The sequence below is a fragment of the Coffea eugenioides genome, chromosome 2, assembly GCF_003713205.1.
Source record: "Coffea eugenioides isolate CCC68of chromosome 2, Ceug_1.0, whole genome shotgun sequence".
NCBI lineage: Eukaryota > Viridiplantae > Streptophyta > Magnoliopsida > Gentianales > Rubiaceae > Coffea > Coffea eugenioides.
Genome location: NC_040036.1, coordinates 67,424,637 through 67,496,725, shown reverse-complemented (window position 1 = coordinate 67,496,725; position 72,089 = coordinate 67,424,637). Strand labels below are relative to the sequence as shown.

The window sequence follows — 72,089 nt, the reverse complement described above, 5'->3', positions numbered from 1 at the left end:
TGCTTTAAAAAAATAAAAAGCAAAAAATAGAAAGGAAGGAAAATTTAATTATGTCAAATGGTGAAGTTTAAAAATAACGCTAACTATCATTCAACTGATAAAATTAAAAAACATGTACAAGAAATAATAATAATGTCAACGCCTAGTGTGCCTCTTATCCTTACCCTTATTTGACTCAGCTTGACAGCCTTCAATTTTTTTTTAATAAATTCCCAAGCTAATCCTGAGCAAGGCGGTAGTAGTTCGGAACATATATCTTTATTCCAGTCAGGAGGCCTTTTTGATAGTCAAATGACCCAATTAGATGTAGAAGCTGTCCAACAAAGGCATAGAGGGCGAAGAAGGGGTACTGGTCGGTGGACGAATAATGATCCTTCAACTACAAGTGCCCGATCGATAATGCACACCCCGAGCTTGCGTCTTGGAGGTGCGGATATTGAATCGGCACCGATGTTTGATGCACTGCCATCTACTGACGTTCAGTTTGTACATGTTGACATGGACTTCGAACCGGAGCCCAATCTTAGTGGTTCTGATGATGAGAACCATGAACATGATACCTTTGGTCAAGCAGGGCATCTAGATCTCCCGACTATGGCCTATGATGACATGGATCGTAGTGCTCCTTGGATAAATAGTGCGGGACCATAACTACGTTATGAAGCTGGTGTTGACGCTGCATTGAATTTTGATCCCCTTGATGCTGGGCGAGTGGAGAAGTTAAGGCTGTGGAACGAACACACCAAAGATTTAGAATTGGGCCAACTGTTCGAAACAAAGGAGCATGTCCAACGTGCTGTGAAGTTGTGGTCTATCAAGGAGAACAAGGAGTTTAGAGTTTGTGAGAGCACGCCAACGACTTGGTATGTCCGTTGTCGGCCTCGTAACGAAGTACCCCATTGTAATTGGCAACTTCGTGCAACCTTACGTAGCTCGCACAACATGTGGATGATTGTCACACTTGCTGACGCGCATACTTGCGTCCGTGTTTGTTATAGTAACGACCACCGTGGATTGAGCAGTGATATAATTGTCGAACATATTATTCCCCATATTATGAATGGTCCGGTCTACAAGATCAAGGAAATTCAGGCATCGGTGAATCAGGAGTTTCATTGCGATGTTTCATATAAGAAGGCTTGGTATGCTAGACGTCGTGCCATTGATATATTGTATGGGGATTGGCCGACATCCATATCGCAATTGCCTACATATATTGAGGAGTTACAACTGTCGAATCCAGGCACGGTTGTTGTGTGGGATCATCATCCATTAAGTACCCCATCAAGAATAATTTTTGATTATATATTTTAGGCATTTGCTCCTGCCATCCAAGCCTTCCGCCATTTAAAATCGATTATTTGCGTGGATGGTACCTTTTTAAAAGGACCTTATCGGGGCAAACTTCTTATCGTCATAGGTTTTGATGCTAACAACTCAATGTTTCCCTTGGCATACGCCCTAATTGATGAGGAGAATAATCGGAGTTGGCCTTGGTTCATGAGATTGTTATGCATTCATGTGTGTGGTGATGTGCAAAATATAAAAACCTGATGTATGCTGCTGCGTGTGGCAAATCAGCCGCGCAAGTATGAGGATTTCATGAATGTGATTTTCTCCATAAATCCGGAGGCGTATGCATGACTAACGGGTGGATCTGTTCGACCCGAGCAATGGGCTCTGTGCAAAGATGGGGGATATCGTTGGGGGCACATATCCACAAATATGGCTGAATGTTTCAATAATTTATTGAGGGACGCTCGATTGCTGCCAATTACTGCATGTATACGGTTCACATTCAACCAAACAGTCGATCTGTTTGTCAAAAATTACAAGGTTGCATGGAATCAAGTATACGCCCTCCCATATAAATCGTGGGGCAAATATGTAAAAAATGAAAAAAAAGGGAGGGCACATGCAGTTCAAGTGTTCGATCACCAAAGAGGTATTTACTGCATCACAACTGCTTATCGGCAAAGCAATAAAGGTGGTCATGCCCAAACTGTTGACATTGGAAGTCGCACGTGTACATGTGAAAAATGGAGAGAATTGCGCTTCCCATGTTCACATGCTATTGCAGCGTGTTTTAGATGTGGTATTAGTCCAATAACGCTTGTCGCTCAGGAACATACATTTCCTGCGTATCAGGCTACATTCAGCGGTTCTTTTCAACCGTTACGGGATCCAAAATATTGGTCCGTAGCGGACTTAAAGCTGAATATCATTGGAGATCGGTTGAAACAAAGGATGCCCGGACCATTGAGAACTACTAGGATCAGAAATCAGATGGATAGAAGATGTCTTGATACACCACGTCGGTGCAGTAACTGCTTACAGTCGGGTCACACTGCCCCTAACTGTCCATATGCCGGTTACTTTCATAAATAACTTTTTGTATAAGTTGTGGTAGATGGTTGTACTAATTAGTACGACAAACCCTTGTATTTGATGTGAACTGGTATTTGGTAGTAATAAATGTTAAACTTTTTATATATTATCCTAAGTGATGCATTTTTAATACATTATGTGATAGCATATTATTAATTATGTTATTTGTATCTGAAAACAGGATTTAAAATGGAGCGATGGAATACAATCACAGCACCCCCTCATCCAGGACCCTTGGATAAGAGTGTTTTATATCTACAATCCGAACATAGATCAACTGCAATTTTTCAAGGCACTGGTATGGATTTAGATGTTCGGCGCTGTGATAAGAGGTTTTTTCAACCTCTTATACATTTAGATGAGCGGGTTGCGCAATACATCGATGCTGCTGGCTTTTATGGCATTCCCAGAGCCAGTTATCTCATAATAGATCATGGCCTTATAAATGCACTTGTGGAGCGCTGGAGGCAAGAGACACATACTTTTCACCTTCCAATTATGGGAGAGGCGACCGTAACTCTGCAGGATGTGGAGGTTTTATGGGGCTTAAGCGTTGATGGTCTACCTGTCACCTTAGTACACAGCAAACGTAGTCCATTGCAACGCAAACAGTTGGTTAGCGACCTTTTGGGATATTGGCCAGAAGATAACATGCTCAACCACGGTTATTTAAAGTTATCGTCCATATCCCGACGATTGAGTATACCACTGCCCGTAGATGCTTCTGATCAGATGGTTCGCCACTACGCCCGTATGTATATCCTGATTCTATTGGATGGATTGCTATTTGCAGATTCGTGTCAGAATGTCGTCAGTTTAAATTGGCTAGACTTTGTTCGTGATTTGGATGCCATGAGTCAGTATAGTTGGGGATCTGCGACTTTGGCGTGTTTATACTCACAATTGTGCCATGCATCACGTGCTTCTACAATCACATCTGGAGGTCCGTACTTGTTACTACAGCTTTGGGCGTGGGAGCGGATTCCCGTGATTCGTCCTGATGTACTCCCATATTCTGGGATTGGGAATTTTCCTAGAAGTGGTAGATGGGCCGCTGAACGAACAGGGATTGACCCTTACAGCCGATCCAGCACATATTATCAGGAGCAGCTAGCCTTATTACGGATGGATCAGGTATAAAGTCTTCTATCTCAATAAAGTATATTTTATAGTGATATCAGTAATTTTGGATCGTACCTAAATTCTGGTTATGGTGGCAGTTTATTTGGATGCCGTATAGTGATGGTATACTGGCTAATCTACCTGATTACTGTAAACGGCGGGAGCGCATATGACGAGCAAGGGTCCCTCTAATATTCTGGCACATCGTCGAAATACATTGTCCAGATCGTGTCATGCACCAATTTGGGATGCGGCAGGAAATTCCGGAACCTATTGACACTAATCGAGGAGGTTTACACCAATTGGATCTTTCCGGTTATGCGGGAAGAAATTGGGCTCATTTTCATAGGAGTTGGATAGGATACTGGAATGAGCGTGCAGGAGCACAAGTACCTGGTGTGCCGACAACCACATTCAGGCCTTCCAATAAGTATCTGGAGTGGTATTACTCCCACACCATTTTGTATATTACGCCACCTATCCAGTAGCATGCACAAGTTGGACAAATGTTGCATGGAGTTTCTGGCCAGTTTGAGTATTTAGTAAGTGTGAGTTATCGTAAAATTTAATTTATTTACTATTGGACATCTGGAGTGATAATAGTTTTCCCAATTTTGAATATGTCAGATGGATACTATGCAGCGCATTGGCCGGCAATCACATAACGCACTTGAACATGAAGGTCGATTTCATTCACGTCTTGCAACCATTGTTGATGGAGCATATGGATCAATGCAATACCTCCAACACTTTGATCGCATGGTTGTTGGTGATTTTGATTCTTTCAATCATAATCCTCCTGTGGCACGAGAAATTCCTATCCAACCTCGCGTGAGACGTGTCCCTACATAAGGTGGACCATCATCTAGTAGAAGTCGGCGGCACAGGCATGGGTTGCGAGACGAAGTCATCGCGGAGACGGGCATTCAAAACACCGAGGGGGCCACTCAGTTGTCGCACACCCCGACTAGTCATTAATTCACGACATCTATGCCTTTGCCGATGACAGATATGCATGCTTTGTCACCTGGACAGAATATACCAGCCTTTACCCCTCAGGTGACATCGCCCCAGCAAGGGTCACAACATATTGGTCTAGATGCCACGCCTTTGCCACAATTTCCACCTTTTGGTACATATCCCGCGCCCTCTCCATATTTTTCTGTATTTGGGGGACAAATTTCATCCTCGTCACATGAGCCTCCATTTGGATACGTTGCCACTGCAGCGGCCTCATCTTCTACTGCTGAGCTACATCCAATTTTTAAATTGCTGGGCTAAACGGGTGGTGTGCCTCCTATTTCAGACCTTCCCGATTATTACAGTTTTGGACAGACTATGACCATGCCTACGTCGATCCAACCGATATCTACTACTGCATATGATCAGTCGGGAGATTTTGTCACATATCGTTCTCAAAACGATGGTGATAGCAGTACAACAGCTGAGTCGGATGAGGAGGAGGACGTAGGACTTGATGATGTTTCTATAGAAATTGCGCCACAGGAGCCCATAGTTCTTCGTGATCGTTGCAGAAGAAAGCCCAAAAGATTTTGCTGTCCGTCTACAACACCAGGTGATAAAGGCAAGGGCAAAAGGCGTACCGGGCGTTGACATGATCATTTCAAATGCATGTTTTACAATTTCAAATATTTGAATATGGGGGTTTAGCGCTATTTTAATATTTTATTAGCCATCTACTTATCGCTATTGGGTGTATTCATAATTTGACAATGTGAAGTTATGCATTTTTCCTTCTCTTCATTTTTTTGGCTATTTTGCTTTTATATTGCACAATAAATTTATATTTATAAAATTATATAGTACATTAAAAATTACATAACAATTTTAGCAAATAATTTTTCAACAATTTGAGAACTGCATCTTATTGTAAAAAGAATGAGATTTTTCATTTAAAACGGCCTTTGTTTAGTTTAACATCTTATAGAAGTAATTATTGATTTAACAAATAGGTATATCATCTATTTCTGCTGTTCGATTCATGAAACGTAATTTTATTAAATTAAAAGACTAAAGAGATTTAGTACGTCAAGTGGCATAAGTTTTAAATAATTAGAATTAGTCAAAAATTTGACTTCGTATTTTTTCGTCTCTTATGTTTTAAATAATTATATTTCAAATGAAATGAAATAAAATGTGAATTTGATTGAATCCGTGAAAAATATGGTCTAATTCTCATTAAAATCCTTAAAAGTAATCCACATTGTCAAGACATATTAGCCTAAAGAGTATCTTTTCGTTATATTAATTATCAACAAATGATAACGCATACATCATATATAAAAGAAAATTTTAATTTGAGTATATAGTAACTTTAGTTGTAAATAGTATTACGATATGAGTTTCAATCAGTTATGATTAGGTATTGTGATTATAATAACAAATAAACGTGATTACCAATATAAAAAACTCACATGAATTTTTCAAAAATTCCTTGCCATTTCTTTGTGTCTTTCCTTCAAATATTTCAATAATACAATTTAATGCATTTACATTTATGTTCATCTTAAATTGATAATTTTATTGAATAATTTAAATAATTATAAAATCTTTATTTAAATTGAAACTTAATAGACAACTAGTTAAAATGCCAAAAAAAAGAAAAAAATATTATTCAATCGACTCAATGACATATAATTACTTATATTATAATAGAATATTTAATTAACTTTTTAAATTTATTAAATATAAGTATTGGTCATTAGATGATGAACAAAATTTTAAGAGGACTTTTATTATGATTTTAAAATATATAATATTTTTGATCTAATAATAATCCGCTTTCACCAGTGCCGAATAGGCCGAATATACTTCTTTGTGCGTTTCTACCATAATTGGCCTCCTTGCATTGCTTCTACTTATTATGCGCAGAAGAGTGAAGTCTCCACATTGTAGAAAAGTTGGCTTCCTTGCGCAGAAGATTTGGATTCCTTGCATTATGCGTAGAAAAGCGAAGTCTCCACACGAAATGCTAAAGCAAGACATTCAGGCAGCCTTTTTTTTTTTGTCCTGGGTAGGTGGTCGAATAACGCACGCTGCCACCTTTTTTTTTTTTTTTTCTGTCAGGCTCCTCAAATTCAACGATTGGACTTTTTTTTAAAATAATTTTACTGGTTGCCGGGCTGAGAGAGCCCGGCAGCCAGCTTTGTGCAGAGGCTGTCGGCTACCGGGCCTTGTCAGCCCGGTAGCTGACAGCTTTATTAAAAAAAAAAAAAAAAAAGCTCCCGGGCTGTGTCAGAGTCAGAATTTTTCAGTCGTCTTTTGGGTGCGGTGCCACCGGGCTGTGTCAGCCCGGCACCCATAGATTCGTACCAAAACCCTGTCAGAGCCATACATGTGCGATTAATCTTTTTTTGGTCAATAATATGAGTAATTAGCCGTGAATAAGGGACTTGCCATGGATAATTATATGGTTTAATTATTCAACAAGTCAATAATGGAAATGTTAAGAGTGGGAAAGATGATTGATTGTGAATATAAGTAAACATATACAACTTTCCTATTTTATGTAAATACGAAAATTAAGGATAATAAAGTGGTGATTGATTATCATTAACCAACTTTGCAAGTATTCTAAAATATGACTGCACCTAAAACGTAGAAAAGTATAGGATTAGTTGCTGTTAACCAAAATAAAACAATTTAAACCTAACCAAATAAATTAAGGTAATATGTACACATGGCAAAAACATAGATGTCTAATTACCAGAATGGGAAATAAATCGAGAATTAATATATATATATTTGTTTTATATTCCTCTTCATCTTTGTTGTTCCTTATTTATTTATATTTTATTTCCCTTCCATCTTTTTTGTATTTGAAGAAAATTAAGATTTTGTACGTCAAAGTATAGGTTTTCAAAATCATCCTTTTTCTTCCCAAAAGAAGAGAGAGAGAAAGAAAAGAAAAAAAAAAGCAAAAAAGTAGTGAAAGGATCAATTTGTCAATTTATTATTTTAATTTTAATTTTTTACTATTGACCGTTAGTTTAACAGAAAAACTGACACTTTTACCCAAACCGTGAGGAGATTATATGTAGATTTTTAAATTATAGGGGGTTATGTGTTAAAGCATCAAACCATAGGGGAGTAAAAAGTAATTCACTCATCTTTTAAAGATGAATGTGTAGGAAAAAACTATCTAAGTGAGCATTGACAAATTTTAGTAACGGTAATAAATAAACAAATAAAATTAGGAATAAAGAATGTGATTGAAGATGATTAAAAAGGAAAGATATGAGTTGATTGACTAAAAAACAAAGAAGATACCATTAATACAAATTTATATAAGATAGATCATTAATAGATTTGTTGAAATTGACTGTAAATAAAAAAAACCATGCCATAAATGATGAAAAAAAAGGAAGGGAATTAATTGTTACCAAAAAATAGAAAAAGAATAAAAAATAAAAAATATGAACATTAAAAATGCCCATGTAGCGAAAAGATAAATTGTCCACTTGGCAGAAGATTAGAGTAGCCAACTTAGCAATCTACTAAAATCGAAACTGAACAGTGTTTTATTATATATGGTCAGTCTCACAGGTATCCATTGAGCACTCATTAAGATGTAATTTAAGTGTTAGATTTTTGGAAAGATAAGATTAATTAAGAAAAGTGTATGAATGTAAGGAAAAGTAATAATTGTTAGTATGTATATATATATGATAAGTTAGGTGAAGAATGAGCACCCGTTAAAAAAATTCATTATATATATATATATAGACACACAAACACACTTATACTTACTAGAATTCTAACCTATATATACTATGCACGGGTTAAGATTTCAAATTAAAATAGTAAAACTATTATTGTTGAAAAAAAAGTTATTTCAAGAGAAAAGGCTAAAAGTTAAAAATAGTATTAGTTTTACTGTCAATCTCTATGAAAATGTGGTATTTTAAATGAAGGTAAAAGACAAAAAATTTTCACTCGTGGAAGGTATGCAATGACACATCATCAACTTGGAAAAACTCTTAAATTTCCTAAAAATTATGCTTAATTATCATATATTCTTGCACTTGCCTATGAAAAATTTTCCCATCTTAAAAAAAAAAATCCTTTCTTTCGTCATATTATATCCTAAGAATTTAGTATAGGGATAATATCAGAAATCTCCCCTAAGGTTTCTCTTAATATCACCTGGCACCCCTGAGGTTTTAAAAATATCACTTATCTCCCTTCCTTTTGTTATTTGTGTAACAAAATTTTTAAAAACCCTAAACTACCCTATCACTTGCTAAATAAAAATATTGCTAAATCACTTTATTCACTTCAAGAAATCCATCACCTAAAAAACAATCTCTTGTAGTATTACCACATCACAATTCTGTACCCCATAAAAGTATAAATTTAAAAAATAAAAAACATATTTTAAAAGAAATACACTTGCATCAATTTAATTCTATATGTTAAAAACCGATTTTTTGTGAACTTATCTTTTTTTCCAACATCTTCTGAATCCTTATTCAAACCGTTAAACTGTACCAATTATTATAAAAATCAACTCAAAATAAGCAAATAAATCATACCCACTTTATCACAATCACAAAAAGTAAAAGATAAACAAAATTTAATTTATTATAATTTACAAAGAAAATATTGCATAGTCATCGAAAAAATATGAGTAAAAGAGAATGATGAAAAAAAGGAAAAAGAAGAAAGTGACTTTCTTTTCTTTTTTTAAAATTTTTGAGTTTCATTTATTTGATATGTTGTGAATTGTGTGTAAGTGAGAGTTAACATAGTCTTTTTACCATTATTAGGGGAGGTAAGTGATATTTTTAAAAACTCAGGGATGTCAAGTGATATTAAGAAAAACCTCAAGGGAGTTTTCTGATACTATCCCTTTAGTATATTCTTAAGCTACTTATGATTCTATGAATACCAAAAAAAAATAAAAATAAATTGTACCTATGGTATTAGTACTAGATAACATTTTGTTAAAATAACTACATTTAAACAAAGAAAATAAGACATTCAAAAATAAATAGAAAAATGCCCAAATAAGATAACAAAACCTATTACAAAAGATCCAAAAGATACGCCAAACACATATATCATTTCTTTCCTTCTTAGTCCCTTCTTCGCTATCTACCTTATGCTATAACCAACTTTACACGCGGCTGTCTCCTTTCCCTTTGGCATACTCTCCTAACGCTCTAATCTTACTCTTGCATCCCTCCATCCCCTTCCCCTCACCTTTGCCTTTAATCCTATCCCGACCCATCCCCACTACCCTATGGATACACTCTTATGGTTCTACTATCATTATAATTTCTATACTTTATCTTATATTTTCTATATGTGTAACACTAATAATGATTTAACCAATCATTCTTTTAATTTTTAGTAAAAAAATTGAATGTGAAGTAATGTTAGAAATTATTTTGATCTTTTGAACTCATTTCTCCATATTTAATACTACATAAATTCTAAACAAATTGCTATTGTTCTTTATAAACAATATAAAATATGTAAAAAATATTAAGTAAATCAACCTAGGAAATAACCATTTTACCATAATAAATTGATAATAACAATACATCATTTTCTAATAATAAAATTCAATTCCATACCATACATACACATACACACATATATAGAATTAATATTTTATATACTGACAGTGTATACACCATTATCATTAGATGCATGACAACTCATCTGAATTAAAATTTGAAATCCAAATTTGACTCATGCGTCATGTATTAACCGTAATAGTGTATACACTATTAGTATATAGAAGATTTACTCATATATATATATATATTAAATTATATATATTATTCATATATTATATTATTTTATTTTATTTTATTAAATTATAAGTGGAAGGACGCGCCCCAGCTCTATTTCTTCCATTCATGATACTATTCTCCTCTTATCCAATAACCCTACCTTCCCTGTTCTTGAAATCTGTCACGACCTCGAGGATAGTTCTGGAATTGTGTAGGAAATCAAGATTAATTGATTGTAGAATCAGGAAATTGGGGAAGAACAGAGAAAGAATTAGACTGAGAGAGAGAAAGAGAGAATAAGAGGGAATTGGAAATATCAGAGAATCAGTATATTTTCCGTGTGTCCCTTACAAAGTGGGCCCCACTTATATAACTAACTCTAACAACCTGACAGTAACTAACAGCTGAGCTAATGCATAACTGTCTGATTAAGTGGAACGGCACCGTTTGTGGTACTTAACAACTCTCGAGCGACATCGTTTAGCTACTCAGCTAACTAAACTAGCTAATGCTCAATTGAGCCCTTATTATGCTTAAGAACATGAATTGTGCAGCCTGACAATCCCTTCCCCTTGAAAACAGACTTGTCCTCAAGTTTGGAACGCAGGAAACTGGCTTTCGATAAATGATTTATCCTCCCAAGAAGCTTCTTCAGGTTCCAGCTGCTCCCATTTAATCAGGAACTGAATGATAGTCTGCCCATTGCGCAAAATAACCCTCCTGCTCAATATGGCTTCTGGTTGCAGAGGGCATTGATCATGTGTGTCCAGTTCTGGTAGCTTGGTAGAACTCCCTTGCATTGGTCCCATTTTTTTCTTCAGCAGTGACACATGAAACACAGGGTGTAATCTGGTACCTGCTGGTAACTTCAATCTGTATGCCACTGTACCAACTCTTTCCTCCACCTGAAAAGGTCCAAAATATTTAGCAGATAGCTTGAGACATTTCCTTACTGCTACCGTTTGCTGTCTATAGGGTTGAAGCTTCAAAAATACCCAATCTCCCACAGCAAATTCTCTCTCAGTTCTGTGTTGGTCAGAAAAGTGCTTCATCCTTTGTTGAGCCTTGGCCAAGTTGTCCTTTATGCAGTTAGAGATCCTGTTCCTTTCCTGGATCATATTGGAGGCTGCTGGAACTACAGAATCCAAATAAGGCCCCAGTGGCAGTGGCAAGGGTCTATATCCAAACAAAGCTTCGAAGGGTGTCATATTGAGGCTAGAGTGATAGGTGGAATTGTACCACCACTCAGCCATAGACAGCCACTTGCTCCAATGTGATGGCATCTCTCCTGTCATACATCTCAAGTAGTTTTCCACGCATTGATTCAGCCTTTCACTTTGACCATCAGACTGAGGATGGTAAGAAGAAGTGTAGTGTAGTTCTGTCCCTAGCACCTTAAATAGCTCCTTCCAGAATCCACTGGTAAAAATCCTATCCCTGTCTGTGATGATGGATTCAGGTAGACCATGCATTCTGTAAATGTTGTCCAGAAAAACTTGTGCAACCCCTTTGGCAGTGAATGGATGAGTGAGTCGAACGAAATGCCCAAACTTAGTGAACCTATCAATCACCACCAGAATGGTGTCGAACCCTTGTGACTTGGGTAGCTTCTCAATGAAATCCATGGAAATGTGAGTCCATGCCTGTGTGGGAACTGGAATTGGTTGCAACAGACCAGGATATGGAACATTCTCAGATTTATTCCTTTGACAGGTATCACAGCTACGTACGAAGGCTATCACCTCTTGTTTCATCCCTGGCCAATAAAACAGTGACTTAATCCTCTGCCAACAGCCTTTTTGTCCTGAATGACCTCCCAGTGCTGAGGCATGAAGCACCTGAAGGATCTGGTTTCTGATGTTATTGGCCCCTCCCACATAGATTTTTCCTTGATAACGTAGCACTCCATCCACCAGAGTATAGCCATTGTGAGAAGTGGGATCCAGTAGTAGCTGAGCCATGATGTTTTGACAATGCTCATCTAATTCATAACTTTTCTGCAGTTCCTCCATCCACCCTGGCCTCACTGCTGATATAGCCAGGCATGTCTTGAAGGAAGGATTTGAAACAGTCTCCTGTCTTCTAGATAAAGCATCTGCAACCTTATTTTCAACCCCCTTTTTATACTGTATCTCATAATCTAATCCCATGAGTTTTGTCATCCACTTATGCTGGAGAGCAGTGTTCAATTTTTGATCCAGCAAATACTTTAAGGATTGATGGTCAGCTCTGATACCACTTTGTCACGACCTCGAGGATAGTTCTGGAATTGTGTAGGAAATCAAGATTAATTGATTGTAGAATCAGGAAATTGGGGAAGAACAGAGAAAGAATTAGACTGAGAGAGAGAAAGAGAGAATAAGAGGGAATTGGAAATATCAGAGAATCAGTATATTTTCCGTGTGTCCCTTACAAAGTGGGCCCCACTTATATAACTAACTCTAACAACCTGACAGTAACTAACAGCTGAGCTAATGCATAACTGTCTGATTAAGTGGAACGGCACCGTTTGTGGTACTTAACAACTCTCGAGCGACATCGTTTAGCTACTCAGCTAACTAAACTAGCTAATGCTCAATTGAGCCCTTATTATGCTTAAGAACATGAATTGTGCAGCCTGACAAAATCCTTTGCTTTCCTCTCACCGTGCTGGCCCTATAATCCCTCTCTTCCACTCAATAATTTCATCTCCTCCCTACCCTTGTAGTCCTGTCTATTACCTCCCTCAACATACTTACTCCATCCTACCAATTGCTCTTTTCCACCTCCTAACCCGATTTTTTCCAATTCATGACTTATTTCATTACACCTAAAAAGTTTTGGCCAAATCCAATGTCAAAATTTTGATAAGTGAGATCAACATAAAATTTTGTATCTTTGAAATTTTTCTATAAATAACCATTGAAAAAATTCTCAAAGATTCCTAAAATGTTCCTGAAATGAACCATCCAAATACATCCTTGTTTATTTGAGTTCATCTTAGTAGAATTTATTTATTATATAGCTCATCTTCAAATTTTTGTGTGCATGTGCTCGTGCTTGTGGATGTATCAAAAACATATTTTATATATGTCTAAATTTAGTAAACGAAGAAGAAGTTTACATTAGTCAAAAGTATAAACTTTTGGTCTAATGTCAACAAAATCTAGATAAGAAATTAATAAGAGTTCAGAGTATCATTTGAATCTTTATGATGAAAATATTTTCTCTTATATATAAATGATAGATATTGATATGTCAAATCTTGGGAATCAAGAAATATGATACAAACGTTAAAGAGTAAAATGATAAATTCATTAATATAGTGTACTCAATTTCGTAAGAGGATTGTAAATCATAATTACTAAATTGTAACATTTATGTTATATTATTTTTATTTTTTATAATATTTGCATATTGATGTTACCTTACTGTAAAATAGGAATGCTCATATTGTTGTCCTTGTTAGATTTGTATCTTTTCCAAGGAAACATGAGAGTAATATATTTCAAGCAAGATTAGTATTACCATATGATAGGTAGAAACTTTCCAAGTTAAAGTTATGTATTTGCATTTATAAGTTGAAAAATAAAATATTATAATGGAAATTTTTTATATTTACTTTTAAGATTTGAATCTATTTCCAATTTTAAGTAGTATAATATAATTCTCATAAGTTTATATTAGGTAGGATTAGTGCATTTAAGTACAACTGCTATATGATAAGTAAGAATTTTTCAAATCTAAGCGATACAATTATGGTAGTATCCATTCAAATGTTGAAAAGAATTTATTACGACTAAAATAATTAAAAATTCTAGAAAAATAGAATGCGGAGTTGGAAGCTCAATGGGAATTTCAAACTGAAAAATCATCTTAAAATATTATATACATGTATGTGTGTGTGTGTGTGTGTGAAAATTATGGCTGCTAATCGAACCATCTAAGTGGGACTTCAAAAAGCCTAAACTCGACTCACTTAGTTTGTAAGACATTTCATTCAAGCTAATATATATGAAACTCATATTTGACTCATAGTACATTTGGGCTTTGAACCCCATTTGGGTTTAGACTAAACTTACTTATTATTTCTTAATTTCTTTAATATAATTACTATAACCATTAAGTAGTAAAGTTAGTTTACAACCTACATTGTCAAAACTACTCATAAATAGTAAAATGTTCATTAAAAGTACATAAATTAATACTAATAGGGCCTTCAGTTTCGAATCATGTAACAGGCTAATAGTAATAGTCATTAGTCAACACACTATTAATAGGTCTTTCTCTTTAAATATATTTATTTAATAAATCTAAGTCTCTTCAAAACCAATACTAATTGCTAATAGTCCAATTATACATTACATATTTAGAAATAATAAATGTATAGTTTTATACATTAGGCATATATGTGTGTATATATATATATATATAAAACGGGCTACAATTTAATTGGGTTGAACCTATAGAAGCCCACACTCGAATCACATTTTAATCATACATCAAATCTAGGCCCAAACTTTGTCTGACCTAAAATTATAGTAGGCTCGGCCCTTTTCTTTCGAGCTGAATTCGGTTTGGCCCGGGCACCTTAACAGCCCTACAAAAAATATTATATTATGTTTTGATCTCCAAAGAATAAACCAATTATTTTTATTCAGTCCAGCGATTCACTAGAATAAAAATTAAAAGATTTGTACATTTTAGCCATTCACAGTACACCCTTATGTAATAAACAATAACTTGACATCCATAAACTCAATCAAACAAGTTTAGGAAGATTCCAACTCCAAAAATAAAAATCAATCAGTTTCGGGGGCTGTTAGCGTTGGCGAAAGAGGGTGGAGAAAAGGAGAAGGTGTGGGAAAAGGGGATTGGGAGATGACTATAGGAAGATGGAGAGGGCTGTACGCGGGGGAGGTGGAGTGGTGGGGTAAAGAAGAGGAAACTAGGAGTGTTCATTGGCCAGTTATCGGGAACTTGCTTAAAGTTTTCAATTTTTTTTTATAAGACCAACATCTAATTACTACCTAAACTTTAATTTGGTAAATCTAACTAGTTTTTAGGCTAATAATCTATAATTGGGAAATATCCAAAATAGTAAAAAGTAAGCCCAAAATTTTTAGTTTCCTCTCTTTTTCATCACGTTAAGAAAGCCAAATCGAAACTCAAAGAATAAGTTCATAGCAACATCAAGGTATAGGTTATAACTCTATCTGTTAGTACGTTAGTAGGTATATAATACATATAATATATCATTTACATACAAAATTCTGTAATTTGACTGGTAATTAGTATATCAGAACTAAATTTCAATATCCATTTCTAAATCGTTTTACTAAACTTTCAAGATTTTTTTTAGTATGAGTAGGAGATCTCGAATTCGGGACCCCTCACTGATACTTACCCCATTCCCACCCAACCCATCCCTTCCCCCACCAAACTTTCAAGATTAGATACTAGTTTTACGGATATTCAATATCCGACATAAATTGGATCTATTAGTTTTTTTTCTTACCAAATGTGAACACCCTTACGAAGGATGATGATTTTAAAAATAATTCTAAAGATACCCTAAAAACACCCATTTCATCTTGTTCATGAAATACAAAACCCATACTACATTACTTTTAAAAACACGCATCCAATCTTACTAGACCTAAATATATGTCGTCCGTATTGAGATTATCTTCTTGGAGAAAAAAAATAGAAGTGGAGTGCTTGAAAATAACCCAATTCAATATTTAAACTTAATAGGTTTAGATTTTAACATATTTAGACATGTTTAATAACCAAAAAATAGATTATCTGAATTAATTAAGTAGTACTAAATTTTCTAAATAAAATTTGCTCCAAAAAATAAAAGGGTAAAAAACAAAGAAGCTCCCTGTGGTAAAGCTAATATACAAAAAAACCCCTCGTGATTTCAAAACGTACAACACAACACCTCATGCTTTGAACTAAATTGTAAAGGTGACGGAATCCGTTAAAATTAATGGGGACGGACAAAATGACAAAAATGTCCTGATATAACTAAGCAAAAAGTAGCTCAACAAAATCATTTGTTTCATTCTCTAGAGAAAGAGAATTGCAGGTAGAACATGTATATTTATTAAAAATTAGGAATAAAAATTTGTTTTTAAGTTCCAATAAGTTATTTTCGTTAATTTTAACGGATTCTGTCACCTTTACAATTTAGTTCAAAGTATCAGGTGTCATTTTGTACGTTTTGAAACTACGAGGGGTTTTTTCTGTATATTAGATTTACCATAAGAGGCTTTTTTGTTATTTATCCAAAAATAAATGATAAACTATTTACTTATCACTTAAGGTACTAAAGTTTGAAAATTGAAATCTGAAATCTGAAATTTAAATCCATTAAGATATTGATTGTTAAGTACTAAATCTGATATATTTATCAAACACACCCTTAATCTGAAGTGCTAAAGTTGTGATTGTTTCGTTCGTGGGTTGCGAAATAGGATGAAATCGCCTTGCTGTCTTTTTTATCTAAAGCTGAGAAACTCAGACTTTTGAATTAATAAACATAAATTCCCAAACAACCTTCAAAAACCGGCAACTTTTGAAGGCGTCCAGGGGACTTATTAACCCAGAAACCCAACCCCCCCAATACGATGTGGGATAGGAAACCTCACAGGGTGCCCCGCTGCTAAGAAGTAAAGACCCCCCAGACTCCCCTTGCTGTCAACTTGATGTTGTGATTGTGGGGTTGCCTGTACATGCAATGACTTGGTATGAAATGATCTTAGCTTAGCAGCAGGAAGGACCGTGGCCCCTAACTCTGGGACTTTCATAAAGACGAGAAAACGGCCTTTCCAAGTTTTTGGAGATATTCACCGTATACAGTCCTACATCTTTCGCCTCTTTGCCTCAGTCCATGTGGAGGGTCCCATTTCCTACACCACCAAGATTGTCTAATATCTTGAATCTTCATGGTTTTCTTGTCCCTGGCTAGTGACAAGATCGAACCCTTTTTCTTTTTCCATTCTTTTCTTATTTGTTTTTCCATAATTTTGGCATCACATTTTTGGATTAAGTAAGAAGGGGAAGCAAATCTGAGACCTATTCTCTTTGAGAAAAATAATGTCAGTTGTCTTGCTTTTTGTAAGAACTTGGTATACAAATGATGCTAAAGTTGTTATTCCCACGTAATTAGCCTTTACATGTTTCTGTATAAAACGATTGTTAATAACGTGGAGTTATTGTATGCATGATGTGTATGCAATTCTTTCAAGATGATCATTTGGAATTGGCTGCTAAATTACCAAGAAAATTTTATGGCTCATAAACCTCTCATTTTTCATCTCAAGCCTAGTACATATACATAAATGCATGACTGCATAACTTCTTTTCAAGAAGCCGAGTGGTAATGGTATTAAAAGAAAATTCAGTATTCAAAAATATGGAAAAAGTTAATTCTCATTAAAGTACTTAATTTTTGCTATAACTTTCATAAGTCGTAGCATGTAAAAGTTCAAAAATCGTAGTGTTTATGGTCTAAGAAGTTGAGGTCTTCCATTTTCCAATGTAGTAATTGCAGAAAACTATTAATTTATCTATGGGAATTACACATCCTAAAATCATTCTGCAATTAGTTTTGTTGCTTATTTTGGGGAAAAGAAAGGGAGGAACAAGATAAAGGTACAAAGATTCTATGACTAGAATAAAGGGACCTATATACAATAATGCCTATCGAATAATTTTCCTCTTATATATTTACTGCTTGTCAGAAAAAAAAATTGAAGAACAAAAAACCTTTAGTATAAAAATTCAACGTATATGTTGCCTTCAACAATGATTATTTTTTTTAGACCTATAGGTTCAATGGAGAGATCATATTTAAACACCTTTACCTGTAAAACTGAAATATACTGGTGGATAGAAAAAGAAAAAAAAAATTACAAGTTACTATAATTTGCATGGTAAATTATATTCTGTATGGTAAATTTTTACCATGATGGACAAATAAAATGCTTAAAACATACATGACAAATTCTTTCTCACAAGAAGAACAGAATATTGCAGCATGGTCCTAATATGGCACGGCACACTGCCTAATTTGTACTATTCTAATATTAAAAGGGTGGCACTCCTACTTCACTGAAAGATACACGTGCACCAAAAATTGACATTTATATGTAGTCTTCTCCTAAGCATTATTTAGAGGGCAATTAAAATAATGTCATTGGGGACAATGATCGTTTTAGCTACCAAGAACTGCAAAATGTTTCAACCTAAGAAGTATGAACTTCTTCTTCTTCTGGACATAATAAGCTAAATTCCGGGCAAAGCTTGTTATCACTCTTACAATTATCAGCAACATTTCACACTCATTAATTCTAACATATCTGATCTAACAATGCAAAGCCTAGCTAGTGGTTTTCAGGTGAAGTCTGGCGGTTTTCTGGCAGGTTGGAAGGGGCCACAAGTGTTCCTTGACCGTACAAAGTGCTAAGCTGGAGAAAATAAGGACAGGTCCTGGAGTCAAGTGACCTCTTCTTGTTGTTATCTTTTGTCTTCCTGAAATACTTGTTTATATTCTCCCATTTCTCTTTGCACCTTTTGGAGCTTCTCTTGTACCCCAACTCTAGCATCCCTTGTGAGATTCTTTCCCATAGGGGACCCTTTGCACCTTCCTTGATGCTGTCATCAGATGTACTGTTATTGGTGAGACGACACTTGAGGTTTATCAATGCTTGGACTTCATCTCTAGGCCATCGCTTACCGGCGATTCGCTCCCCCCTCTCATTTGGTGCAGAAACCATTTTCTGGGATGATTTTTGTGCTAAAGATGGATTTGGCTGTGAAGGGTCCTCATGGTATTTATAAGAATTGGTATTAGGGTTTTGGGATGTCGTGGGTAGTGTAGCTGAGGAGGTTGCTTGTGGAGTTGAGCAATGGTTGTGAGGTGATGGGGTGGTTTCTCCAGATGAAGTTGGATTGTTTCTTGAGAGCACCAAAGTAGGGTTATGGTGGGAAATAGCCATGCTTGTTGAAGTGACTCCTTCGAGTTTAGTTTGGTCACTATTGAGGCTGCTAGGGGGCAGAATTTCAGAAGACGAAGTCACAGAATTTGAACTATTTGTTACCTTGAGAAGATCTTCAATTCTCCTTACTAAGCTTTGATCTGCCTCAGAACCAGATGTGAATTTCTTAAGGAGATCAATTATCTTGCCTTGTCTATCACATGCAATGGCCTGTTCTTGTGCCCTCATCTCAATTTCCTTGTTGATCCTATCCATTTCTTGACACTTCCAAGCTTCATCTCTTGCGATGCTTTCCCGATCTCTTCTCACCATGTCTTCAATAAGTTTGTTGTGTAGCACTTCTTGTTGCTCAACTATCTTCTTCACTACTGCTTCACAAAAACCCTTGAACATCTCGAACTTATGGTTCCTTTTTCTCTTCCTGCTTTTAGTCGATTCCTTCACTAGTTCTGCATTTTCCTGATCAGAAGGGTTGGCAACGGCTACAGTGTTTCCTGTGTCCTCCTCTTCTTGCAGTGTACTAGCGTCCATCTTGTTGTCTCCTTCTGGTTTATCCTTTTCTTTGACCAAATCTTGGCTCTTTTCTGTTGAAACCTGTGGATTTTCATCATTATAAAGCTCGTCAAGATCACTGAAAAACCTGTAGTTTTTGTTGTAATTCATGCTGTTGAAATGTCTGCTTTCTTCCTCGAATTTCTCCTTGCACTTTTCAGCACTCCTATGATACCCAAGCTCTGTAAGCTTCCTGCGTCCATCATTAATATGCATAAACTACAAGACCCCAATTAACTAAACGGATCACTCTGAGTAAATTAATGCAGTAAAATGAAATCATAAGAGTTCAAATGCTGGGATATTCTTTGTTTCACAACTTTCTCTCTCTCTCTCAGACACAAACTCACAGGCACAGACACAAAGAAGCATTTACTAGGTTACTAGAAACAGCTCTTTGAAATAAATGTAGATATAAAAGAAAAAAAAAAAGCATATCAAGAGATCCATCATTTCAAAAGGAAGCCAGGAAGCCAGGAGTATGAAATTGAATTTGACAAAAAGTATTGGAAAGATTCTAAAAGTAAGTGCAGGTACTAAAAGTGTACAAATATACGAGTACAAGGACTGCAAAAAAAAAAAAAAAGTCATTTCACTTTGACAATCAATCACCTGAATAATTCACTTTTATCATAGCGCAAAATAGGTATATATCATATCATATATACATCACCAGTGCACGAGGAAATTGATGTCACATAAGGGTACCTTGAAACATGTTCCCAAGTGATTTCAGGGAACCAATTTTCCATGCTAGATCTGATTCTGAGCAGTGCAAGAACTTCATCATTGGACCAGGGATCAAGTGGGATTGCTGCTGAGATTGATCCCTCTCTTTCTTCCTTTTCCTCACCATTCTTGGAGGTGGGTGGTGGTGATTGGTGGTGCAATCGGTGGTGAAGCCCACTTTGCTGGTGGTGGTGGTGGGGTTGAACTTGAACATCAAGTGTCAGTGGAGAAGAGTATGGATCAAAACAACCAAGAAAAGCTGGTGCTGGTGGTGTTGCTGATGTTGGTGGCAGTGGTGGCGATGCTAGTGACACTGATGCTGCAGATGATGGAATTGAAACCCCATGATGATGAAGAGGGAAAGAAAGAGGAATAGGAAGTGAAGTTCTTGAAGAAGCTGCTAAAAATTGGTGGAATTGGTCAGCTGGTACACCATCAAACATGTTGTTGTGTTTGATTTTTTTTTTCCCTTCTTGTTGTATTTTTTTCCTTCTTTTCCCTGCTCCCTTCAGTCTCAACTCTCAAACTCTTAGTAAAATGGCAATTGGCAAAGCAAAGCAAAGCAAACCAAAAACAAAATTTTATGTCAACACAAACCAAGAAGTGAAGGCTTCTCTTCACTCATGAAGCAACAAAACAAACAAAAACCTCACACACAGACACACACACATACACACACTTTTGAGAGAGAGAGAGAGAGAGGAAAAAAAAAACACCACAGTTTCTGTCACTCCCTCTCTTTCTCTCCCAAATATCTCTCTCTCATATTCATCAAGGATTTTGTCTTTTATTGCAGGAGAGTAAGCGGGATTGTCTCCCAAGACTTGGAAAACTGGCAAGTGATGCTACACTCCAATGAGTGCACAGGTTACTGAATTCATGTGATTAGAGGGTGAACTGCACGTGTCGCTGACACACGTGGGTGGGCAGTGGCAAAATTGTTTAAGGCTGAGGAAGGGATTTGAAAATTTGGGACAGAGCTGACCGAATTCATTAAAGAAAATAAAATTTTAAAAAAAAGATGGAGTAATTGTTTTTGGGTTCCACTGGTCCTTAGAATCCTATGCAGAAGGTGGTGCTGATGATGGTGTAATTAACGGCAATAGATAGCAGGACACGTGAATGCATGCAGAGGCTGGGACCAATTATTTATGGGAGGGGGATTGGGATTTTCATGTAGGTGCCATGGTACTGTCTATAATAAAATTATTGTTGCTGGTACAGCACCGACTTGGGGAGGAAGGCTGTCTAGGAGGGATTGATTAATATATAGATTGTGTGTTTTGAAATTGAATCATATAATTCATTGTTTTATTTTAGTCTTAATTAACCTCCCTTTCAAAGATAAAGTACTAATCAAGTTAGAGAATAGGAAATGTGGAAGGATGGGATGGCAGATATTGTGCAGTGCAATGGTTTCGGGCATATAGCATGGATGAATGTGAATGTAACCTTGAACTAAAAATTTTAGAGAGAAATGGTTGAAGATGATTTAGAGGCTTTTGATGGTAGGTTAGTTAAAGATTTTAGTTGTGAATTTGTTTTAAGCTTGGTAAGAGCGGCATAGTGACTATCACCAAATCCAATGAGAGTTACAATTAAGTTTTGATTCCGAAAAATCGTTTAAAACATATCTCATATTTCGTCAAATGAGTTTTTTCATCATTTACTTTTAAAATAGTAACTTTACGTCCCTTATAAAATTAAATCAGTAAAATTTAATTCTAATTAAATTATTGACCACTTTTATCTTAAAATCACCACATGACCAACATATAGTTATTTTTTATGTACAAAAGGTTAAATCCAATTTTTCCAGTGGCAAAAATGAATATCAACTGGGTTCAATCCCACTTTTTTAGAAAAAAAATGAAAATGGTTCGGATTAATCTTACTTTTTTGAGGGTAAAAAATGAATATGGATTGGGTCATTTTTTTAAACTATAAATGTAATCTAACCTTTTCGCTACTAAAAAAAAGACCATATATAGGTCGCCTGATGACTTCAGATTGAAAAGTAATCAAAAAATTAAGTTGGGATCAAATTTTACTGATTTAATTTTGTAAGGGATATAAAGTTACTATTTTAAAAGCAAAGGACAAAAAAATTCATTTGACGAAATGTAAAGGACATTTTAAACAATTTCACCTTTTTATTTAGATATGGGATTTATCTAAGGGGCATCCGTTGACATGCATTTCATGGTATTAGTCATTTGGAAAGTAGGATTAACTTTAACAAGCGTCTAAATATATGAGGCTGATACATGTTAGTTTGCACAAACATATGATAAATTAGATGTAGTAAAAAAAAAAATCCATTGGGCACTAATTCGAAAAACTATTTGGCTAACTTGTATCAATGTCAAACATAAGGTGCAATGCACCTTGATTTATATTCTGGCATAAATGCATGGCCCTTTGGATAGACATACAGTTTAATTGTACATTTATACTCTGTCCATTTATTGTATTTATAAGTTGTTGCCAAGTGTTTTTGAGTGTAGATGCTGTGTTACCATTAAACACTGATTTATGCAATTTGAAATTAATCACTTTTTATATGAAAGAATTCAGTATAAAATTTTCATCAAGAAAAAAAAAATCCTTGGATTTTTTTTAATAGTTTTTTGAATAGGATTATGGTCAATTTGATGGTTACAATGCAAATGGTGATTATGTAGGTAATACGAGTTTAAATAGTTAAGGTAAGGATTGGTTAAAAGATGTAGCATTTGAAAGAAAAATGGTAACTTGGTAAGCTTTCCAAACCTTTTGACGACGCATTAGTAGTAGGTCCACCGACTTGAAAAGAGAATGTTTCTGCGGCCGGATTACGATGCTTTTGTATAATCCTGTGATAAGAAAAGTAAATATACTTTCTCAGCTTAACCGATGGAAAAGGTTATCACTTTTTGCAGCATCTAGTTGATTCTCATAGCTTTTATTGCATTTCGTTTTGCTTTTTTTTTTTTTAGTTTTTCTAACGGGTCCCATAGAACACACCCGTTAACATACTTATGTTCTACCCAACCTATCATGTATATACATACACTAATAATTATCATTTTCTTTTGTATTTATATGTTTTTCTTAATTAATCTCCTTGCATTTATACGCTATTTCTAATTAATTTTATATTTTTAAAAATCTCATATCTGAAATACATTTTAATGAGTGCTCATAGGGCATACGTTAGACAGACCTTTTTTTTTTTTTTTTTTTTAAGTTTTACCCTTAAGATAGTAATAGAACTAGTAAAAGAAACAACGTTAAACTATCCAAACAAAAATTATATTTCCCCTGAATAATTTTGTTTCCAATTATGGAGTTTGATAAGAGTATATTTTCGTTTACTTTTAGGGGTCACTGGTATTTGGCAAAATAGTTATTTTTGTGATAGCCTGAAACTTAATTAATTAGTCAAACTAAAACAACTAAATCTTTACTGAAAGAACTTTCGGAAGAATTTATGTATTTGTGTCTCATTAACATGGGTTTTCTTAACCAATAAATAATAATAAATTTTGATGTTTTGTTGTCCACTTTTTTTTTTATGTTTTGTAGTCTACTAATTTCATTAAAAATATGCAATGTGCGAAAAATTCACGGACCTAAAATTTAAAGGCCTATAAAAGAAAATTTTATTTATTTATTTATTTATTAATACCTTCCCAGCCTTCCCCATGTCTATCCTCAAAATAGAGAAACATAAAAACTTTAAAGCATCAAATTAACCCACATTTAGTATGTGCAAGTAAAGACGGTATTGAATTCCAAGAGATCGTCCGAGGTATATCACTCTGGGCAAGGGGCTTGTGGGAGCTTTTGGTTACTTATATTGAAAAGGAAATTTGGAGATTTGTAGGCTACTCTATGAGCTTCCTTGGACCAAAAACAAAAAGGGCAAATGACTACCCTATGAGCTAAAAGTAATAAAGCATGTCCCGAGTCTATAGTGATTTTGCTTACCTTGCTATTTAACTATCCATACAAATTAGAAGTCAAATATTGAAACATTTTTAAGGTTAAAACAGCAATTGAAAATAGAGGTTCTAAGTCTCACAATTTGCAAATTTAGTCTAATTTGATATTAGAGTTTATTGTAACACCTAATAAATTGTGAAGTGTTGTTATAAGAGGGTGTCATTGAAGAGTTAATAAAACTTAAGGGCCATAATGGTAAAACATTAGTAATCAAATTATGACTTCTCAGTTACAGATGAGTATCAACTAGGTCGGGATTTTATTGTCATTTATTTTAATATGGTTGGATTTTCATAACTAAAAATGAAATTGGGGCTATATTTTGGTTTACATTTTTAAGGGGCAAAAAAGTCTAGTGGCTATTTCATCAAGAGTTAGCCTTAGAAAATAGGTCTACAAAGAATTAGGTGTCCCTTGCTATTTAACTATTTATACAAATTAGAAGTCAAATATTAAAACATTTTAAGGTTAAAACAGCAATTGAAATTGGAGGTTCTAAGTCTCACAATTCGAAAACTGGGGTTTAGTCATAATTTGGCTAAGATGTAATCCATTAGAAAGGAATCTAGAGGGCTTGGGGGAGATTCGTACGTAGACACAATATATGATTTGTTTGATATTGAATTATATTGTTCATTGTGTAATTGTAATTAGCATAGAGAATTAAAAAAATGAGATATTATGGGATAGTAGCTATGCATTGTTTGGGGGGTAATTGCACTTTGCAAACCCAATTATTTTTTGAATTATAATTTGCACTTCAAGCTTTTAATTTTCATAATTTATTACCTTCAACATTTAAATTTTTTGCAATCCATTACAGTTAAAAAAAAACTCTAACAAATTAAAGTAGATTTCAGCCAGCTATGATAGGAAATATGACTAGATGTTGGAGATCCTAGTTTTAGTCTCACAAGATGTGAGTCTAATGTCACTAGATGCTAGTTTTCATGCCACTGTCTATATATGGGTATTATTATTTATTTTTTTTTTGTCAATTGTCATCCCTACTCCTACTCCTACTCTATCTACGGGGGAGGCTCAACTGAGCCTATGGGGACCGATGGGGATAGAACCACCACCGGACCAGACGGGTGCACTACGCACCTGTCTGGATTTGAAGCAGAGCCACAAGAGTCCATGTCTGGTTGTGTTTGGATTGCATTTTCCATGATTTTTCATGGAAAAAATACTGTAGCGATTTGATGTATGTGAGGGAAAAAGGTAATAGAGAAATGTGATCACGGAAAACAACGTAATTTTCCGACAAAAAATTGCAATCCAAACAAGGCCGCATTTTGGTACCAAAGCCTTAAAGGCTTGGTGGTGGCCACCAGCCCAAGAGCTGGTGGTTGTCTATATATGGGTATTAGTTCTAGTATTGTTGAGTTATTATTTGTCTGTATTGTTCTCATCGTTGTGTGTTACTTATAATCATATTTAAAAAATGTGATTGATAAAACGATTCTTTCAACTGTTGCTCTTATTTTGTTCCTAAAATGACTTTTTCTTTTTATCAAGAAATGTGCCAAAGTGCACATTTTTCCTCTCATCAGAAGCTAATGAAAGTCCTATTCTTTTCTTGTTATCAAATTTGACATCTCTCTCTCTCTCTCTCTCTCTCAGATTTCGTGAGTCGAGTTTTGGCAAGTCTAGATTAGACTCACAAATTAACGGGGCTTTAGGGTTTTTGATACAAATTAAAAAGTTCACACTCAACTCGCACTCTTCCACGAGTTTTGAGCTCAAATGGGCCCGAACCCAAGTTCATAATTAAATAAATAATGATGTATAATATATATTTAATAATTATCAATTACTATAAATTTATTTATAAATTCTTAATATTTTATGTTATAATATATATAATTATAAATTATAAATATTATTATATACATTATATATATAATTATATTTGTACAAAGGTCAATCTTTAATGGGATTCGAGTCTAAAAAGGTCCAAACTTAGTCCACATTTAATTCGAACTAATATTTATGCCCAAACTTTGCCTGGGTCAATTAAAAATTAGGCTTAGTAGGCTTTTCTTGGGTTGGGTGGGGTGACATTGGGCTAATCCTGCCCCACTGACAGTTGCTCTGTGTGTGTGTGTGTGACACATCCAAAGTATATTGCTTTTATCAAAGGAAAAATGTACAATTGAATTCCTTTTTTGATAAAAGAAAAAAAAGTAGATTTTGGGGATAAGATAAGATATGGGTTGAAATTTTATTTTAACCAATCACCAGTAAGATGAAATCTATCTCAATATTCAGCTACTACTTGTGGATATTGGGAAAAGGTAGGAGTTGAAGGTAGTAAATTACCAAAAATTTAAAAGTTTAAGGTGTAAAATGTGATTTAAGAATAGTTGAGGAGTGCAAAGTGCAACTAATCATTATCCAATTTATGAGTTTGTGATGCATTTGAGTGCAGATGCTCTTATTGCCGTGGCTAATTCCTTTTTTTTTTTTGCAACGATAGTATTAATATAACTTACTCTAACATAATTTAGGGAGAGGGGATCCTAACTGATGGAAAATCGTGTTGGAGAAAATCACTTGAAAGTGAACGTCATAATTAAATGGTAAATGGGAGGCAAGGTTGACTGCCGTGGCTGCCTCCCACCAACACCACCAAGAGGCTGTTGATTGCCGTGGCTAATTACTGGTGCACATAATTAGACACTTTCCCCCTTTCATGTGTCAATCAATATATGTCAAATGCTTTAGAACGTAATCCATGCACGAATAGTCATGCTTTTTTGTGAAGTGTTGATAAAAATGATGTAGCATTTGATAGAATAATGATGAGCTTGTTAAAGCTTTTGATGACGCATTAGTAGTACATACAGTGACGTTAACAAATAGAATATTCTTCTGGATTATGATGATGTTTTTGTGTAATCTTAGGATCATAAGAAAAGTGAATTTGCTTTCTAACCTTTGGTCATCTTAAGAAAAAGAAAGTTTTCTTATGTTATATAAGACTGAGTTGTGGTCAAAAGGGATTTTAATTTCAATGGCATGAATAAAAGCTTTTTGAGAATGTGGAATATTGTGTAGATTTTTTAAAATTTTTGGTATAATTGAGGGCAACATGTGTTTAGGTATATTTACCGAAATGCCCTTATTTTGGTACATTTAAAGTTTTGATTTATGGAAACATTTGGATATTTCTGAAATATGAAATTATTTTACAATTGTTTTTACATCGAGTACAACTCATATAAGGTTATATATTCGTATAATTACTGAAATGGCATTATAGACACATTTAATTGAAGTGTGACTTTTATTGTGCAATTAACACAAAAACATATTAATACGTTTTGTAGTTAACATGTTGCTATAACTAATCGTTGGAGAATATTCCTTTGTTTGAAACAACCTATGTCTGCTCTTGGGCGATTTGCAACTGACATCTGTAGGAGTCTTGCAATTAGAATGTATTATTATTAATTTTGCCATATTTGATGACTATTTCTTTCCAATGTACTATAATTTGTCCAATGAAAAATTCTTTCTAACCACAGGCACCAAACACCCGCGATGTGCCGGCACTCCTCCATTAGGATTATTTACCAAATTCACTTTTGTCTGTTGATTGTTATTAGAGGTGTCAAAATGAAATGCTTGATCGGGTAGGTTTGAATCGGTCATAAATGAGTAATAGATATAATTGGATAAATCCATTTATACTCATTTAATAAATGGATCAAAATGAATTAACTCATTTATACCTATTTAATAAATAGGTATGGATATATTCAAGTATCCATTTATGGTCTACTTGAAATTCTATTTGCTCTTTTTTTTTGTTTTAGATTTTTTAACAAGAAATAATGACATTTTATTGTTATTGGATTGGTAAGAAATTTAAATTTATTAGCTTAACATCCACCAAAAATTGAGTTTAAATGTGCAATTATTTTTAAATGAGTATAAATGGGTAATGTGAGTCCATCCATTAACCATCAATTAAATGGGTCTAAATGAGTTACTTATCTAAATCCATTCAAAATTTATTAGGTACCCAAATCAATTTATTAATGAGCAAATCCACATGATTGGATTGTGATTGATACCTCTAATTGTCACTGTCTTTTTTGGGCTTTTTGAGCTCCTTTATTTTTTCCCTACAAGATACTAAGCAAAAATCCAAAATGAGGAGCACAATTTAAAGCCCCTTCCTTTCTTTATTGCATTTCCCCAATCCCCTCCTCTTGTTAAATAAATAAAACAACGCTTTTTGGGGAGGAGGATATTTATACATTACCAATCTTAGAGTTTGCAAATTATACATTACCATTTAAGTTGGGGGTAAGCAAAACAAAATAGAGAATATTTATTCTTTGTCTAGCAAATGGCAAAACATTTATTCTTGCCGGAAACTTGACTGATTGATTATTCAGGCTAAGACGGCTGAATCGATAATGAAAGAACATGCAAATGAATGTAGATATTGATTTTATCATTGTACCATTGGCATTTTGATATTAGAAGGGTTGTAGATATATTTATTGGAATTTCTATAACAGGTGCCTAATAAATAGTTGTTAGTACCAGTGACGAGGCTAGAAAATTCAATTTGAGGGAGCGAAATATATAAACATGTAAACTTTGAAATCAACATAATTTTTTATTTTTTTTTTGAAAAGCTCTGGGGACAAATACAGCTTAATAAACATAGGAATTGCTCAAAATTCTCAAACTTTTAAGAGGAGAGAACATAATTTTTTAGAACTTAGGGGTGGAATAGTTAAATATACATAGAAAACTTTGAAAATTCTCAAAATTTATGGAAGACGAAGCATGAATTCTGGATTTATCACTTGCAGACATTTAATTTACAATGAACATAGGATATGCGCGGAGTGTGCAGAAACCGATATTTTAAACGTTTTACTAATTAAACTCCAAATTAAAAAAAAGACTAACTCATGGACTCAATTTAATGAGTCCAACACTTGTTAAACAAACCCACAGTTAATATTAAACTAAGAATAAAGACTAATCAATTTTGATGTTGAGCAACGTATGACAAAACCTAAATTTATTAAAAGGCCTAAAAATCCAAAATTTATATGCTATTGAAGGAGAGGCATAAAGAATGTTAAACTACCAGAACAAAATCACATATAGTAACTAGTAAGTTCAAGTAAATGTCAAATTAATTAAAAGAGTAAATACCAAAGCAAATTCCGTACTATGACTACTTCTTCCCCCTTATCTTCATATGTGTATTTAGAATTCTAGATTTTCTTTAGCTTATTATTTCATCTAATATATATATATATATTTGCTATTCTTATCTATTAATAATTGGTTAATCTTGATTATACATTCTAACTTGTTTGTATGTCCTTTGATAATTTAATTGAAACGTAAAAATGTATCAATCTGGAGCTGTGGTGAACTATAAATAGCGACAATAACAAATAATGAAACAATAGTAAAACTAAATGAACGATTAGAATAACACAAATAATAATAGTAGAGAGAAGGAAATGATAGAATGAGGTGAGGGAGAAAACAAAATGATAAAAGTACAAATTCACGGTCACTTAACACCCAAAGGCATATAAAATTATTATACCATCATTGTAGATGAAAAAAATAATAAAACACTTATTAGAAGAGTTAATTTTATATACACTACTAGTGCAAATACTGTACACTATCACAATTAGATATATGACACATATATATGTATATATATAATTTGGATTTCAAATTCAAATTCAAATTAGTTATCATATATCTAATAGTGATAGTGTATATACTATTAATGTATACAATATTAATTCTAATTAAATGAGGGCAAAGTATGGATAAAATGAATTGAGTAAATCTTTTATGTGCTGTTAGTGAGAGGTTTAAATACATGTCATATATGCAAAATTTAGTGTTCATTACAAATTAAATGACGTGACATGCATCTAAACCCATATATGCTGACATTGTAAGAAAAATTAATCCAAATGAATTTAAGGAAGAAACTAAAACATATCTCTAATGATTCATGTAATTAAGCCCTAGTAGTAATGAGGTGAGCCCACTTGAATCAGTGTATAAAATATTAATGCTAATTAAAAGATGGCAAAATATTGATAAAATTAATTGGATAAATCTTTTATGCACTATTAATGTATACACATGCGAGTTCAAATGCATGTCGTATATGCAAAATTTGGTGTTCAAGTATAAATTAGAAAATGAATTTACGGAAGAAAGTAAAACATACATCTAATGATTGACATAATTAAGCTCTGGTAGTAGTCAAGTGAGCCCACTAGCTTCATGGGCTTAGGCCTGCAAGGGGTATAACTGATGATGTGATGCTTAGTTTATATACCTGTTTTTTTTTTTTTGGTTGCCTGCCACGGTATCCAGGGCTTTGCCCTGACTAATCCGTTGGTCGACCCGGGTCGCACACCTGGCTGTGGTGGGTGAGTCTCCCAACAAGGATAGCTGCATACGCCAGGTTTCGAACCCGAGACCTGCTTAAGCGGAACCAAGCTGCTTACCACTTGGCCCAACCCCAGTTGGTTATATACCTGTTTAACTTGACCATTATGGGAATCAATAGACCATAAGGCAAATGCAATCTATTCTAAAATTTTCTCTTGGGACTTGTAAGGCTTTATTTTCTCTTGGGATAATTTCAGAAACCTCCCCTGAGGTTTCTTACTATTTCATTAGCCTCCCTCCAAATTTTAAAAATTATGCTAACTTCCCTTGAGTTTAATTATTTTGTAACATTTAGACCCAACCAGTAATTGAAAAGTGATATTAGGAGAGAAAAAAAAAATAATTTCATCATTACCCTTCATCTACTATATTATTTAATTAATTTAATACCAATTCACACATTAAAGAAACCACTATTGTTGTTTATCATTAAAAATCAAATCACATATAGCATCGAAAAATAGTATGTCATTCTATATTTTTTCACTTAATACAAGACTCAAATTACTTTTTTTAGTTCCATACTTAATATCAAATATAATCAACAACAAATAATAAAAAAATTTGCAATCGAAACATTACAAAGAGAAAATTTTAACATCATAAATATTCTTGTCAACATATTAAGATTAGCTGTGGAGATTTTTATAGTATTAAAGTTAGCTCTTTTCAATGTTTTGGTTGCATTTTTTTGATGATTTGTTATTGATGATGTTTGACAATGGATCTATAATTGAAAGAATAATTTGGATCTTATATTAAGTGACATATATAGAATAATATACTATTTTTTGATACCATATGTGATTTGATCCTTGATGAGAAACAACAAATTCTAGTGTTTTTCTTTAATGTGTAGGCTAGTATTAGATCAACTAAATAATATAGTAGATAAGAGGCAATGATGAAATCCTGATAGCTTGTTTCTCCTAATATCACTTTTTTGTTATTGGTTGGGTCTAGATCTTACAAGATAATAAATCTCAAAGGAGGTTAATTTAATTTTTGAAATTTAAAGGGAGACCAGTAAAATAGTCAGAAACCTCAGGGGTAGTTTCTGAAATTATCCCTTTTCTCTTAGAAACTAATTACAGTTATTAAAAAAAAAAAAAAGCACGTAAGGTACATATGAAATTCAAGCAACAAACTCATAATGGTTTTTTTGCCCCCTCCACCTTAAAAAATAAAGAGAAGTAAAACGAGATGAGAAAACTTGTATTTCATGCTATCAGTTTTTTTTAATCAACTAGCAACATTTAGACTAATCCTTCTCTAACCTACACTAGAGGAGGGTTCAATTGAGTCAAGCCAAATCATATTGAGTTTTTTTTTTCACTATCCATATTAGTTAACACATATACTTAAGTTTCTTTTTTCTTTTTTCATAGCCAAGCCAAACCATGAAACTATAGTTACAATTACAAAAAAAATATTTACTTAAGCTTAGTTTACCAGTTCACTTGTATACCGTATTATCTATGCTACGGATTTTAAACATTACTGGTTACCCTAGACGTAATTAAATTATATATGAGGAGGTTTTTTTATTAAAATTTATTAACTATTACAGGAAAGACTTTAATCTAATGGCTAAGTGAGATCTCAGGATTCAAATCTCTCTTTTTTTCCTCACTTCTTAAATCCCAACCTACCCTTGTCTAAAGAAAAAAAAAAAGGATAAAGTAGGACCTCTAAAGACTGACCACCCTCTATTGTTGTTTTTCTAGCGTATTTAAAGTTCCCAATCAATCAAATAATATGAACATTGAGTGTGTTTAAGTGTGTTTGGATAGCCAAATAATGGCCACAAATTTTTTGCTTACATCACAAATATAATTTCCAACACACCTTTTTATCTTCCCAATTATCTTTTTATCTCACATACGTCACATCACAAAAAGTACTACAGTAATTATTGCAAATATTTCAATTACCTTTGCACGATAGTAACTTTTGTAAGCTTGGTCCAATTGATTCTTATAATTCAACATAATTGATTAAATCGCAATTTTGAATTCTAATCTCAAATTTTTTTATTCTATTGATGCCGTGGAGTTTGGAAGTTTTTCAAGTCATATATTGGCACATGCCAAATAAATACCCATTCTACTTGCACCTATGTTCTATATTCCTTCTTATAGAATTTTCTAAAATATTTTAGAGATCCAAAAAGGGGAAAAAATTAAACAAAAAGTCGATCAAATGCCCCAAAAAAGAAAACAAAAATGAAGGAATTTGACACAAAAAAAAGTGCCCCAAAAGGAGAAAAAATAGAGAAAACGAAAAAAATCATGTGTACAAGTCCTGGTACGACTCTGCCTCAAAACTATATAAGTCAATCAAAAACCTCAACCCCAAAGGTCAAAACCCTTAAACCCTACGTTATTAATCCCAAACTCTGATAGGGATTCCTCCCCTTCTCTCCTCATCATCGAACAATTCCCACGGCGAACATGTATTCACCGCCGGAAAACCGAACCGACAACAAAACTCGTCAGTATAATCCCTACCAAGACCTCGAAAGCTACAGCCATCTGCAACCGCTTAAAACCCTTTACGATCTCCCAACTTCCCCTGAATTCCTCTGCTACGAAGATGCCCTCAAGAAGCGTCGATCAACCACGGAGAATATCACGTTCTACACAGGTACATCCTACTTGCTCGGGGCCGTCACCGGCGGAATCACCGGAACGTTGTCAGGCCTCAGGGCAGCCGAAGCAGGGGAGTCTTTGAAGGTTAGGATGAGTCGGGTTCTCAGCTCCGGCGGCCACTCCGGCAGGAAATTCGGGAACAATATGGGTATTTTGGGGCTGATTTTTGCTGGGCTTGACAGTGTGGTTTATGATCTTAAAGGGGAAGTTGATGATGGTTTGAACCCTGTTTTGGCTGGGCTTGGTACTGGGGTCCTTTTTAAGGCCGCTGCCGGACCCAGATCGGCTGCTGTCGCCGGAGCACTTGGTGGCTTGGCCGCTGGTGCGGCTATTCTTGGGAGGAATGTGATGAAGAGATTTATGCCGAATCTACCGATTTGACCCTTGATTCATCCTCGTTGAGGGTACAGTTGGGGTTTCAGACTTAGGTTTTTGGGATTTCCGTTAGGCTATTCTCTTTATTTATTTATTTTTTGATTTTGTGAATGTAATTTAGTCTGTTGACTTGTCTGATGCTATGGATGAAGGTTTGCTGCTGCGTTGTTTTGTTTTGTTTTCTCTTTGGAAGTTTAGCTAAAATCTATTCTAGAAATTGGGGGTGGATATATATATATATATATATATATATATATATATATCTAGTATAGATATCGATATTTTGTTGCTTTTATGGGATCATATGTGATTTAGGGTCCGTTTGTTTCGGGTGAAAATGTTTTCCAGGAAAATATTTTCCTAATTTCCCGTGTTTGGTTGCACAAAAGTTACTGAAAACATTTTTCTATGTAAAATATTTTCACTCATCTTATGGAAAACAACTTCCCTTCCAAACTTACTGAAGTTGTTTTCCAAAATGCATGCATCCCGCCTGTAGTATGTTCCAAACTTACTGAAAACATCTTGTAGTATGTTCTTTTTTTTTTTTTAGTGTAAACAGGAGGATTCGAACCTAAGATCTCTTCCTTACACTCCCTCCCCCGTACCACCCAACCCAACCCAACCCAACCCTCCCCCTAGTATATTCAAAATAAAAAAAAAATCTCGTCCTGCTCATCCTATGCTAGTAATTAATTATGTATAATAGGGACATTCTTTTCTAGAGACACTTTCAGCAGTGAGAGTGCAAGATATATGTCATAATAAGCATTGCATGTGATTGATATTTGACACTAAATGACCAGCAATTTGTTTATTGCTTAAGGAGATATTTTTTATTCATATATACATTTCTCCAAGATTTTTTAAAGTTAAACAATGAGATAAATTTTCTTATTTTGCATGGGAAGAAGTATGTAGTTATAATGTGTAGAAAGTAAAGATAGAGATAAAAGTGAAAATATTTCAAAAGTTAAACAAACACCAGAAAAATGAAGTAAGAAAATATTTTCAATAAGCTAACCAAACACCTGAAAATGATGAAAGGGAAATGATTTTCATGGAAAATTACTTCCACGAAAAATATTTTCCCAAGGAAAACATTTTACTTCCAACCAAACAGACCCTTATTGATTTATCTAATGGAGCAGAGGCTAAAGATTTTTAACTGACCTCAGATAATGCACCAAGACTAGCATCCCTGTTGAGTGCGAGCCAGGCTTTCGAGTTCACCGGGAAGACTTTTGGAAGGAAAAAAAAGATAAAAAAGTAATTAAAAAAATAATCATAAATGTTGAATTTAAATTTATATGCTAACGAGTTTAAATCATATGTCATAGAACATGAATTTAAATTAAAAACTCAAATTATACATATGTGACATACATCAAAACTTGTTGTTAGTGCAAAAAAAAAATAACTACACTATCAATGCAAAATAATTACACTATCAATGCATCAAAAATTAATCTTTTAATCTTTAATTTATTGGGTGAAGTGTTTTTCCGGTGAATCTCTTGACTTCGCCTTGCTCCATGCTTAAGTTAGCTTTTGAGGAAAAGGAGAACCTTATGACTAGAGGAAAAAAATGAGATGGTAGGGGGAATTGTAGTTTATTCCCAATGAATCCTTGCCCTAGGAAAGACGAAGTACTTGCACCTTGCATGAGTGGGTCACGGTGTGCCATGCATACTTCAAGATTATGTCTACGACCTCCACGTTGAGGTCATTAGGCAGTCATTAAAATCCGATTCGGAGCTCGGTTCGAAAAGGTGATCGATCATCGATTTAACTGTGGATTGGATAATTCAACCGCGGGTTGCACAGTAACTATATTATGTAATATAATAATATATTTTTATTTATAAAGATAATAAAAATTTTAAATTGATAGTTCAATCAGCGGTTTAATTGACAGTTTTTTCTTGATTCATCAATTGAATCACTAAATTATTAACTGATCAATAAATTTATTACTTGATCGATCTAATTAGTAATCCATTTCAATCGTATGCCTAGTTTACTAGGTTGATCGATTCAATTACCGAACAAGGCCGGCTCGGATTTTATACCTATGTCATTAGGTGATGTGGTGCATGGAACCTATTCAACACTTAAATTTTTATTTTGATGGTTCGTTGAGTTACTTTCACCTCTTGATACTTGAAGGACACTAAGGATGGCAATGCCGCGCCGCACCGCGGGGGTAGAAATGGGGGCGGGGCGGGGGCGGGGATGGGGGCAAAATATTTCCCCCCGCCTTAAAACGGAGCGGGGGTTGGGGAAACATACACCCGCCCCATCCCTCGCCCCATCCCCCGCATATTATATATATATATATATATATATAATACAATCCTAAATTTCTCAAAGTTGTACCCTTACTTACAAGTACAACGCTAGTCAGTGTCAATGGCAGCCGCAACAACTGAAGAAATTTCTTGGACTATTGTTGATTTGTTTCTAACCCCCTCCTCCCAAAGACTAAGCTATCCAATTCCAACCTGTTTTACTCCTAACCCTTTTTTATTTCGATTGGTTCTCTTCCTCCGCACTGATTGTAACTTGACTTGTTATGCTTTATTCCATCTTGACAGCTTTTTAATCTTATTTAACATTGTTTACAATTGTATTATTGTAAATGAACATTTATGATAAGTTGATTTCTTCCCCCGCAGGTAGGGGTGGGCACGGGTCGGGTACCCGCCCCTAACATGATTTGGCTGACCCGACCCTAATATATCGGATCAGTCATTTTGCGACCTTAACCCGCTCCTAATGTCTTCGGGTACCCGCTATTCGGATATCCGAAAAAAGGGGCGGGTCATAGGGTACCCGCTCCTGACCCGCCCCTAAAAAAAAACTATTTTTCAATAAAAAAATTATTTTCCACTTAATATCAACATGTTTTTCAATAAAAAAACATGATTTTCCAATTAATATTGGTAGAGATATTGTAATTAAAGTCCATACATCACCATTCTCACACAGTTTATCCAACAATCAAATCGATCTCATAAATTTAGTACATATTAGAATTATAATATCTAATGGACAAAACGAAGTTTCATAATAATTTTGAGTACATCACCATTTTCACACATTTCATCCTTCTACAACACAACAAACACAAGGATAATAAGTATTTTTGCAACTTCCCCAACTTCCTTAAGGATGTTATGGTACAAGACTGCATCCCAAATAAGTTGATTGTGAAATCAAGTTTGGAAAAGAATTGAATAGAACTAATTATTTTTGGAAAAAATATAACCTTAAAAATTCTTCCCCAACTTTTTTACATCTTTGGAATAGACCTTATGGTATTAAAGGTGATGAAAAAGAAAAATAATTTCTTACACTAAATAAAAGAGACAAATTTAAGAGACATAATTGCAATAAAATAAATCAAATAAATAAACAAGTGAAAGACACAAATGTTTTAATTATCTAGCTAACAGAAAATTGAAACTCCAAACACAAATCTTTGATTGAATTGATGCAAAATTTGCAGGCAAGATCGATGGAGGTAGAATAAAAATAAAAAAGATGAAAGGGATGAACAATTTTTATAACAGAGTTTCACAAATTTTTTTTCATTTTGTTCATTTGGTTCATGCTTCACCGAGAATATTTGCTTTCTTCAAACAAGATGAGGAGAAGTGGGTCATATAGGATTAGAATATGAGGCTGTGAGTCATTTCACTTGCACTTAGAATTAAAAATTACAAAGTTATAAAAAGATCCCTAATTTTTTAATATTTATAAAATATACCCTGCGGGTCGGGTATCCGCGAATTTTTATTTTTCTGATCCTTATTCGTACCCGATTTTTGCGGGTACCCGACCCTTATCTGCTCTGCTAAGAAAAATCGGATCGGATTCATCGGGTTTTCGGATCAACGGATTTTTTGCCCACCCCTACCCGCGGGGGACTGTGGGGGAAACGGGGCGGGGGCGGGGGCGGGGGAGGGGTGGGGGGTAAGGGGTGGGAGACGGGAGGAGTTATTTGACAATGGGGCGGGGGGTGGGGGAAGGATCCCCCGGCCCAATCCCGCCCCATTGCCACCCCTAAAGGACATCCGTGAGTCGAATATCTCACTGGGTGGGACCTGTCCTTTTTAAATTTTGTCCTTCTTCAGTGGTATTAAAAGAATTTTCCAAATAATAATGGGCCTGTTTGGAAGTGAGTTTTTTGACCAAGTTTTTTACCTACTAATTTTTTAACAACTTTTGCTACAGGAACCCAAAAAACTTCTTAAAATTTTTTTCCTATACACTTCAAAAATAATATACAAAAAATTTTCGAAAAACTTTTCTTTTTTTTCCTCCCTCATCCAATCCAACCCACCATGCCAGCCACCACCTCCACCACCTGTACCGACGCCGGTCACCTCAAAAAATTTTTTTCCTGTCCCTCACCCTCACCCCCTCTCCTCTGCAGAAAGAGGAGTAACGCTGTCGTTTATGCCGGGGGTTGGGCCAACTATCTCTCTTTATTTATTGTTTTTTTTTTTTTTTTACAAATCACCCAAAGTGGAGTTAGGGTTGGGGGATCCGTTATTTCCATGGCGGGCATAGAAAGAATTGCAGCGGCGGGAGGAACTGGAATTAGAAGTGGAAGTGGAATAGGTGGAGGAGGAGGAGGTGTCTCAGTCTCAGAGGGGGGGAGAGGAGAAAAGAAAAAAAAAAAAGAACAGAGCCAAGCAGGGGCATGGAGGTCGAACGACTGAAGTGTGCTGTGGTCGCATTGTGGAGAAGGCGCACCAGGAGCTGGGCTGGCTGATGAGCGTGCGGAGAAGGTCGGGGGCGCTGGCGCTTTGGTGCACCTACGTTTCTGGTCGAAGAGGCGCCGGAGGTGGTGGTCGACGCTCCAAGAAACAAGGGGAGGGAGAGGGGGGAAGGGGCAGTGGGAGAGCGGGTGGCAAGGCAGAGAAGGTGGCGGGGCAGCGGGGGAAGGGTGGCGTGCAGAGGGGAGGGGAAGAGGGGGAGGGGGTGGCGGAGCAGCGAGGGAAGGGGCAGCGGGGGGAGGGGTTGGTGTGCAGAGGGGAGGGGAAAGGCAGAGGAGAGGGGTGGCGGGAGAGGGAAGGAAGAAGAAGAAGAAGAAAGAGAGGAAAGAAAAGAAAAAGGAAAGAAAGAAAAAGAAAAGGAAAGAGAAAGAAAAAAAGAAAAGGAAAAAAAATTTCACCTTACAAAAACTTCTACAAAAATTTTTACCTTACAAAAACTTCTACAAAAATTTTTTTCACCTTTCAAAAACTTCTACAAAATTTTTTCAAAAACTTCTACAGTGCACTACAGTAAAGTTTTAGACAGACTCTCAAAAAACTCAGGTTCCAAACAGGCCCATTATGTATCCAAACAAACTAATTTCAAATTTTGGTTCTCATTGGACAAGTTTGGGATGGATTGAGTTGGTACTCAATTCGTAGTAAAAATATTTCTGGTAAACAGATCGAATTTTATTATGATGTTGCATTGTATTCTGCTCCTTTTGACTTGTGATGACTGAAGTTTTGTTTGTAAATGATTAGACGAGTTGTTTACTTCCTTTTTTTTTTGGGTGCAATTACACCTTGTGCAATTTTTTCTTTCAATTATTGCTAAAAGAATTAGAGATGAGCAGCTACTAAACAACATCTTCGATTAAGATAAGATATGGAGGAAATAAATTGTTATAAATAATTCATGAAGCAAACTAAACCCAAAAAACGATGAAATAAAGTTTGAAACTGATTGTTGTTCCATGGAGAATTAAGAAACAGGGCTTGATGCACCTATAATTACAGAGCTCCCAATGATCTGTATGTATCCAGTAAATTGAAAGGAAGCTGTTCAAGTTCTAAGGACTTTACACGTTGCCAAGGTTCACGGTCAAGCACTTTGGGGCACCAAAGTGCAGATTCTTGATTGAAATTAAACGACCTGTTCAGAATTAGATGGTGAAATAGGGTACCATGTCTTTACGGTGTCAACTATCGTAGACAATTTGAACACTTTGCCTAGGATGTCAGTGGTTTCGGGCCTCTCGGCTCATTTTTGTCCTCTTGCTTGGAATGTTGTCACGCTTGGGAATTAGGCGGCTACGGTTGACTTTCGATGCATTTAAAATAGGTATTATACTTCTTCAAAATTTTGGTATATACTTAGTTGCATGCAAGTTGGGCGGGGGAGGGGTGGGTTGAATCGTATGGGAGGAGAATATGTAAGTATGAGATATCGGATTCGAAACTTTTCATTTACACTTAGAAGGGGATGAAAGATAGGTTGGATAGTATAAAAGAAAGGAATGTAAATGTGAGATCCTGAATTCGAGATCTCACACGTACACTTGATAAAAAGGTAGGGGAGGAAGGAAGGGACGACTTGAATAATACAGGAATAGGGAATATATGTGATAGATCTCGAATTTGAAACCTTCAACTGATACTAAAAAATAAAATTACAAAATTTTCTATCAATAAAGTTATGTAAACGTACGTTATATCATGTAAAAATTATAACCAAAAAAAGTTACAAAATTTTCTTACAAAATTTTCTATCAAAAAAATTATGTAAACGTACACTATATCGTGTAAAAATTATAACAAGTGCACAACTGCACAGCTGCAGTGAACCTGTCGAAAGTCTGTAGTACTGCGGCATTCTATCTTGTTTATCTACTGGAATATTGGGATTCAGTAAACACATACAATCAGAATGCATATACACATATGATGTGTGTGATGGCTCAAAATAGAAGCACTATTTACATTCCCTCATCAAATTCAATAAATTCACAGGAAAATCAAACAGATACACAACAGATGTTTTGTTCTAGTCAAAATAGAACTAAAGAATAAGCCATTTTGCTCATCAACGTAATTGCATATGATAAATGCAATTATTTGAACATATCAGGGACCATAATGCATTATTTTATTTTTGAAGGACTACAAAGGGATTATGTATAGATGTAGGAGCCACTCTTTTCCTGCTTTTAAAGACCTGGTTATTTTTATTTATTTATTTATTTATTTTGAATACTTGCAAAGAGATTTCTTTTGCTTGTCATTCATATGAGCAGAATAGACTACATAAATAGGATCCAACTCAATGCAACCCGTGAAAGCCTTTCAATTTTTTTTTTTTTTTTATCGCAAACAAATTTCTTTCAATTCTCATTGATCATATGAGCAGAATAGAACATGCAAGGAGGATGCAACCCCAAAAAGCCATCAACGGAAAAATAAAGTAACAAAATCAGTGACGGACATAAGGGGGCTTCAAATCCTCTGTCCCCAAACTCCTCTTGTCCCTCTGTCCCTTGTTCCACTTCCTGCCACGTGTTTATCATAATAAATGATGTTTTACAGATTCTTCTATCTTTCTCACAGAGTAATAGAAATGGGTAAATCATCATCATCCTCGCAAACTAGGATGGCTTTGTACTGACAGCATGACCGAATTTCCCTGTCTTCATTCTTAAAAACTTGATTAGATTCGATGTGTACTATGTACATTATCAATGGATAAGTATGCTCAATCAATCGTTTAGACATTTTCTATATTACCATACATATAATTGGGAAATCAAAATTAACACCATATCAGATATTTTTACATTTCACATTAAAATTTCTACAGACAAATGCTACGTTTTTGTACGAAAACAAAATTCCCATTAGCTCTAAGCTCATTTGAAAATCTAACATAAAAAGACCAAAGAAAAATTCAGAAGAATACTTGGTTGTTGATGGCTATTGATGCTCTCTCCTTAACAATTCTTCTCACTTCTCCATGCTAGCAAAAGCACATAAGTTTAGACCTACCAGCAAAGAGGCTAATATGGAGAAGAATGTACTGGTGGCTGCTTAGAAAATGCAGAAATTAAATTAAGTAATTAAAGGGGATTTTGCAGTTTAGCATGACAAAAAATGATTTTTGACTCTACAAATTTGGCTCACACCGCTCACTTGCTTTCAAAAAGGAAGAATCCACGTGGCAGCCAATGGTAACAAGGGGACAGAGGATGGCAAGCCGACATAAGGGGGGAGGGCGCGGCACTCTAGCTTTCCAAAATATTGCATAAAGACTGTAAAATTTACCCAAAGAGTTTTAGCTTTAAACTATATATATATATATATATATATATATATATTAAGTATAAGTGGGAAGCTTTGAACTCAATAGTAATTTTCAATTACACTAAAAACTCTATCAATTTGCCCGCCCCCAACATATTTATAGTTAGTTAGGTTGTTAATTTCCTTTAATTTCTGCTTTAAAAAGAGTGTTCTATAATAAACTAACTCTAGATTCCTCAATTAAAAAATATCTCACAATCAACCAACTCTACTTTCCTATTACTTTAAGTTTTAAATATTAGCTTAGAAAATATTAATTTCACTTATTTAAGTTTCCAAAAAAAAAAAATTAGATTCTTTATATCAGTTAATCGTAGGAAAACATTATACAAATAGGAAACAATTGACAAGGAAATTCATGGAAAAAAATTCTATTTATATATCATCTACATGAAATTTAAAAAAAAAACAACAATCGATGTATTATGTATAAGTGAGAAGCCAACTCCTAAAGCCGCCAATTTTCTTGACCAACCACACATCAATCTTTGATCTTACCCAATTTCGTTTATCTCACCTCAAACACCTACTCTTCCTATCTTCCTAAAGGCAAGTCTAATTTTTTCTCTGTTTACAATTCTTCCAATTATATTTTAATTCATATTCATTAATTCTTTGGAGGTCATGCTTATTTTAAGTCTGTCATTTAAAAATTTTTTTATGATTATTAATTTGTCAATTATTCTTATTCTAACTTGAATCTTAGAAATTTAGTCGTAATTTGCATAGCCTCGATGTGATTTATAGAATTTAGTTAGTTTTAGTATGATTTTGGCCCCTGAGTTAATTTTATCTTTTATAGTCAAACATATGAAATCAAATTATAAAATATTTCAGGTCACAAGACAATAAAATAAGAATGCCTCCAAAACCAATTGATTCTTTTTTCGAGTGAAAATAGTCCCCCGATAGAGAAGAGACGTCTCATTCCAAGGAAACTCCTCCAATTGAGTCGTTTAGTTTCGTATGCCTCAAATTGCTAGAAAACCAAGTAATGGAGAGTCTAATTTCATGTTTTACTTTCTATTGAACTTTTATTTTAAGTTTGTGTGCTTTATTTGTTAAGTGTTTTCTTAAATTGTTTATTTCGCCCCCTTTAAATCAAAATCCTACGGCTCCGTTTAGATTAGCTGTTTTTGGGGTTGTTTTTCAAAAACACAACTGTAGCATTTCGAATCTGAAAAACAAGTCCGTTTGGATTAGTTGTTTTTGGGGTTGTTTTTCAAAAACTATATGAAAAACTTTTACTGTAGATTTTTTTGGATTATTTTTAGAGGTATTTTTGAAACATATTTTTGAGTATTTTTAGAATATTATAATTTTTATATTTTTATATAAATATACATTTATGCATTTATAATACATTTATATTTACAAATGTATAAATGTATATTATTATAAATGTATAAATTATAAATGAATATTATATAAATGTATAAATTATAAATTATAATTTTTATATAAATATACATTTATGCATTTATAATACATTTATAAATAAATATATTTATATATTCATATAAAAATATATAAATGTATTATATTCTATATAATACATAATATAAATATATTTATAAATGTATAAGTGTATATTATTATAAATGTATAAATTATAAATGAATATTATAAATATATTATAAATTATAAGTGTATATTATTATAAATGTAGAAATTAATATATTATAAATATATATTAATATTATGTAGAAATGTATTTATATAATTAATATAAATGTATATATGCATTAATATTATGTATAAATGTAAAATTAATATTATGTATATTAATATAAATGTATAAATGTATTATATTATATATAATACATAATATAAACGTATATTTAAATGTATAAGTGTATGTTATTAAAAATGTATAAATTATAAATGAATATTATATAAATGTATAAATTAATATATTATAAATATGTTTTAATATTATGTTGAAATGTATTAATATAATTAATATAAATGTATACATGTATTAATATTATGTATAAATGTAAAATTAATATTATGTATATTAATATAAATGTATAAATGTATTATAAATGTATTATATTATATATAATATATAATATAAATGTATATTATAAATATACATAAATATTTATATATTATGTATAAATGTACATTTATATAAATGTATAATATATTATATATTATATTATATATAATTTATATAACATAAAATATTTATGTAAATATATTATAAATATATAAAAATATATTTTAAATAAAATAAAATATTTATGATATGTATATGTAAATATATAACATTAGAAATGTAAAATATATATAATATACATTAATATTAATATAATTTATATATAATATACATAATTGAAATATACATATTAATATATATTATAAAACAAAATTGCATAAATATATTTATAAATTTATATATAAATAAATGTATTTATATAAATATATAATATTTATTTCAATTGACATAATATATATAATATTATACATAATTGAAATAAATATATTTATATTAATATAATATATATATAATATACATAATTGAATATACATATTAAAATACATAATTGAAATATACATATTAAAATATATAATTAAAATATATTGAAATATACATATAAAATACATAATTAAAATATACAAATTGAAATATACTTATTAAAATATACAAATTAAATATGCATAATTGAAATATATTTGGAGTTGTTTTTGATATATTGTTTGGATTGGTGTTTTTGAAGTTGTTTTTGAAATACACATTTACTGTAGCATTTGGAATGTGAAAAATAGTTTTTCAAAAACAGGCTCAAAAACACCAATCCAAACGTACCCGTAAGTTCTATGGAAGTATGACGAATCTTGAAAGTGTTCGGACAAATTGGTCTCTGGCCTTTATTCCAAATTTAAAACTTTTAATCATGATGTAATAGGTTTAAGGTCTTGCCTTCTCCTGACCGTTGACTGCTTAGCACCCTATCATTTCGAGGTAGAAATTCCCTGACTGTACCTTCCTTTTTTTTTGGGTCCCGGGGGAGGGGGGAGATGGTTCGAGAATACTAGTGTACTTTTTATTTTAACACTTGAAAATATCTCCAGCGCACCTGCCAACTTGGTCCTACTGACGGTTCGGATCAAACCGTAAAACTCGGCTCGATCTAGGCTATTAATTTCTAGGGATAATTTCAGAAACCTCCCCTGAGGTTTCGTGAAATATCACTAAACTCCTCCCACGTTTTCAAAATCTCTCTTACCATCCCTCAAGTGATTGTGGTGTCACATGTCACTATCAAAATGGAAATAATAACCTCATTTCTTCTAACAATTATTTAGCATATGAAAAGCAAAAAAAAAAAAAAAAGAGAAAGAAAGCATGTAATAGCCTAAAGCCCGGGAAACAATTGGTCCACTTACAAAAAAAAAATGTTTGGATTTCTAGTTCAATTTTTTCCTTTAACATTGGACTTTATAATTTGACTTGAATTTGGGGCCAATACATAATAGTTTTGATTTTTCATGTGCACTTAGTATAAACCATTATTGATATTGTGCAAGCGTCTTGATAATTTTTTAATATAACCAAATATTTTTTTTAAAAAAAAATTACCGATGGCCACCTTTGCTTTTAGTTTCATACTTACCTTAGTTCACTAGTTATTTCTTAATCTATTATCCTTAGTTGGGGTAAAGAAATCAGCACCATGTCTTTCGACATCCAACACTGGTAGCAAGTTTAAAAACGAGAATAGGATCCTTATTTTTACCCTTTCGATATCTTTTTTAATATTTTTTCTTTTATTTTATTTTTCTTTCAATTTTCTTCCTTTCACTGATATAACCGAACATGTGGCTACGATAATATTCTTTAGAATATCGAATTTTTTTTATGCATACGTCCAATAATAATACCCTTATAACAAGGGTGAGTTGAAAGGAAACTAACTTTGTATATATTGAAAAAAACTGGGGTGGTTTTGAATGGTTGTTCTTGGGAGTTTTTGTGAAAAAAAAGTTAAATATATATTTTTCTATTTACATTGCTGATTACAAAGTTTTAAAGTTCCAAGAAGGTGTACAAATAACATAGCACAAACAAATAAATAAGTGTAAAATGTCATACTTTTTGATAGCTAGTCATTTTCTTGTACCAATTTCCTCTCAATCTGCCCATTTTTTAAAGCTATTTCTGCCTTTTAATATTGCTGCCAGGAAGCCAAAACTAACAGTTGCCTTCCAAACGGTCATTCACCTTTCTCACTTGCAGTCCAATTTTCATGCATTTCACACTTTGACCCCCTCACTTTCTATGTAGATTTTTTTTGGTCAGCTTAAGGGTATTAAGGGAACTAAAAGACTCTCTCTCCTCCAAAATGCATTTTCTATTAATACTTTTGGTTAGAGGGGCTGGCATTGTTAACAAAATGGCAATTCAAAGCGTGGTAAAAGAGATTTTGAAAATGTGGGGGGAGGTTAGTGATATTTTATGAAACCTCAAGGGAGGTTTCTGAAATTATTTCTAAATTTTAAAGTATCAAAATCAATAATCCAAACCAAGTTGCTTGATAAGTGTTTTTTATGCACTATATTTTGTGGTTATTTTAGGAGCTTTTGTTTCACTTTTTGAGTGGAATATGGGATTGAAGTGGTAATTTTCCCAAAGAAGAATGCTTGAGTAATTTGACTATTTTGTCCATTTTTAGTTGCTTTGGAATATGGGTTGTTTTTGTAGGAAAAAATGGGCCAAAGATTTGAAAGAGTTGGTCGCCAAGTTAAACAAAAAAGTAAGAAGTGTTTAAGCATGAAAATGGTGGCGAGTTAGGGGAGTGAAACCAGCAGAGGCTGAACTGGTTTCTGGGCCGGTTTATTGGTAGATTGGTTTCCCTGTTTTTACTTCAACACATTACTCAGAAAACGGCCATGAAACAGGCCTTACTTGGGATGGTTTCTCCCACGGTTTTCCTCAGCCAAAAATTTTGCTTGCAAGTTGCACAACTTATTTCTTTTGGGCCATATTTCTTTGCTTTTGTTGGAAAAGTTGAGGAGACATTTTGGTGGTTAGAAGAAAGGACCAAGCAATTTCAAGAATAATTTTTTGTCATTCAATCTTTTAAGATTCTACTAGAGCTACAACTTTTAACTTTTTAGAAGCTACGTTTACATTGTAGAAGGAAAAAAGAAAGTAGAGAATTTTCTCTCTAAATTGGGCTTTATTGAGCTTGTTTTGGTACCTTTGGAGTCTAGAAAAACTACGTCAAAATATATCTTTCTCTAGGGTTCCCTAATTCATTAGTATAATGTCATTTAGTGTAATTGTATCCAATCTTTGTATGTAGCTAACATAGATGAAATTTAAGAATGAAGATGGAGAAATTGGAAGCTCATATGACAAGGACGACCTTTCTCCTAACTCTTGAATTCTTGTATTTGATTCATGTGTTTAGCTACAATATAAGTTTGGTTGTTGTTTTCTTATCTCTTATATTTTGTTAGTTTGTATACCTAGGGTAGGGATGACTTGCTATGATTGAATGTGATATTTTCTTGTATATTTGATGTTTAAATCTTGAGTAAATTATTTAACACTTTTACTATTACAATTATGATTAACTTATCAATAATTATGATTATCTAAAGGTGTTGTTTCATCAATGAATATTATATTCAATACTAGTTCATGGAAATGTTAAATCTAGGGAGTTAACTCGCTAATGTAGGGTTGCACCTCTGTGGCTTTAATCATGTAATTTCATAGAATTTAGTGAATCTATAGCTAGATTCTTCATCACAAAACGTGTGTGAGAGATAGTTATGAGCATTGTTGGTACATCGGCGAAAGTGAGTATCATGCATATTAGAGAATTAGCCATGACTTAGCCAAGATAATCAACTTTATTTAACCAGTAAATTTCACTTGTAAGAGTATATAGGAATTCTACAACTCTAGGTATATTTTTATTGTCATTTTTACTACTTTTAATACATATTTATTGTTTAAATTTACTTGCTTTATTTATAATAGTCTAAATAATAAAGGATTTGAATACCGCCGGTGCTTGACAATCTTCCTCATTGGATCGATACTTGAATATTCCCTATATACTCGTGTACTACCGACCTCCAACAACTCACAATCAACAAGATTCAAACACTCGTAGTAGTAGAAGTTTGAGTTATAGTTTGAACTTGCAGCAATAGAAGTTTGAGTTATAGTTTGAACTTGCAGCAGTAGAAGTTTGAGTTATAGTTAAGGATGGCAATGGAGCGGCCACCGCCCCGCGGGGGCTGTTGGGGCGGGGGGGGGAATTTTTTGCCCTCCCGTTTAGAAACGGGACGGGAGAGCCACCTGCTTAAAAAAATAAAAAAATAAAAAATATGTATATAATTATATATAATATTTAATTTAATTAGTTACAAACTTATGATAATAATATTATTAGTTATATGTATTATATAATATATATTAGTATATGTAATATAATTGATATTATCAATTATACTAATAATTATATATGACTACTAATAGAAATTATTAATTAGCTATACTAAATTTACTAATACATTTATACTAAATCCCTAATTGCATTTAATACAATAACATTTTTTTCTCAAAAAAAAGCACAAGCACAATAATGAATTAGTGATTGTATTTGTGCCAAAAGTAAAAACTTGACTACTTTAGTTGTATTTATTTCATCATGTTGGATTGTATTCAAATAACTTTTGTTTGATTGTTTTTATAAGTTTCAATTGTGAAATTACAATGAATAATAATTTGGTGATGTGTTGATATTTTAGTACCTGATTATTTGCTAAAATTTAACTATAATAAAATCATATAACAAATTTTTATTAGCCCCGCGGGGGAAGCAGGGCGGGGGGTGGGGGAGGGGTCCCCCGCCCCATTGCCATCCTTAGTTATAGTTTGAACTTGGAAGTAATTAGAGTTCAAACTGTGACGCCCCCACTTCTCCCTAAGGCGAACCAAAAGGTATCAGCGGGACGTCTGCCCAACTCTCGTCAGGACTCGGTACAATTCCCGTTTAAGCTTAATACAATAGCAACCAATACGACAAGACAAAGTAAGTAAGTGCGGAAACTTCCATAAATAAAATCCAGTCTTACACCACAAGTTCAAAATACATCAACTATCTAGCTCTTATATCAGATTCTCAAAAGGTACATCAATTCTCTAAATATACAATCAGCCAAAGTGTCTAGTCAGTTCCATTGGAAACCCTAATACAAAAGTGCATCCAAAGGTTTCTCCGAGTTACTCTCCATGTCCATTCCTGTTAAGGAAAACAAATCTATGGGGTGAGCAATTGCTCGTGAGGCCAAGAAAACACACATGCAAGCACGTTGTTCAAGTAACAATTCCATTTGACGAGTAAGACAATAATATTCAAGTAAAAAACAATTCGAGCTAGAAAAGTAAACAGAAACAATTCAAGGATATAGGAGCTTTCAGGAGCTATTTTTCACTTGCACGATCAAGAACCTCCACGAGTTGACACTCTGTCAATCGGGTAGGTTATAGTCCGTAGAACTTCATTTATCATGTCCCCGTTCACCGTTACATACCCCTGTACCGGGCCCGCCTGTCGCTTGTTTGAGGCAATACTGCTCGAGTATGCCCAGCAAAACCTCTCAATAGGTCAAGCTTATGTTTTCTCATGGTTCACCAAGGAGCCCGACCAAGCCCGTTCCGGCTCAAGTTCTAGGTTAACCAGTGAGAATTGGGCGTCCCCCATGATTTTTATTAAGAGTCGAGGAGATTCACTCCAATCGACTTATGCAGTCATAGCATAAATAATCACTTAAACACTTCACTTAATTCACTTAACAAGTCACCTCAAGCAATTCAAGCATTTCATGTCAAGTAATTCAAGTACACTTCACTTAAATGAAAACGAGTGCGATAAAGTACACACTCGACTCGGCATTTCCAAAATATTCGATATCAATAGGAATTCACACGTATCACGTATTTCACACACTTGACACTCACCAAGTAAAATAAAGAAGAAGTGTCACTCGAGAGTTCAGACGTCCACCGTGGGATCCTCTTGAAGGTCCTCTTGTGTGCCTGAACAAGTAATAATGAACTATTACACACTATCGCTTAAAACCCCTAATCATCGAAGAAGATTGTACACTTGTACAATCTAGAAAAATATCATGAAAATGAGCCTTAATTACTCGTAAATCGAGACTCAAAAGTGGGGTTTTAGTAATACAAGAAAATCTGATTTTTATCCTTAAAATCATTGGATGGAAGCAAGTAGGTATGAAGTCATGTAAATAAATTTCCAGACGAGCGATCGAAGACGGACTGAAACGTGACACGTCACAATCCGGCCAAGAACTGGCCGGATATCCGGCCGGATTCGAGGTAGAGAAGAATCCAATTTTTTTCAAATCTCACCACCAATCCGGCCAACTATCCGGCCAAGAACTGGCCGGATATACGGCCGGATTCTTTGAAAATGTTCCCGCGCGAATTTTTTTCAAAACGGTCAAGATTTATCGAATTTGAGGGCATTCTTTGAAAAATCATAACTCACTCTCTATAGGTCCAAAATTGGAAAAATTGGTACCGTTGGAAACTAGTTCTAAAGTACTAAAAGTTCTTAGAAGATACTTTTCCATGATTCAAAATGGATGACATTCAAATTTTGGCTTCAAGTTGTTGTTTTGGGCTATCAAGACAGTTTTGGGGTTGATTTTTGGCCAACTTTGAAAATTCGGCAAAATTCACACAATGTGAATTAGCCTCTCAAATTTGAAACTCAATTAGAGTTACAATTAAAGTTTAAAACACAATAAGTGGAACAAGAATCGAAGTTTTGAGCACCAAGATATAGCGGCTTAAAGTTACGGAAATTTCCTCACTAAACAAGAATTTTCCAGATTTAAAACATGAACTTTGAGGCTTTGGTTGGGCATCGAAATGGACTCGGAATGGCACCAAATTTGGCAGTATTATACTACCATATAAGGGTTATTGCTCTGTCAAATTTCATGCAAAAATTCGCATGGGAAGTAAGTTAAAAAAGTCACTAAAGTTTCAAGAATTTCTAAGGCAAATCTGCCTTGTACTTCAATTTTCCTTTTCTCAATCATTTGGCCAATGACAACATCTCAAACATGGTTCATTTGTGAAGACAATGTCTAAGAAACATCAAAGATACATTTAGTAGGTGGTTAACACCAACAATTTTAAAACAACAAGTCTCAATCAAGACTAGCCATTGGTCAGCCCCAGATTTTAGGGTTTTCAAGCAATGACGCAGTTCTGAAATTCAGCCACAACTCACTCAATTAAACTTGGAACTGGGTGTGGTTGGTGGCTTTGGAAACTACATTTATAGGGATAAAATATCTCAGAGGAAATCGTTTTGAAATTCTGTCCATAACTATCTCATATTCAAGCAATAATTTCCAGCACATAACAGGCTCTCTAACACAGCCGAGAAACAGGGCAGGTGAGTTTAAAAGGCTGGTACTGTTCACTCAAGTGGAATCAGGGGATGTATTTTATACCTTTGGAAAACTGGAAATGTCTAGTTTCTAATGCCACAAACGGCACTCGATTTCGATGTCGGAGCAAAGAGTTATGGTCGATTCAAAATCGCTGCCAGAGCAACTCTGGACAGTTTTCCAGCCATGAACTAAATTCGAAATTTAAACATTCACCCAACCAAATCAAGTGATTTTTGGTGGAAACTTTCCACACAACCTATATAACATATCTACATCAAAATCAAGTCAATTTAACCACAAAAATTCGCACCGAGGAGCTCGGAAAAGACAGGGCAGATTCGGCCCTTCAACATGCAACACTTCCTTTGATTTCCTTTTCACTTTTACCACTTATCTCTACTAGATTAACACTTAATCAACACAATTAACATTCAATCTCATCAAATCAGATCATCAAGTCCATTGTGGAATTTCATAGAGCCCACTCACAAGATTTCCAACAATATAGTGGTACCCACATCAAGTTACAAGCTTCTAAGTGCAATCTAACTTTCGTAAACTAAGATTCAAGGGTTTGATCATTTGTTACCTCCTTAGATGATAAATCCAGAAATTTTCGGTCCTTTGAAGCTCAAGAAAACCGTGGAAATGAAGCTCTTCTCCTAGCTTAAGATGATCACCAAGTGATTGTGAGTGTATGGTAGAAATTTGAGATGATTTGGTGTAAGTTTGAGTGAGATGAGATGAAGAAATTTTTGGGTCTTCTTCCTCCTTGGTGTTCAGCTGCTTGAGGGTGTGAGAGGGAGTGAAATCTGATGTAGTTAGCTTCTAAGGGAAGCTTAAGAGTTTGTGGCCCAAAATTGCTTTAAAATTCAACTTAAAATAATGCGCGTGCGCGCGCGTTTCGTGCTCGTTTCCTCTCGGGTTTGTTTCACTTGTGCCCTAAACCTTTAATGCACTTCCATTCATACTATTATTATTCACTCTTAATAGTCTAAAAATAAGGGTATAATATCCCTTAAATAATTGCGCGCGCGAAAACGCGTACTTCCGACTTGTGCGCGATAAAGCGAAATTTCTAAGAAATTCTTATAACGATGGTATAACTAACCAATATTTGAGTACTTAAACATAAAATACTTATTTTTAAGACTAATGTATAAGTCTTCAATCTCCAAGCTCATTGTACCCTCAAATCGATTATTGCCTCCAAACGCGAATTCACTATTCTCGCTAAACTAGTTTCCCAAAAATTAATTTTTATAACAAGTCATTTTAAAAATACATGTAAACCATAGTTCTATGTAATTGGGTCTAAAAAGGTTTAAATAAATTATTCGGAGCAAATGGGCTATTAAATATTTAAATAAGCTAGTAATAAGAGTTTAAAATAGGTAGATTTGCGAGTCCTCACATCAAACTCCCCACGCATCATCGATCTCACATCCCCCTTAAAGAAAGGGGTGAAAATTAATTTAAAAGTACCTGAAAATTTTTAAAAACACCCTAGTTTATTCAAAACCCACCCCAAATTCTCAAAATACTCTTTTTGTTTAGCTGATAAATTATGCCCGCAATCAGTTTTATGAAGACTTTGCCATAAAGAGACCTAGTTGGATCTGAAAAGTAAGTTTAAGAATTATATTAGCCAAAATTAAAATTTAGGGACTAAATCAACTTTAGTAAAAATGTTCAGGAGCGAAATTGGCCATTTATTCTCTGAAATCACTCCTTTAATTTGTCCTTTCAAATTTTCATTAGTCACCATCTCCATCTGTTGCAACAACTACCATCACTATCGCTTTTTATGCTTTATTTTGGTTTTAAAGTTAGGCAAATCTCCTATTAATTCTCATTTTGTTCACCTTTGTTCTTTTTATTTAGTCGATGAATTGAACTAGGATCTAAGAAAAATCTAGAAAAAAATAGTATTCAATGCTCGATTAACCTCATGTGTAGTTTCAAATAATTTTTTATACTGGAATTTTGATATTCTTAAACTGATATTCTCTAATTTCGCTAATCATCAATTTGTAGGATGTACTGATCATTATCATCGTGCTTTAACTTCTTCTTCGTTACTTTCAAAATACTTCCCAATCCCCTCACACCCTTGAGATTGCAAATCAATTTTTAGCATGGTCAATAGGTTCTGGGCCCTGGCTAACTGAAGCCGTCTGATCAGATATTCAGGCTTCGGCGGGAATCACCTGGAAAAAGAAATCCAAGCATGGGTTTTCAAAGGAGAGAAAAGTCGGGGGTGTATTCTTAGTAAAGCCCATAAACAGATGATCATGATCAAGTCTTTATACTAGGTGGTGATCATGATTAAATCTAAATGGTAAAAGACCTGGGAGCCCTTAAACTATTGTTATTATTTACTTTTGACCCATCATCTAAATTTTGTTTCCGATTGACCCTTAAACAATTAAATCTGCACACTTTCAGGACTTTCGATGACTTTAGGCATAAATTGGCAGGATCTAAAGAGCATTTTAGTTCATTCATAACCGCAGCATCGAACCAGTATCTAAAACCCTAAAAAAAAGACCCTTCAATTTCTTAAGCACACTATTAAATTCTTCTTCACAAATCCTCTGAAAATCGAGTTTTACCCATAAGAAAAAAACTTTGCACCATGCCTCGTATGTGGTGTTTTTTCCAGTAATTTAAAAGCTTCAGCTTTGCACCATGCTTCGCATGTGGTGTTTTTTCCCATCATTCAAAAGCTTCACTATCAAAATCTTTTGGGTAAAACTCGATTTTCAAAGGATTTGTGAAGAAAATTCTGATGTTGTGTTTAAGAAATTGAAGAGTTACCTCTTTTTAGAGTTTTTGATGCTGGTTCCGAAACTTCAATTACGAATGGACAAATATGTCCTTTAAATCCTGCCAAAGTTATGCCTAAAGTCACTGAAACTTCTTAAAGTGTGCAATTTTAATTGTTCAAGGGCCATCGAAAACAAAATTTAGATTAGGGGCCAAAAGTAGATAACTATAATAGTTCAAGGGCTCCCTAGGTTTTTTACTCAATCTAAATCTATTAAGATGAATTTGCCCTAATAACCTTATCGCGTGATTTGCTTTCCATCTCCTTAACATTATAATTAGACAGAATAGTCAAAAATTACAATTATAAGAGTTGAGTGATATTTTTGGCTAAAAAAATGGTTTAGCGGCCAAAAGACATAAAGTGTCTTGTCCAAACTAATGACAAAAAACTATTAAAGTGTCTTTCGACCCCATTATCAACTTTTAAATTTCAATTAAAGAACCATATCAACGGAATTTACAAAAATTAAGAAATAAAATTAATGTATTGTGACAATTAAGAATCCACAAGAGAAAGATAAATTTAAGGTGAAATTATATTCTCTTTTCCAAAATGAGTTTTTATAATATTATATTTTGAAGTGGGTTGCAAAAGCTAGAAAAAAATACCCAAAATAATGGAGGCAAATGAGATTTTTCAAATTCAAAGATGTCAAGTGATACTATCAGAAACCTCAAGGGAGGTTTTTAAAATTATCCCATTTATCATTTTTTACTTTGTACAGCTTCAAGCCAGATTGGGGTTGAATATCTCATCAGAGCAACCAAATGATTGTGCTTTACTTCGACCTTCCATAGCCGCCAACTCCTCCTTAGAGTCTATGGATGGCAATGAGTAGGGTAAAATTTGATATTAGCAGATATCTGACCCGATGATTAATCCAATTAGATGATGGGTTATCTGTTATCGTTTGATATTGTTTTGATAAAATAGGTTAGGATTTAGTATCAATGAGGGTAATCGATGGACAACTCGATAGGATTTGACAAGATGACTCTAAAAACCTGATACCTAATAAGTCTCAATTTTATCATCCAATAACAAAGTCTTAATTTTATAACACCATAACACAAAACTCTAAGCCAACTTGTTACGTAGTCCACAACCTACTTATTCTCTTTTAGTTTGTATTTTTTCCTCTATGTTTGTCTTATAGAGTGTTCATTGTCATGATTTATGTAAGGGATAATTTCATAAACCTCCCTGGAGGTTTTTAACATTTTCACTAGCCTCTCTTGAGGTTTCCAAAATATCAGATTCCTCCCTCATCAGGTTATTGAGCCCAATTCTTACATCAACTCCAGCAAAATGACATAATTACCCTGACAACTAATTAGATATTTCACAACTATGTTGACATGATTACTTAAATCATTAATTAGTAGGCTTAGTTGAAATAATGACAATTTAAAAAAAATAATTTTAATTTGCTATGGGCGCCAATTCCAGGCGCCCTTTTCTAATTGATGTACATGACTAAAGCAACATATCATACTTCAGGGTTGAATTAGAGGAAGGGAAATAGAGCTTTATCAAGGAAAAGGTGAGAATTCAAGAAGCTTGAAGAGGAAATTTGCTCTGATGAAAAGAGTGAAAAATTTTGGTAATTGTGAACATCTCAATGCTAGTTTCTAAGATTTTACTACTGTAAAATTTTGAAAAATTTTATAGTTTGGTTGCAGATTTTTAAGTTTGTTGTTGTTGATTATGTTTAATAATAACCCAACAAGTGATTAAATCATATCTTCGATGATGCATAAAATGGAAAATATGACATTATGTAGTTTATATTATGTTCTATGTGATTTACGTTTTTTTCTTTAGATTTCTAGGTAGTAGATTCTAGGGTTTTTTCCTTGAGTTTCTTGATTGTTAGTTTCATTATTATGGAACATAGGCGTGGTTTTGTATGAAATTGAGATATAGGACATTGGTTGTGGATGACTCCTAAATAGAAAAAGTGCTAATTGATGACCATTTTTTTTTTCTGATTTCTGGTTAGTTAATCAAGATAACTAGTATAGGGTAATTTCTATTACTAGAATTCACCTATATTGCTTGAACAAGCTATGTGTGTGTTTCTAGCTGTTGCAGCTACTCTTTTGATCTATTGTTTAGCTCATCCAAGACCCAACTCATGAATTGTCCTCTGTTGCTGCTTCATATTGTTGTTATATAGTCTTAGCTGCTTCATACTGTTGTTATATAGAGTCTTATGCATTGGCTATTGCAAATAGACGTTGTTACAAAGGGTTGCAAAAAAAAAAAAAAAAAAAATGGTTGGTTTCCACTTTTCAAACTACAATAGAAATCTTGCCTTTGCCATCAATTCTACTTATACGCTCTGTAATTTCATTCTTGTTGCAATAGGTATTGTATCAAATTAACTCACTAATGCAAATCTTGGGGGCAGTTGTGGAATCAAACTGTTTCTCTCTTGAAACCAATTTTATACTATTTATGTTTTTGAATTGGGTTGAACTTATTACTACTGAGTTTTAGCGAAGGTACCCCATATTTTGTAAGATCTAAAGGGAAGCCAATGAGACTATCAAAAACCTCAGGGGAGGTTTCTTGTTTGGATATTTGCTGTAATTCCTAAGCATTACAAGAAATGCCACTGCCTCACAGTTCCTGAATTATGTTCCTGTATTATGGAGGAATTTTTTGGCACTACATTTTTTTTGGTTGTGGTGGGGGGGTGGGGGAGAGGGATGCAGTGGTGGAATAGGTCTTTCTGCTAATCAGAGGCAAAATCAGAGACAACTCCCTCGTCATCCAAACAATTTTAGCCATCAAAATCCATTTCCAAAACTTCTGATCCGCAGATATCTTCCGCAATGCAATTCAAAGGCATCAATCTCTACGCAGATAACTTATAAATGATCCATCCATCAGCAATGGATTCTCTCTAAACTTCTTCCTAGTTAAGGGTTTTGACCACCTTTAAATTTCCATTGCATTTTTCACATACAAAGCTCTGGTATAGAGAAGTGCATTATATCCTCCACACTCCCAAATCCCTCCAAAAACCAATGGTCAAGGAGCAACTAAGGAAAACTTTATTCTTTTCAACGGTCCTCACCTCCTATAAATTGTCATTGCATTTTTATAAACAAAACTCTGGCGTAGGGAAGCTTCATACCATCTGCTCTCCCAGAACCTCTCAAAATCAACAGACAATGTGTAACTAGGGGGCCGAACAGAAATCTCTTTTGTCAAGGGTCCTGAATGGCATAGAAAAGTGCATCATACCATCTTGCATTCCCAGATCCTCCAAAAATCAACAGAGAAGGTTCAAATGGCCCAAAGGAAAGCCAAAACTTTCCCAATGTTCGGATTGTTTTGCCTTCAAGGGTTCAATGTCTTGTGAAACGCAACCTTCAACAGGCCAATGTTAGTATTCCTGGAGTGGCAGAATTGAAACGAAAATAACTGTTTCAATTAAAAAATTGGAACCAGTAGAACTATTGACAGAGAGTACATGGAAAAGTGTACATGATTATGACAGACTAGAGCTGGGTTCCATATTGTTGTGAAATATTATGCTTGAAACAAAACTAGATTTGAGCATCGTAAGCGAGATCTCATCTATTTCAGCACTTTACGCTTGTAGAAGCACAGACATGCACGTGCATGCACACACTGATATGCTTAAATGAACAAGGTCTAGTCCAGATGCAATTTAAGCTTTTAGATAAGCTCGTATTTCATCATAAGTCAAGCTTGGCACAGTATTCATAACACTAGCATATAATTCCTTGCGAGTTTGGGCATTCAGTCAAATTTCTCTCAACTTTTGGTGACCACCCTCTAGTGGTTTTGGTCCTCTACTCTTGGTTCATAATTTAGGAATTAACTGGGAGAGGGCCAGTTAACATTTCTGTTAGACTCAAAAGTTTAAGACTCTCCTTGTATTATTTAAAAAAAAAAAAAAAAGCGCCTCAATTACTTGCAAACAGAAAACTGAGAAAGCAAATGGCAAGCCAGCTTTTTACAAAATACGTACAGAAGTTGATGTCTTCAGCAGCTCCCTTATAGCCATTGTCGCGTAACCAGAAGCTGGAAGGGTAAAGCTCAATCTGAGAGCCTTCTGACTCTCCTCGATGTCAGCAGAATCATATACTTCAGTTTGGTGAGACCCTGCTCTATCACTTCCTGCCTCATCTTCAGCTGAATCCATGATGGCACTCACACATGATTGTCTTCCATTATCAATCAATTGTTCACCTGCCTTCCCATTCCCACAATCCTCCCCTCTGACATTTTTCAACTTTTGTGACTTGGAAATTAAGTCCATATCTGTCTCTGCTAAAGGAATGTTTCCATCTTTATAGGTGAGCAATTCCCTACAGAAAGAGAATAAGAAAATATCCACCATAATAAATTTGAAATGAACACCAGAGCCAAATAAATAAAAACAATCCTAAAGGGACACTGCCATACCATTCAAATTCCTTTGGCTTTAGAAATACCCGCCTGTAAGCTCCAGTAATGTTGGTTATTGAAAACTCCCTACAAGTAATCAGATTCTTCTAAGAAAGCAGACAAAAAGCAAGTACCAAATTGCAACACACAAGCAGGACAATAAGCAAGAGAGAAAGCATTCTCAAAAAAACTGATGAAGATCTTATGTAGAACAATTCTGATGATTGGATGCCGTCTAAGAAGGCACCTCAGCAGCATCAAGTTTGCTCAAGAGGTCATCCTTAGCCACTTTTCTAAGAGAACTACGGATGGAAATACTGAAATTCAGTACTTAGTCAAACACGAAAAAACCAACTAAATAACATACTTGACAGCATGCACGCTCTCTGTCAAGCCGATAGCGTCCTGAACAATATGATCAACTACAATCAGAGGAGGAAAAAAATAACACAAATGCAGTGAAATAGGAAATTTAAGTAATCCTAAGTGAACAAGATAAAGAATGATATCATGGAAATGTACTAATATTCTCAAGTTACCTGAATTAAAGATGGCAAAAAAAACATGGGTGACACAAGAATTACCCACTAATCCCACCATTCTTTTTGAGAACTAGGAAAAACCAATAAAATTCTCCAAAACACTCAATGCCTAAACTCTTTTCCCTTTTTTCTAACTCTTCAGGTTTTATTTCAATACTTTTAAGTAATTTAGGACCCAAGGTAAAGTAATTTTCATCCAAATCCCACGTACATTAAGAGGTTGTAATTTATTAAAAATTTGCACACTACTTTGGTAAATCCACTAATCTAGGCTGAAAAAGCACTAGTTAATCACTTTAGTCCTTTCATAGATTACGAAGCACATCAGAGGTTCCACACCAATCTGAGTACTTCGAATAGCAACACTTGGGTAATAGCAACAAAAATCTATCTCCGAGCACCAATAATTGTGTACCAAATTCTGACAAAGATAACGTACCTTCTTTGCTAAGTCACAATAAACTTCTTCAATATCGTTCATTGGATAAATCACTTTTGACCTGCCATTAGTAAAGTTTCAAATGCAAAAGGAACTAAGCAATGATCTATAGCATCAGTGAAGAGAAAAAGTATTCAAGTTTTCTCCTACCCTGGTAAAGGAAGGACAACATCATCTACCGTGTAAGTCCCAGCACTTAAATCTTCCTCAGTTATCACCTGCAAAATAGCACTTTACTGTCTTACATCTGCAAAATAGCACTTTACTGTCTTACATCTTAATTTTAAAAAGAAAAGGCAAACCTTAATAAAAAAAAAAGTTGCAAGAAAGAGAGAGCAATTCACAGAGCAAGCAATGACAGCACTATACTAAAAAATAATTAGGTCACTTTTGTCAAAACTTCATCTCGATAGACATCAGATAAGATCATCTTCAACACATTGTTATCCAGTCCATGAAGATGATTCTGACTTTGACTGGTTCACTTCCAAACAGAATCCACACCATCAAGAAATAATCTCCATTTATATATTGAATCCAAAACAAAAATCCACATAGAATATGATCAAGTTAAACTGGTGAGATTCAAGAGGGCTTCATACCATTGCATTGCAAAACCACAACCAACTAATAGGGTTGCATGGCAGCAACTATCTACCATCTCAATTCTGATTACTTCTTTAAAGTAAAAAGAGATCCACTCAATAAAATAGGTTTCAACATCGGCAGGTGGCATGCATTTTCTAATGCAACGTATAAATAATAGCAAAAAGTGACTTCTGAATGATTATAAAATTGATCATTTCCTCAAAATGCTGAATGATGCAGACAGTTCAGGTTCCAGACTTCTCCAACTTAAGTTAAGAGACCCAGGAAGCAAAAAATTAAGACAGTGACAACCTAAATACTTGCCTTTACTGTTACATCTTTTTCTTCTGGGAGGTCAGCTTCTGAGATTTCATCTATATGATTAGAGGTGTCATTTGAGCTACCATCTTCAAATTCAGAATAATTGGCCCCCCTTTCTGCTTCACGACAATGTTCTTTGCAATACACCAAGTCCCCCAACACAACATGATCAATTCCTGGAACATGATCAGTCCCAGAAAGAGGAAAGAGAAGCACAACATAATTAATCTCATAGAGATATAATATAAGAAGAAATTAAAAAAAAAAAAGCAGAAAATCACAAATAGCCACTGAATCAGCCAGATGGCTCCAAACGAGAACCTAGAGAAATACACACCATATTTTTGCACTCTCATACTAGCTGCATGGTTCCAAAGATAGCTTTGATAACTATGTATGTACCTGAAAAGCAAAAACTATCTTTATGGAACTTATAAGCACCACTAATATCTCACTATTTAGATATAAAAGATCATTCCCATATGCATAAAATTGAGAATGGCTTGTTAAGTGTATGACCAGTATGAAGAGGAAGTCAAAGCCGAAGCCCACAGGCAAATTAACGATCATATTCCTATCCTAGAAAAATTTAAGTGAACAACACAAACAATAAGAAGAAGTGGTAGGCAAAATATTGACAAATGAGCAAAAATCATGACTCCTATTAGCAAATAGCAACTTGTTATATATTACTTCTATAATTTGTAACTAGTTCTCATTGGGAAAGAGACAAATTAGCATGAAGAAGTTCCTAGAACATTCTACTAATAGCATGACTATTAGGACGCAAATGTGCTGCACAAAAATAATCAATATAATGAAACTGCAACAGAGAACCACAATGCAGCACTGCACAATTTAGCAGATTACTACACAAAGCATTCATGATCTGCACAAAAGAGGGAATCCTTTTTCTACAGATAGAAGAAAGTATAGCAGGAGACATAAAGGGGGAGAATTCACAAGAAAAGTTGACACCAAGAAGTTATTCACTTTCCAGATTTCAGTTAATGTAACTGCAAGCCATATAAGAATAGGCTGTAGATGACTTCTCTCAGATTCGAAAATTAGAAAAAAAAAAAAAATATGGCCAAGAGATGCCAAAGAAAAAATTCTCTTCTTTGTTACCCATGGTAAAAATGTCTTTCATCAATGTAAACCTTAGATGTTGCAAACTCTGCTTAATGATATATATAACAATTTCAATTGCATGTCAAGTATCCCAAGCACAATCTGTGATTGCCATATGGTGCTCCCCACTGTAAAAGGAGACACCAAAAAGTTGAGTCTAACAAGAAACAAACTCATTTAAAATAAAAGCAAACCAAATTAAATGTCTTCCATCATAAACATGAAGCATGCTTTATATGACAAACCAAAATAGCTAAAAGCAACAGAAAAGAATAGGTTGTATAGTCACATCTAAAAATCTATTTTCAGAACTCTGGGGAAGGTCAGTGCTTCTGACAATGGAAAACAGGAAAAAGAGTAGCATTTGCTCACAAACCATACGTCTTTCTCCCTACAGCACATTTACAAGTTGATATTGTTAAAAAATGGCAACGACTACCATATGCAATTACTGCACCAATAAGGCACCAATTCAGTTTCAGTCTTAGAGAAGCCAATAAGCTTGTCTTCGCTTGCTTACCACACAAAATGTAGACATTGGCTCAAGGCTGATCATATATCAACAGATGCTAATACTCGTGAGAACCCAAACATACATTTAGTAAGAAACTAAGATATACTACTTGGAACTCATTTAAAGTATATTTCCAGACATCTTTGCATTTAATTAACGAAAGAAGGAAGGAAATTTATTTTCTTGACCACTTACATCATTCTAAGCGTCCTAGGTATAGATTTTAGGGCTTGTAAGTAGTTCCCTGGACTTCTCTTCAGACGCTGAAGCTGTATAGAATTTAGAAGCAAAAGCTAGTAATGAAGGTCAAGATGATGATTCTCATGACTATTTGTCACAAAAGGCATCCAGAACAATAAATAAAAATAAATAATCATAATAATTAAAAAGAAAGAAGAATGGCACAATCAACAGTGCTGAATAACACCATATAAAAAAGCCATACTCATCAGAAGAAGAAACCACCTTAAACGCATGCTAAGGCTCCCCTTTTCCCTTTACTTTATTCATACTAGACAACAGATGTTCTAAAATAAATGGTTAATAATTTGTTTTCACCAATAGACTACTGCTGATTAAACACTCAAACCTTCAGTTAATACTTTTTTTGTCACAGGCTGACGAAGGGGTAACCTATAGTCAGAGAGAAGCCCTCTCATTTCTTTATGTTTATGGAAAGCTTAAAGAGTCTCAACATTGTAAAAAGAAAGAATTAAAAGAAAGCATAGAGCAAAGAGGAAAACAGTGCAACATGTTCAATATTTACATTAATCAATTCTTGTATGAGATTGTAAGCTTAGTTCTCCATCATTAGAAACTCTATCCATGATGCTGCTGCCCTATTTTTCCTGGTGATGCTACATAGTAAGTTATAGAAGAAGAGCAAAGTTGAAAACACAAAAAGCTAGAAAAGTGGATGTAGGGAAGGCAAAGACAACCCAAGGATTCCCTTAATGCAGAAATACACATTCCACTAAAAATCACTTTAACCATTTTGAATATACTAAACCTGCGTAGTTTGAAACTCACAATGAAAAGCATCAAGAAATGAATGACAAGAAGGAAAACCAGACTGAGCCACTAGAAACAGCAAAAATGACCCAAACGAAGAGAACAAGCAGGCATCAGTAGTTTGAAACTTACTATTGCCCTTTCAGCAACTAGATGGCGAGGTAATTGCCTTAGCGTCCCTTCAATATCCCCAGTATCCTTATAATACTCCCTTACCTTTCCTACAGCTTCCTTCTGTGTTAAAAAATCTAAGCTAAAAAAAACAAGTAAAAAGTGCTGCCAAATTGCAAGTAGCAGGTTAAACAGCATATTGAGCTTCATACAGATGTGCTATTTCTACTCCTTTTTTAGGAAGAAGGAAGTTTGAGGCACATTTAAAATATACTACAAAGGATATCCCCTTCTCTTGGATCAAGGATCATGTCGACCGCATTCTTCCACTCCCCACGCAGCAAGGTAGCTCCAATAAGGTGGGTGGGGACAGAACCACTTCCAAATCTCTGAATCAAATCCCATATCATGAAAGGCAAACAAACTTTACAAATACATATATACCTGATATGAACTTCCACATCTTGTTTATCAAAGTACGATGGTGAATTAGATATTTTATTAACAGCGATAGGGAAATGTGGTAAAGGAAAATACTTAACCCTCATGTTTACCAATGTTAAGCAAAGGATGGAACTAGAAGAAGGGCAAAAAAATCAATTAGACTGCAAACTAACAGGGATGAGGTAGAACATTTTTTTGGAAAACTAAGTTGCTCGTATCACCTCACTGAAACACATGATCTTCCATCAGGATACACAATCAAATACACAAATATCTAATACTAAAGCTGGGCAAAACAATTAATGATCCACATCAGGCATTTATCTCCAACATGTTACTGCATCTGATGTCAAATTGATTGATCATGGTAAATCGCCATTCTCTATCCCAAAATTCAGAAACTATCAAGGTCAAATTATACTTAGACAGTTCAGGAAGGAAATTTAGGGTAGTTAAAAAATAATAAAATAAAATAAAAATAAAGTAAAACACCAAAACATGATCATTTAAATATAAGCATGAGGACAGGAAGAGGTCATCTAATACATATTAGCTAGGACATCAATGTAATGAAAAGAATGGGCAATGGAGGACTGTAAGCTTGAATCAGGAAAGAAGAAGAAACAAGAGCAAATAAAGACATACCTGCAAGCCAAAGTAGTTAATGAATCCAAGCTTTCCCAATGCATTTGCAGATGCTTCTATAACAGCTTCGGATTCTGCAACCACTCCCCTGTAAAATTGTTTATTGGACAATAATATTAACATGTTCCAGAAGCTATAACAATTAATGCCACTTTTAATAATAATACAAGTAAGGAAACAAAAAGGAAAATAAAAACGAAAAATATTTTTTATTTTCTTGTAAGTAGTTGATAGCTTTTGATTTTCATCAAGTAATGCAAGACTTCAGTAGATGGACGGTTCTGTGCATGTTCTCCACAAAGGGTATTTACTCTTTATGCACAGTAAAGTAACAACAGATATATCTAGCCCTACAAACATTTGTCTGTATTGCAGCAGCAAAAAGCTGTGTTTAATTACTTGAATCTCTTGAGTCTTTCCTAATCCTTGAAGCTACTCCCTACCAACACTATTGTATTTACCTCTTCATCAATCTTTTAAGCATCATTGTTATCTGTCATTATTTTCCTTCTCTATTTCTTACTAGACCACCCTCCTACATCAGCAAACCCAGGCAACAGGGGTACTGTATATATGAAGGTACGATCATTTTGTACTGTATAATCTGGCACAGGTGTATTAAAGCTACACAGTATGCATATCCTTACCTTAATGTGACTGTAAAACGATTGCCATGAAGCTGACCGAGAAGAAGCCCATCATTAACATGACTATCACAAGGATTCAATTGTCAATCCAAAGTTCCAAACTCCACAAAAGTAGATAATATGAAAAGCAAAACTGCAATGTTTTTATCTCACCAAAAGTCTCCAACTTTGATACCAATTAATCTTTCATTGAGTGCAGCTAATCTATTTGCTCGCTGCTTAAAAACAGTTACCTGAAATTTTTAAACAGGAAGATGTGAAACTTGATCTCTATGCAAAGTAGAATGAAAATATCATAAAAGGAAAGAACTTAAAAAGTTCAAAAGTAACAGACCCATAACACAGAAGAGCATGTTATAAGCACTATTGTTAATGTGGAAAAGCTATGATTGGTAATATGTATGTAAGAAACTAACTTAACTATTAAATGAAAATAAAAACAAGAAGAATAAAAAGAATAGCAATCTCCCAGCTGTCATATGCTTTGAAAAGGATGCATCACAATCCCATACAGCATTCCTCAGTTTCATTTTATTTTTTTTATCCAAAGATTTATTACCTCTGAGTCCAAAAAGAAGCTAACTTAAAGGGTGTCCCAATTCAATCTTGAATTGGCAAGAAGATAGCTTAAATCAGTGTCAGCACAAAATAAATGCTTTTTCCTGATACTCAAATGGAACAAATGAACATCAAGAACAAAAGTAAACCAATGCCAACCATGAAAACTGCAAGCAAAGAAAATAAATAAATATAAAAGAAAGAGAGATATCAGATTACCCTTTGAGTTGATATGGAGCGCTTATCCTTTGTACCAGCAAATCCAAAGGACCTTGGCTGCCAGGAAGAATAACAAGCAACTTAAAAGATCCACAAAAAACAATATAAGATCCAGTTTTTATTGATACATCAATTTCATGAGGGCTAAAATTTTGTAAATATTTTAGTGTTGTCAAAGAACAGCACATAGAACATTACAGCCATGCACAATGTACACTAGGATGTGATACATCCAAGAGCTAGATTCAACGTAGCTTTAGTATGCATTGGCAAAATAATCACAACCAACATTCACAAATTGAACACTAAAAATGTACTAGCTGAAGGTAAAGGTGACAGGAAGAAAATACCATCCAACTAATAGGTACTTGAAAAGGCAACTAGAAAAAGAAAAATATGATGAAGAGATTGACCACAGACAGTCAACATGAAATTGCTCTCTGATATGAAAACAAGAAAGCATGTGAATACACATCATATACCTGAATCCCAAGCATCTTGCCAATAAGCCCTAGTGCCTCCTGTGTGTCCTTGTTTTCCTTGTAAAGATGAAACCTGAGAGTTTAAAGTAACAAATCCACTCAAGATGTTTCCCAACTGCAACAAACATCATAGAGACTTCCTAAGTATCAAAACGAAGCCAAGCGACAATCATTTATGAACCACCAGGCATTATAAAATTGTTTCCTTTTCTTGTTCAATGATGCAAAACAAGCATTATCTTTTGATTGGAACCCATGAACACCTTCAGTAACCATTTTAAGTTGCTTGCCTACGAATAAACTAAGGAATAGTCCAGCTTGCTACTCATGGAGATAAATCATGGTAACCTCTAAAAAGATTGTAGTATTACAATAGCCCAAAAGCTTTACTCACCAAGAAGCATAAGCATGTCAAGTTCCAGAGGAAACCTAAAAGGAAGGAGAAAGTGCAAGGCATTTCAGAACTTAAAAGCCTGGCTAAGTGAACTGCCTGTTCTATATATCATATGAGAGAAAAGCTCATCTTTCACATATTGGGAAGCTGGCCTTCATTCTTCCAATTTCACCCAATGAGACCACTATACTCACATAGTGTACTGCATATTCTGCAAATCCTATTTTATTAAATATAAGAGAAAAGCTCTTCTTTCACATAGTGGGAGGCTGGCCTTCTTTCTTCCCAGTTCACCCAATAAGACCTCCATCACTCATTTAGTGAACGAGCCTGAGGACCCTCATAAAGCCCCCTTTTGCCTCATCCCAATCCCCCTGAAAAAAGGATGAAGTAGCTGATCCCTCTTATTACTATTACTTGGGTGGAATCAAAGCCATGGCACCAGAAAGTTAACAAGATTTCAGCTCTTCCCCTCATCATTAGCAAGAAAACCACTAAAATTCATAATTTAAGGAAAGCGCTTCTTGTTGTCTTCTCTTATTCAACCACATTGAACCGAAAAAAGTCTTTCCAAAATGCTGATGCAATTATATTGCAGACAATTGTAGCTGGCTTCAGCAGAATAAAACCTATCGTTGAAAGTGAAGGAAATGAACAGGGCAAAGGTATGGAATTTCACCCAAAGATTTGGAAATCATTGACAACATCAAACAGGAAGAAATTTCTTTGCCCCTGTGAACTAATACCTTCTTTACCATAAAACATTAGACAGATTCTCATAAAATCTAAAGTTCAACAGCAACTTCTTGAAAATTTATGTATCTAAAACTGTTGAATACTTTGACATTATTTGGCACCTTAGAATCATTCATTTTAAACCTTCAGGAGAAGAAGATACCACTCAATTCTAGAAATTCAATAAACCCACATTCTGAGGCCAATTGTCAGATTAATTCAAGTGCTGCCTCAAATAGTTGTCCAACTTAAGCATATGATTAGTTACACTGAGATGGGCAGTATATCATACATAAGTTCATCCAGCTGTCTTTTCTCCTACACATTAGGCCCTAGCCAGTAATTGCTGCTTAACAATTTGCTGATCTTCTTGCCTCTTAAAGGTTTACTTCTTCTTTGAAGGATGCAAAACTATAGAAAAACAATACATACCAATACCAAAACACAGATAGTGTCATGCCAAATGCAAACGTATTCAATCAGTAAAAATAGCTACCAAAAAAAAGGAAAAGAAAAACATTCAAAGTAGAATCTGAAACAAGATGATAAAGGCTCCATGGTAACCAACAATTAACTTGAATCAGCCACTATATATCTCAAGAATGTGGAGGACAAATCTAACAGGAGGTCAAATGCATGTGAAACAAGGACAATTTTGCATCTTGAACCAGTAGACAGAATTTTAAAAAGCCCTCCTGATCTAGGTTAGAAGGTTCTTACCAGTTGAAACAGCATTATAATTTGGGCCACTCACATGACGGAGCTAAGAATGTATTAGGAGAATTATTAAATACTTGTAACCTGACAGAATCATGGCTATTGTCACCAATAAAACACTGATTTTTACAAGTCTCAAGGTTCAAAAAAAAATAGCAAGTAATAATAAAGGGCAGGCAAATAACAGAGTGAATTATGATTTGAAGGCTCAAGCCATCTAGTCGTGCTTTAGAACCAAGTGAGCATTGAGTTTCAAGTTGTAATAAATCACTACAATACTCCTCAAACTGTCACCTGAAATCCAATTGAATAATTGATTGGCATCTCTTGAAGCCCCCGAAAAAAAAAAAAAGAAGATGCCAACTATCTTGCTACCCTAATTGAAATTTCAAAGGAAACTTGATCCCAATTTTCCCCTCTAATAAAAAATATGCAAAATACTTCAGACTTCATATCCACATGTCATTTATCATCCCATTCTCATACACAAGGAGCCACTGACTCTCAGAAATTTTCACTAAGTTGAATAAGATCCACCCCATTAGACCTTCATTCATAATGCACTTCAATTATCTTCCTCCAGGAGTGAATAGATGTTTTTTCTACCAGTATTTTGAATGCACCTGAAGACATCCTTTTCGCTCATTGATTCTAATCATTTAAGCCCACTTTTCAGATGCAGTGTAAAGAATTCTATGTTAATCAGTGTCCATTTTCCAAATTGTGAAAGAGAAGTAAAGAAAGGAAATATAATCATCTGATTCAAGGAATTTTCCAAGACAAAAGTGAAAGTAATTTATCACCTTAAGTATTTCCCGAGATGCTCTGGCCAATTGTCAGAACCTCTACCATCATAAGGTTTATCATCTCTGTCTTTCCTTTTCTTGAAGCTGTGCCTTCCATGACTCTTTCCCCCATTTAACCTTACTCGAATGCACTTTGATGTGGCATCTGGTCCATCTATTGTGTCAGTGACAAGGAATTTCAATTTCTCTTTAAAGAAGTTATGCACTGCCTGGAAAGCATCCATACACCATTAAAGGAAAGAAAAGAAACCTGGAAGAAAAATACTTAATATACAAAATATCATTGGAAAATTTTTTTCCAAACTAACCGTTCGGTGGGACTTATCAGAACTTGGAGATAGTACAATGGGCTCAATCTCAACCCCACCACCAGAAACAGTCTGATCTAATAATGCTTTCAACATGTCAGCATTGAAATCACCAGCAAGAGCTCTAAAAGATCCTATCTCAGCATCATAATTCTTGTTTGGCTGATCAGCTACCAATACTTCCTTTTCTTCTACAAGCTGATTGATCAAATCATTAAAAAATTTCATCAACACAATTGTATCCACAAATACAAGAAATACACCAACAAAAAACTACAAAGTCAGCATTGTACCTCAGCTGGAGCCTCCAATGAGGTCAAATGAACAACAGTACCTTCCAAATCCACTTCATTTACGATGAAATCTGAGTACCTGAACATTAACATAACTAAAAGTAAGAACTAACCACATTTCTATTATCCCTTGCATACACTTAAAAAATTTGAAATTTAAAATCAAACCCGAGAAATAAAATTTCAATCTTTTTACTGATCAACATGAAGGTACCATTTCTTGAGTCTTACATTAGAATCCATAACACACTCGACTAACAACCAAAACCCAATAACTAAAACATATAAAGAGAACGAAAAAATCATGTATTTCCAAGAATCTTTAAGTTTCTGGGCTTAGCATTGGGAGGAATTATACCAGAAAGATGGTATTTTTTTGTGTTGAAGGAGAGAGGAAACCAACCTTTGTTTGAGGATTCCACGAAACCCCGGAAGCTGAGAGATGTAGCAAAAGATTCCAACATCAGATTCATCAATGGATTTCATTCTTGATGATATTGCAGAGTGGCTGTAGTACCCTTTAGAAAAACTGCAGCAGGGTTTTACCTTTCGGTGTTGCAGCATCTACTGCAGGGCTTTAGAAGGGTTAAAAAAAATTGGGATAATTTCAGAAACCTCCCCTAAGGTTTCTGACAGTCTCAAGGACCTCCCCTGAAGTTCCGAAAATCCCTTATACCTCCCCTAAAACTAAGTAGATAGTATCAGATTCAACCCAATTGAGGTGGACAATGAATATAAAATGTGTTTCAGGAGAGAGAAAATAAAGAAATACCTCTGCCCTCAAGATTGTCATTAGTGAGGATGTTTAGGTTGAAAATTTCAATGGAATCTAGTTCCTTTGAAATTTCAAGGGGCGTATGTGAAACTGATGGAAAAAGGTAAGGATGTATTGCAAGAAATTGTGTTCTGCTTCATGCCAACGGCTCTCAAAGCAGTTCTTTGTAACGGTAAAAAGAAACAGCCATGTTGCTTTGGAGCTCTATATAATTGCCTACTGGAGTTGTAAGAGAAAGCATTGGATGTTGTTGGGTTGTGGCTGAGGTTTCTGCAAAAGTGCTCATACAAGTATAAGCTGAACTACCTACAAACAGATACACATGGCTTCGTCAAGCCTGGTAGATTCATCATGGAATTCTCCAACTTCATTTTCAATAAGAAATAGATATTGTCATTGTCATCGGAAAGCAAGCATTAAGATTTCTGAGAGCAGGAGGAATCCAAACAAGCTCTATTTCTGCTGCTCAAATTGCAAATTCTTTCAATGGTTCGAAGGGCCTGAAGAAGGTGAAGTGAGCAGCCAAAGAACAGATCAACGTTCAAGCATGCAAAAGGAGGATCAGATACAGTTTGCCAAAGTAGAGCAGTCGAACTCCATTGTGAAATGGCTGCTTATAATGAACCTGTTATTCATAACTATTTACATTTTGTTGTTGATATTGTTTCAGTGGGTCGAAGGGTCTAAAGATGGTGAAGTGAGCAGGCAAAGAGCAGAAGGACATTCAATCACGCAAAGAGGTGATCAAGTGCAGAATTTGAATGCTGTCAAGTTCAACTCCATAGTGAAATTGATGCTTATAATGAACCTAGTATTTTTAGCTGTCTATGTTGTTATGTTGATTGTAAAAGAGATCAAATGAGTATTGATTCATAATAGTAAAGAACCAGATTCATTATCATGTGCTTCCAGTTTTGCTTATTAAATACCACAAATCCTCAGATTACACAAAAACACAGTGTACAAGTAATAGTGCAAATGAAACTTCAGTTTCTGTTGAGAAGCATTTCATACTACTTAGTTGCAGCGTTACAAAAGGATTGAGTAGGATGGAATTTATATGTACAACAGCCAAATGTTTCCACTCATGCATCCAGATTGATACAAAAAGATAAATTTTTCCAAAATATCAGATATCAAATGTTCAGATACCAAAATGAGATCACGAAGACATCAGATATTGCCATTTCTCCAATGTCGACAACTAATGATCAGATATTCATGTCCTCTGATATCCAAATAACAAAAGACTCTTAATCAGATTCTACTAAAAGGTGAAGCTGCTACTGACATTGTGAGAATCATGAGAAACTGAAGCATTGATGTTGACATCAGTTTGTAGTGCAGCACTCCACTGGGATGTAGTGCAGCAGTATGCATTACTGCAATTGGTCGAGGTGCTGCTGCTGAAGTTTTCCTTTTAGGGTTATATACAGCAGATGGAGCAGATTTGTTGGAAGGTCGTCCTCTCTGAAATTTTGGTCGAATTTTGTATTAATATACAGGCATGTAAATAAGCATTAAAAGTGCAGCT

The 72,089-nt window shown here is 34.4% G+C and overlaps 3 protein-coding genes across 3 annotated transcripts; 1 reads left to right on the top strand and 2 right to left on the bottom strand.

Annotated features, from left to right (window-relative positions):
• Positions 1-18,388: 18,388 nt before the first annotated feature.
• On the bottom strand, positions 18,389-21,246 carry LOC113763287 (trihelix transcription factor GTL2-like). The gene is made up of 2 exons (XM_027307053.1): positions 20,522-21,246; positions 18,389-20,006 (listed from the first exon to the last, which is right to left on the bottom strand). The coding sequence occupies exons 1-2, from the start codon at positions 20,983-20,985 to the stop codon at positions 18,647-18,649; spliced, it is 1,824 nt and encodes a 607-aa protein (XP_027162854.1). The 5' UTR covers positions 20,986-21,246; the 3' UTR covers positions 18,389-18,646.
• Positions 21,247-33,375: 12,129 nt separating this feature from the next.
• Positions 33,376-34,198, top strand: LOC113763551 (mitochondrial import inner membrane translocase subunit TIM23-3). The gene has a single exon (XM_027307385.1). It carries the CDS (start codon positions 33,454-33,456, stop codon positions 34,030-34,032), a length of 579 nt encoding a protein of 192 aa, XP_027163186.1. The 5' UTR covers positions 33,376-33,453; the 3' UTR covers positions 34,033-34,198.
• Positions 34,199-57,323: 23,125 nt separating this feature from the next.
• On the bottom strand, positions 57,324-70,308 carry LOC113764130 (multisubstrate pseudouridine synthase 7). Its single transcript, XM_027308193.1, has 20 exons — positions 70,184-70,308; positions 69,781-69,859; positions 69,488-69,685; positions 69,177-69,388; positions 66,528-66,600; positions 66,046-66,102; positions 65,422-65,501; positions 65,269-65,331; positions 64,622-64,709; positions 63,819-63,921; positions 63,554-63,657; positions 62,606-62,679; positions 61,103-61,167; positions 60,769-60,941; positions 60,007-60,074; positions 59,857-59,917; positions 59,243-59,280; positions 58,894-58,962; positions 58,457-58,796; positions 57,324-57,828 (listed from the first exon to the last, which is right to left on the bottom strand). The coding sequence occupies exons 1-20, from the start codon at positions 70,264-70,266 to the stop codon at positions 57,799-57,801; spliced, it is 2,058 nt and encodes a 685-aa protein (XP_027163994.1). The 5' UTR covers positions 70,267-70,308; the 3' UTR covers positions 57,324-57,798.
• Between the last annotated feature and the right edge of the window lie 1,781 nt (positions 70,309-72,089).

Excerpts from the sequence above, each read along its gene's own strand:
- LOC113764130 (XM_027308193.1), bottom strand. The coding sequence starts at position 70,266 with ATGAAATCCATTGATGAATCTGATGTTGGAATCTTTTGCTACATCTCT. Across the intron at positions 59,281-59,856 it reads ATTGTGACTTAGCAAAGAAG|GACGCTATCGGCTTGACAGA; the intron begins GTACGTTATCTT and ends CATATTGTTCAG. Across the intron at positions 58,963-59,242 it reads GAGAGCGTGCATGCTGTCAA|GGAGTTTTCAATAACCAACA; the intron begins GTATGTTATTTA and ends GATTACTTGTAG.
- LOC113763287 (XM_027307053.1), bottom strand. The coding sequence starts at position 20,985 with ATGTTTGATGGTGTACCAGCTGACCAATTCCACCAATTTTTAGCAGCT. Across the intron at positions 20,007-20,521 it reads ACTTGGGAACATGTTTCAAG|GAAGCTTACAGAGCTTGGGT; the intron begins GTACCCTTATGT and ends TGATGGACGCAG.
- LOC113763551 (XM_027307385.1), top strand. The coding sequence starts at position 33,454 with ATGTATTCACCGCCGGAAAACCGAACCGACAACAAAACTCGTCAGTAT.